This window comes from Aquarana catesbeiana, linkage group LG05 (assembly GCF_042186555.1).
Source record: "Aquarana catesbeiana isolate 2022-GZ linkage group LG05, ASM4218655v1, whole genome shotgun sequence".
Classification (NCBI taxonomy): domain Eukaryota; kingdom Metazoa; phylum Chordata; class Amphibia; order Anura; family Ranidae; genus Aquarana; species Aquarana catesbeiana.
The window spans coordinates 140,613,734-140,685,822 of record NC_133328.1 but is presented as its reverse complement, the minus strand read 5'-3'; the positions used below and the strand labels follow the sequence as shown (position 1 = coordinate 140,685,822).

Below are 72,089 nucleotides of genomic sequence, written 5' to 3'. Positions count from 1 at the left end.
TGATTGGCCCAGTGCTGATCACATGCACTTTTACTAAGAGAAAAAATTACAACTCTATAGCAATACACACCAAACTGAGCATGTGCAGCTTGTCCCCTGGCCTCTGTTCTATGGAGAGATACATTGGGGACTCTGGAAGAAGGGGAGGATCAGAGGAGACAGAATCAAACAGCCTTTTTACACGATGCAGACGATTAACCCCCTTAGGTTCCACAGTGAGTATAACAAGTATGCTTGACTGCATGTACAGACTGATTTTACTGTTGTGGGTTTAGTAACACTTTAAGCTGGTAGACCAACTGACCTGGTAGGTTGCTATTCAAGGCTTTTGATTCATGTAGCTTATTTTAAGTTGGACAGCTCCCATATTTTCCACAGGCCTGTAACATGTAAATAGTCAAGTCAATATGTGACTTGGTTAAAAAAAAAAAAAAAATCCTATATCACCCACAAAGCAGTTTTTTTGTTCACTGTAACTGATGACAACCCCATATGTCATCTGATAATATGAGTTGATCAACAGGTTCTCAGGAAAGGTTGAATTTTACTGGGGAGAGGGGACTTTTTCTTGTCCTGTTAGCTATTTGTGTCCAGTTTATCCTGTGCAAACCTAGGCCTTTGTGTTTAAGAATTTCAGACAAGTCTCAGGCAATCTTGTCAAATGCCTTTTAGCATCCTTGATAAGAGATAAGAGAGTTTCAACATTTCTCAACCTTGTCTAGGAGGTCACGTTAATTGCTTTTTTGATATCACATCTCATTTCATATAGCCTACCTGATCTGTGTAAATGAGAGCTAGTAATTACAGTGAAGGATTCAATTAGAATTTTGTGAAAAGCATAAAGTATATGTAAATCCAGTCACTAAAATCTCATATAAGCTTTAGGATGTAAATTTTCAATATTTTGTAGTTTGCAGTCTTTTTAAATAGTACCTGCTGATCCTGTCATGAAGGGCATTTCATTTTATAATATATGGTGATAATGCTTTGACCCTTTGTCTCATTTGTTCCCCTGCATACTGGAGTTAGGCCAAATAACATTCTAGCATATAACCTCGAGACCTCCTCTTTGGCATATGAGTGAGCCAGACTATTGTATGATAATCTTTAATGGCTCCTTCCACCCTGCTAGTATAATAAACTTAATATTCCAGTGATCACATATCACCTCACTTACCACATTTGTTTTACTTTTAAGGCTGGTACACACTGTGAGAAAATCGGGCCAACGATCGCCCAATTCTCTTCGTTGTTCCACAGCAAGTCGGAACTGAGGAAGGAAATAATGTACGAGAATTTTCCTATGACAAAGGCTTTTTTTTGTTTCTGATCATGCACAGCCTTTCATTTCTGATTTTTCTCGTATGAAAACTGTACGAAAACGGTACATATTAAACAAAAATTGTTCACATACATAACATTTTTTGGAGTTTGTCCCTTCGGAAATTTTAGTTTGCAAAGTCTGAATCGGATGTTGAAAGTACAATAATCGAATGATCGTGCCTCGTACAGAATTTTTCTTCTGATTTTCTCATAGTGTGTGTCCCCTTAACAGTCCCAAATCCCCCCCGGCTATAACAATCCTCTAGCATTTAAGCACTGATAGCATTTTAATCTCATCTTTGTAAATGACATGCCTGTTCCTGGAGGAGTTAAACCATTTGCCTCCTTTTAAAAAAACACATCAAGGCCCCAGTAAGGACATCTTTCGCTATCTCCAAATCAATAACTTCATAGCCACAATAATTAGTGACAAAGAAGATATAACCAGCATGACCCCTTTTGAAAGATACTGCAACAAGAACTCCCAAACACTAGGCCATTTATTTCTAACTATTATCACAGTTAGATACAACCTTGCCTTCCTGTGCCTATAAGTGAGATTCAGAGATAGAGTGCCCATTATCTCCATAGGACTGGGGCCAGATTTTAGTTTCCACTTCCAAAAATTCTTCCCATTTCACAGCAGCAGAGCAAAGCTACAAGCATTTACTATGGTAGTATTTTGTGCCATACAGGGTCTCTAAAATGATATCAAATTATCCTTCAATCTGTTTTAGTGTTTATCTTTAGGTGTGTTTATCCATTTGTGTTGGGATTGCCCAAAAGTGAACCACTTTTGCACCTGACTTTATCAAATAATACTGTATATACTGATTCTAGGAATTCTTTTTATAAAGACCCATATTAACCCAAAGGGTGTACTAGAAGCCAGCTTCGGCTAATTACATATATCTGTATGAAGAGTGAATTATAACAAATGTTTGGAAATCTTCAACTCCTACTTTTTCAGAAGTTAAGGACAAGACTATAATGATTGAAAAAAATCATCCTCAAATTATCTTTACTCTACCCCTCCTCTCTTCCCTGCAGCATGCACATATCACCCTCACTCCTACCCTCTCCCTACTATGGCACCCATCATCTCCTGCATTTGCTGTATCCACATGCTGACATAAACTCCAGGGCCACTAGACACATGCGCTCATGCACATCCCACTCCCATCTTGCCTTTCTTGCCCTCCCCCTTCTCCTAGTCTCAGGTGACATTTCTCCTAATCCTGGTCTGCCATTTTCCAACTGCAAGCCACATATCCAATACCCCCCCTCCGGCAACCACCGCAATCCACTCAGTTTAATTTCTATCCCCCTGCTTCCTCAAAGCAGCCCACCAATCTCATGTGCCCTTTGGAACGCCCGCTCCATCTGTAACAAGCTAACATCTGTACATGACCTCTTCATCTCTCATGGCTTTAACATACTCGCCATAACAGAAACCTGGCTTCAAAATTTTGACTCAGCTTCTCCTGCTGCTCTCTCCCATGGTGGTCTCCATTGGACTCACTCCCCCAGACCCAACAGACAGAAAGGAGGTGGAGTTGGCTTCCTTCTATCCCCACAAAGCACCTTCCAAGTCCTTCCTGTCCCTCCCTCTCTATCCCTCTCTTCTTACGAGATGCACTGTATTCGTCAGTTTTCTCCCATTTTGCTGAGGATTGCAGCAATTTATCGGCCTCTTGGGCCGGTATCGCGTTTTCTTGATGACTTTGCTGCCTGGCTACCCTACTTTCTCTCCTCTGAAATACCCACTATCATTCTTGGTGACTTCAATATTCCTGTTAATGTTAACAGCCCAATTACAGCTAAACTTCTCGATTTAACCTCATCTTTTGACCTAACCCAATGGACACATACTTCCACTCACTCCAATGGTAATACCCTTGACCTTGTATTCTCCCATCTCTGCAACCCTGGCAACCTCACCAACACCCCCTTTCCTCTCTCTGATCACAACCTCATTACTTTCACTGTATCCTTGCCTCCTACCACCCATCCCTCCAAGCAGCTAACAATTACTTGTAGAAACCTTCGCCACTTTAACCCTTCTCTTCTCTATTCTGCTACTGACCACCTATATGACATAATCTCTCCCCTGTCCTGTCCTGACCTGGCTACCTCTGTCTACAACAGTTCACTCTCATCATCACTAGATGCACTTGCTCCTCTAACCACATGCAGAATCAGGCCCGACCGTTACAACCCTGGCAAACTGACAACACTAGAAATCTCAAGAGATATTGCCATGCTCTTGAACGACTGTGGCGTAAAACCAAATGCCTGCAAGACTTCACCCTATATAAATCTGCCCTTCTAAAATACAATTCATGCCTCCGTGCTGCCAAACAAGTCTACTTTGTCTCTCTTTTTAATTCCTTGTCATCCAGTCCCCGTTGGCTCTTCTCAACTTTAACTCTCTGCTTCGTCCCCCACCCCTCTACCCACTAACTAATTCACTGCCCAAGAGATTGCCAATCACTTCAAAGACAAGATTGATGCAATTCGTGAGGAAACCACCACTGTGCGTACATCTTCCCCACCCAACATACCTTGCCTAACAGCACATTCAACACTCTCCTCTTTTGAATTGGCTACTACTGAAGAGGTTACAAAACTTTTCTCAGATGCCCACCTAATTGTCCCCTGGATCCTGTTCCCTCACAACTACTACGGTCACCCTCTGCTTCTATCCTATGCTCCCTCACTCACATCTTCAATCTCTCCCTCTCTAGTGGCACCTTCCCCTCCCCTGTAAAACATGCACAGATCACTCCCATACTTAAAAAGCCCTCACTGGACCCTACCAATCTGAAGAACTTAAGACCCATCTCATTGCTCCCATTCACCTAAACTTCTAGAACGCTTAGTCTACAACCGTCTTAGCTCCTACCTTAGTGAAAATAACCTTCTTGACCCTTTACAGTCTGGCTTTCGCTCACAGCACTCCACAGAAACTGCCTTACTAAAACTCACTAAAGATTTACTAACTCCTAAAACCAACAGCCAGTACTCCATACTCCTACTACTTGACCTCTCTGCGGCCTTTGATACTGTTGACCACCCGCTCCTTCTCAATAAACTACATTCCCTTGGCCTCCGAGATTCTGCTCTATCCTGGTTCTCTGCCTATTTATCACAGCGCTCCTTCAGTGTCACCTACAACTCTGTCTCCTCCTCTCCATTGCCCCTTTCTGTGGGGGTCCCCCAAAGCTCTGTTCTTGGACCCCTTCTCTTCTGTATTTACACCTCCTCCCTTGGTCACTTGATAACCCATAGCTTCCAATACCACTTATACGCTGATGACACCCAAATCTATCTGTCTACTCCTCACCTCACTCCTTCAGTCTTCTCTCGCATTACTAACTTACTAACTGACATATCAGCATGGATGTCGCACCACTTCCTTAAACTAAATCTCTCTAAAACTGAGCTATTAATATTCCCCCCCCGCTCGTGCCCCCCTCCCTGACTTTTCCATCAAAGTCAACAATGCAGCCATCAGTCCCTCCCCTCACGCCAGGGTACTAGGTGTAATCCTAGACTCTGACTTGTCATTTCAGCCTCAAATCCAATCGTTGTCAAAAGTTTGTAGAATTCACCTCTGCAACATCTCTAAAATTCGCCCCTTTTTAACAAATGAAACCACCAAGCTCCTCATTCACTCCCTTGTTATCTCTCGCCTTGACTATTGCAACTCCCTTCTCATTGGCCTGCCTCTCCATAGGCTATCCCCTCTTCAGTCTATCATGAATGCTGCTGCCAGACTTATCCACCTTACCAACCGCTCAGTGTCTGCCAACCCTCTCCTCCAATTCCTACACTGGTTCCCAATCACCCAGCGAATTAAATTCAAAATACTAACCACAACATAGAAAGCCATTCACAACTCTGCCCCGAGCTACATCACCAATCTTGTCTCCAGATATCACCCAAATCGTCCTCTTCACTCTTCTCAAGACCTCCTACTCTCAAGCTCTCTCGTCTCCTCCTCTCATGCTCGTCTCCAGGATTTCTCCAGAGCCTCTCCCATCCTCTAGAACTCGCTACCTCCACCTGTCCAGCTATCCCCTACTCTTGCTACCTTCAGGCGATACCTGAAAACTCATCTCTTCAGGAAAGCCTATAACATCTCTAACTAATCTTTTACCACTTCCATCAGCTCATTCCCCACAGTTACATCCTTTTGTACCACCTGCCCCACCCTATTTGATTGTAAGCTCTTCTGAGCAGGGCCCTCTTAATCCTCCTGTATCTTACTGTATTATAACTGTATTGTCTCCCTTTTATATTGTAAAGCGCTGCGTAAAATGTTGGCGCTATATAAATCCTGTATAATAATAATAATAATAATATAATAATTGAGCATGCATAGTGCTACTAACATTTACCTTCAGAGATAAAATCAAATCCCTTTCTTTTTTCTTTTTCCAATTTTCTTCCACTTTGAAACCTTCACTTTCTGTACTCACTTGACAATTTGAACAAGAGGTAAATCCTTCCGGTCTATCTAAAATTAAATTTAATAACACAAAAAAAACAACAGTTCAAAGTGTTTTAAGCTTTGCAATATTAATTACACTATAATGTAACCAACAATGTTAATCGCAGTATATCACAGGACGTCCCCTGAAGATGTGCATTCTCATGAAATGTATTGGAGCAGGAGCTACACGCTGACGTCTCATCGCCACTTCCATCCTTGGAACTGGCGGCTCTCTTTGTAAGTGAACTGTTTTTTGTCATGACAATTGTTTTACTGGCATTTGGATGAAGCCTTTTACTCTTTTATGTGGACTTTATACATTTTAATAAATATACTACAATATGTGGTCCCCTGCTTGTGGCTTCCTGTGGTGAGCGCTTTTTTTCCCAGACAGTATCAAGCAAACCTTCTGGCCGTCCCCAGTGGTGAGAAGCGGTACTGCGGGGTGTCCCCATTGCAAGAATGGAGCTGGTTGACTAAGGCTCCTGTTGACACAAACGCGCATATTGCTGCTTTCCTCTGGCAGCTTTAGTGTCAGTGAGTACATTTTAGTTTTATTGCTCACGTGTGGTGGAGAGGATTTTCATTAGCTGGTGGAAGACACTTTCTTTGCGGTGATATTATTCACATATTTTGAACACTTGTGCATTGGACTTTATTCACACTGATTTATTTTTATTATAATTTTTGAATATTGTGGATGCTTCTTGCACATTATGAATGCTGTGTTGTGTGTTTCCTATCACTTTTAGGTTAAACCGCTTCTTGTCCAACGTCATTGGGTGGCCACGTGTCCTCTGAAGTGACTTTAGGCTGAATAGTTTCCTCCCTGTGCTGGAATCACCATTGAGATATTTGTATATCACTATCATATTTCCTCTTGAGTGTCTTTTTTCCAGGGAGAATAAGTTTAATGCTTGTAGTCTTTCCTCGTAACTGAGGTCCTCCAGTCCCCTTATTAGCTTTGTTGCCCTTCTCTGCACTGTCTCCAGTTCAAGCACATCCATCAGGTCCAGGGCTGATGCAGACATTCTCAAATGTGATAACTTCATGTTATATTGGGTTTCCAGCTGACCACTGCCTGAAGCTGGCAGAGTATGCGCTGGAACTTCTGGATTTTGTTATGGTGAGGCAAATCCGCTCCCCTTAAAGTGTAAACAGGCTCACTTTCATTACCAAATGAAAAACGAAATGAAAAACCCTATTACTGATGCTACAGACTAAACTTTTAATTATATAGTTACATAGTAGGAGTAGGCAAGGTTGAAAAAAGACATATCAAGTCCATCAAGTCCATCAAGTCCATCAAGTCCAACCTATGTGTGTGATTTTATGTCAGTATTATATTGTATATCCCTGTATTTTGTGGTCGTTCAGGTGCTTATCTAATAGTTTTTTTAAATTATCTATGCTCCCTGCTGAAACCACTGCCTGTGGAAGAGAATTCTACATCCTTACCGCTCTTAAGCATCGTACACACGATCGGATTTTCTGCAGACAAAACCTCGGACTTTTGTCTGAAGGCGTGTGCTGGATTTTGTCTTGCATACAAACAGCAAAGAATTGTCAGCCAACAAACACGAATGTAGTGACGTACTATGTGGTTTTTCAGCTCTTTAGCGCCACCCTTTGGGCTCCTTCTGCTAATTTCGTGTCAGTAGAGTGTTGATTCGCGCTTTTCCTTTCGTGCTTTTCATTTAGCCCTTTTTTAGGTCGCGCTTTTCATTTCGTGCTTTTCAGTTCATTTCTGATCGTGTTATTTATTATTCGCCTCATGCCCCGTACACACGGTCGGATTTTCCGATGAACATTGTCCGATCGGAGCGTGTTGTCGGAAATTCCGACCGTGTGTGGGCTCCATCGGACATTTTCCATCGGATTTTCCGACACACAAAGTTGGAGAGCAGGAGATAAAATTTTCCGACAACAAAATCCGATCGCGTCAATTCCGACCGTGTGTGGCCTGTTCCGATGCACAAAGTGCCACGCATGCTCAGAAGAAATTCCGACACGGGACAGCTCGTTCTGGTAAACTTAGCGTTCGCAATGGATACAGCATTTTCGTCACGCTGCAATGTTAAAAATGGTTTAATACAGCGCACTCTCTTCTTCTTTATAATGTGACAAGAATTAAGTCGTTTTGCTGCTCATATTCACACACACTTCTCACAAACTTTTATTTGTGTTTTTTTAGTGGGATTCCCTGAATATATTGTTATTAGTTGTCACATCTGACAGTTTTATATTTTTAAATTTTTTTTTATTTTGGATTTTAAGCCTTTTTTTTTCTTTAATGTTTGGATTTTTTCCAAGGCTGATCTTTGTTCAATGTTATTTTTATTTTTACTCCCGAAATATTTTTGTGTGTGTTTTGTGTGTCAAATTACCCCAACACCATTGATATCTTTTATTATTTAATCTCCAGGAGGTTGTTTGGTGTTGGTGTCCCTTGTTCATTTCACATTGTATATTTGAAATGTACCTGAATCCTCACAAACAAACTGTCATTTTTGAAGTAAAACACATAGGAGAGTATAATTCAAAACAAAAATCCTTTATTAAGGGATCAGAACCAAACAAAGAGGAAGGCAACACTGGATCAACAAGAGAAATTAGTGAAGCCTGGGACCCCCACGGCAGACATCAATTCTTCAACATGAAAATTGGTGGCCTGAGGAGTCCATATCTAAGGGAGGGCAGTCTGGTCCGGGATTCGCAGAGATACGGATAGCAGCAGATGACATCTGTGTCCCCAGGCTGTGGTACCACAAGAGGCTGCATCTTTTGGCCGACCAGACTGGATCCAGGGCAATCACTGTCTGGTCTTCCTTCCACGCTTCCTTCCGGGCTGTGGCTGTGCAGTTGGAGATGTGGCAGGAGGAGGAGTAGGACCTGGAGGAGGAGGAGGAGGAGGACTGGGAGGACCTGGAGGAGGAATGGGAGGACCTAGAGGAGAGGGAGGAGGAGGAGGAGGACCTGCAGGAGGAGGAGGAGGACCATCCCAAAGATGTGTGTGAGGTGTAATTTGGCCCCTCATACCTTTCTCCAGAGCCTCTGATATGAGGGCCTCACACATGGCTTTTTGGCCCTCCTCCATCCTCTGCATTTTATATGCTATGAAGGCAGCAATGTTCTCCTGCATGGTGTGGGGTGCTCCCAGGACCTCTGTAGCCCTCCAAAAGAATGCTATAGCCGCCTCCTCTAGGGTACTCGTCCTACTGCCACTTTCTCTTTTCAGGGGGGGTGGAGGGACCTGCAGATCAGCCAGCCGGCTCGGCCCGGCCACCTCCTGGCTGAGACTTCCCTGTGTATGAAAAAGGGACATAGTTTTAGTTTTTGCTTCATCAATCACAATCCTAAATTAGTACTCCCAACTAACATCTAGTTAACATCATTGATTGGACAAGCAGAAATATTTAGAGGAATGCTATACCTGGCTCAATCTGGGCTCCTCCACATATGGCCTGGAAGGCCCAGGTTGGGCGTCAGAAGCCTCAGCCGGGGGGGAAGGAAGCGTGGAAGGAAGACTGGAGAGTGATGGCCTGGGTTCAGTCTGGCCTGCCAGAAAGTGCAGCCTGTCGTAGTACAACATCCTGGGGACATAGATGTCATCTCCTGCTCCGGATCTCTGTGAATCCAGGACTTTCTTGCGCTCCCTTAGATATGTACTCCTCAGGCCACCAATTAATATCTTTAAATAGGTGATGTCTGCCGTGGGGATCACCTGCTTCACAATTTCACACAATTGCTCCAGTGCTGCCTTCCTCTTTGCTTGGTTCTTGAAATGGGGGTGGGTAATCTCCCACAGACAGGGCAGCTCACTTAGCATATCTATGAATACTGACATGAAGTCATTATCTTTCATTAAGATATCCATGTTCACTGCAAGACACGACACAAGACAAAGCCTAATGTAAGACAAAACTCTCCTAATCTTGTTACAATATAGGCCTCAATCTAGAAGCAGTATAGGCACAAGTTTGTCTCTTACCTTCGTTCTTATGATCGGCGCGTCCAATGCTCCTTCCTCCGCTCACAGATCGTACGTAATACGCACGCGTGTTACGCTTTATACACACTGCGCATGCGTGTAACTCCGCCCGCCCCTGACGTTCTTTCTAGTGTATTCCCCGCCCCTTTTCATTCGGCGCAGTGGGTGAAGAGCACATGGCGGAGTTACAGCAGGTGCGTGCTAATTATAGCAACGAGGAGGAGGAGGAAAGCCCGGATCCAGGCACGTCCCGATCCAGAAGGAGACGTTTTAAGGCCACAAATATGTCGTTTGGGGAGATGTTGGAGATGGTCGACATCATGAAGAAGTCCGACTATGACGGAAAATATGGGCCTTACCCCAACCCCAATATCATGGCGAAAGTGGTCAAGAGTCTTGAGAGGAATTTCGGGGTACGAAGATCAAAAGATCAGCTCAGGAAACGGTGGTCGGACCTGAAGTTGAGAGAGCCAGAGCAGTACCGAAAGATCCGGAGAGTGCTGCAAAAAAGTAAGTAGTTGTGCTGTGTTCCTATTCTTTCTGTCTTTATTCCGTTCGTTCTGCTCCATATGCTTTTATTAATTGTAACGTTTAAAAAGGTCAACTTTAATGTTCATGGGCCCATTATTCGTTCGTATCAAACATTTTTCTTTCGGCCTCTAGAACACCATTGTTTAGGCCATATGCATTTTCACACATTTTTGGGGGCCTACTTGGATGCCAAATATTTGTTTGTGTAGATGGGTTTGTTACTAGAATGAAATGCAAACTAGATTGTGCGTAAGGAGAGGACACTGAGCAGCTGTTTTCACATCTGGACACTGGAGCACTAGTGTGGGACCCCAGAACACCATTTTTATTAGTGGGGGCACACAGGTGCTCCAGTGTATACTATAGGGGGGGCTACATCTGTGAAGCTTCTACCAAACAGGTAAAGTATTGCAGCTTGACAAAGGACACTAAAAAATATACATCTTGGAACTCGGCTAAAATAGACAATTGTACCCCACTTCCAAGCAATGTTTCCTATTTCTAGTTCTGCCATCAAATATCTGTGTGCTAAGTATACCATTTTTGTTTTACATAGGGGAGAAAAGACTCGGAGGACAGCCCTCATCCCAGGAGACCAGAGACCCCCCCCCTCTGGAAGAAGGGGAAATACCAACACAAGAAGAAGAGCAGGAGGAAGAAGAAGATGTGGTTGAGATTGGCACCACAACAGGTGAGTGTCTGCGACCACAGACTCAGGTAAAAGAGATGGATGTTGGCAGATTTTTGAGACCTTTTTTTTTGTTCTTTATCTCTTTTTAGGTGATCGTGATCCAGAACGCTTTACATCTGAAAGTGCCCAGATACTCATCGGGGAGATCATGGGGTGTAATCTCCAATTGCAAAACATCCAGCAACAAATCAGTGATGTTATTAAAAAAAATAATAACATCATTGATGTTTTGGGGCGAATTTAAACCCCACAAAATCACCTGTTTTATCTTATGAAAATTTTTACAATGTTTAGAAAAGCCAAATTTGGAGGATGCACACAGTGTGCCAACATGTGCTATCTGCCATCACGGGAGATCAATGGACGCGTTTTGGGGGTGCAACCCCTTCCTCAATTATAAAGTCGCATTGAGGAAGGGCTTGCTCCCCCAAAACACGTCCCTTGATCCCCCCTGATGGCAGATAGCACATGTTGACATTCGTAAATTGGTGTGCATCTTCCAAATTAGGCTTTTCCAGGGGTGATTTCCCCCCATCTGAACGCTATATCAAACCCAGTTCCTAAATACTGATGTCTGATATAGCCTTCAGGTTTTACCATATGTGAACTTTGTAAGTTCAAGTTTTTTGGCTTTCTTGTTGGTTTTACACAGGCCTGTTTTATCTGAAATGGATATTTCGATTTTTGATAATGCTACTGCAAACATTGTTATACAACAAACATGTTGGTTTGTTTTAAAAAACCTTTGGGAAATGCACATGTGATTGTGCAGGTATAAAAAAGTGCCTTACTCAAGAATGTGTGGATTATTGTCTCAACACTACAACACTTTTGGGGTGATGTAATTGCTGTTTTAGGCAAAAATGGGGGTTATTTCCTAAGGGCAAATACACTTTGCACTACAAGTGCAGGTTCAGTGCAGTTGCAAGTGCACTTGTAGTGAAATGTGTTTTGGCATTTAGGAAGTACCAGCCAACACTGTTTTTTATAAGGTTACCCAATCACGATATTTTCTGCACTCAACACATTTCTGTCAGGGTCAGCTAAAACAAACACAAGCAGTAAATGTCCACAAAGAATTTATTTTGGTTGTTTTTTATTTGAAAAAGGTGTCACAGATTGTCTGGCATATTGATAGCCCCCCTACCCGCAAAGAACTCCAGGTAGCGTAACCGGACATCACGGGCATTCAGGGAGGGCAAGCCAGGACGGCCACTTTCAAGCGCCGTCAGTGTTGATGGATTAGGGATTCCGGCCTCAGGCCCAACTGAGCCAGCATAGTTGGCTGAATGTTTTCTTAAAAAATTATGGAGAACACAGCAGGCAAGTATTATATGGTTCAGTTTATACTCCGCCATATGGATGGGTGTCAGAAATAATCTGAACCGGCTGGCCAGGATTCCAAATGTGTTCTCCACCACTCTTCGGGCTCTGGCCAGCCGGTAATTAAAAACCCTCTGTTCCGGGGTGAGGGTCCTCATCGGGAATGGCCGCATCAGGTGGTCCCCCAGCGCAAATGCTTCATCAGCAACGAACACAAATGGGAGACCTTCAACATTGTCCTCTGGAGGTGGCAAGTCCAAGCTGCCATTCTGGAGACGCCTGTAGAACTCCGTCTGGGCGATCACTCCACCATCGGACATCCGGCCATTCTTCCCCACGTCCACATACAAGAACTCGTAATTAGCCGACACCACCGCCAACATCACTATACTATTAAACCCTTTGTAATGATAATAGTACGACCCCGAGTTGGGTGGTGGGACGATGTGGACGTGTTTCCCATCAATTGCCCCTCCGCAGTTAGGAAAGTCCCACCGCTGGGCAAAGTGGGAGGCCACAGTCTGCCATTCCTGTGGCGTTGAAGGAAACTGTTGAGGAAAAAACAATAAACATTAATATTTTTTCAAAGATACATGGCAAGCAGATTAGACACAAACATTATGGGGCAACCTCCAGATAGCATTTACTAAGGGGAATTTAACAAGGCCAAAGTATAAGGTACACCTATCATATTCCCCCTCCCCCCCTCTCATGGGCCATTTCTAACATTATAGGGGGGGGAACTCTTGGACAGGTAACCCTCTTCACTTCATTGAGAGATGAATGCCTAAATAATGGGTATTACTTGTAACAGACCCTCCTTAGTTAAACTATTGGCAGCCCACTGGACAGGTAAGAAGTGTCATAATACAAAGATATAAATACACACACAGTACACATTTGAGGACATTTGGACATTCTGCTATTACCTATCAAGATAATAATAGAATAACAAAACTTTAAACAGTACCATTGGAAAGTATACAGGCAGGCCCTTGCACTACATGCTTTGGGGAATTCATCCATAAATCTGACCAGTAAAGAGGTGGGTATAGTGTGTATGGGTTTGGCAAAGTCAGCAGATAGATGATTGAGGATAGAGAATTGGGATCAGCTGACTTAGCAATTGGGGGAGGGAGGGTTAAAAAAAATTGGGGGACACCACAAAAAAAACCCTCTGGCACTCTGCCTGAATTGAAATCAAAAATCACATTTCCAAACATTTTAGGGGGTGTTTGGGGTAAAGCACTACTATAGAGCTGATAAAATACATTGTTAAGTGACTACATGAGGTGAATATAGGGCAGGAGACACCATGCTGGAGAGGTTATTGAAGGGCAAATATGTATGAAGGACCTAAAATAATAATTACATAAAAATCCAGCATGCATGAGGACAAAGGGGACATTCACAGCATATTACAATCATGGTAATTAGGGAATGAGGGAAGAAATACAATATATTATCAAACATTCAATACAATAAAATGTGATATAAAAGGATAAAAATCTTACCTTCATATACTCCTTCTGCAGGACCTGGATGATGGCAGAACAGGTCTCTGGGATAATGATCCCCAGAGCCTGGGGGGAGATGCCTGTCGAGAACTTTAAGTCCTGCAGACTTCTCCCTGTGGCCAAATACCGCAAGGTAGCGACCAACCTCTGCTCCGGAGTGATGGCTTGCCTCATGCAGGTATCCTGCCTGCTGATATAGGGGGTCAGCGAAGCCAACAGACGGTGAAACACGGGGTCCGTCATCCTGAGAAAGTTCCTGAAATCATCAGGATTATTCTCACGGATCTCACGGAGCAAAGGCATATGAGAGAACTGGTCACGCTGAAGCAACCAATTCTTGGTCCATGAACTCCTCCCCACCCTGTTCATGGACTGGACTTGTGTCAAGGTCAGGACCCCAACACCAAGCCCCCGCACAGCACGAACTCTAAGAGGAGTACGCATACGAAACATGGCTAGAAAACGGTCGGCTGCTCAGAACGAAGTAACAGAACGCACTGAAGAACAGCAAGGCCTGTGAAGAGCGACCTGAAAAACAGCAACGAGCGGGCAAGATCGCACAGAAAACTCCGATACGAACTGACTGCACGCACTGAAGAGCAGATACAAACCCACAAGCACAAACTGAACGGCAGAAAACGATCTGAAAGCCACGAGTCTGAAAAAGCGCGAATCGTCTCTCACCAAACTTTTACTAACACGAGATTAGCAAAAGGAGCCCAAAGGGTGCCGCGCTTGGTTCTGAACCGGCTTTTTCTAGTCTCGTCGTACGTGGTGTACGTCACCGCATTGTTGGCGATCGGAAATTCTGACAACTTTGTGCGACCGTGTGTATGCAAGACAAGTTTGAGCCAACATCCGTCGGAAAAAATCCTAGGATTTTGTTGTCGGAATGTCCGAACAAAGTCCGACCGTGTGTACGGGGCATCAGAGTTTTTGCTTTGACCCAAGTCCAGTCCAGGAACAGGAGGAGTTCTTGGACCAAAAATTGGTTGCTTTATTAATCGTGACCAATTATGTCATATGCCTTTGCTGCGGGAGCTCCAGGAGAATAACCCAGATGTTTTTCGGAATTATCTCTGGATGACAGACCCCTGCTTTCATCAACTCTTGGCATTGTTGACCCCCTATATTAAGAAGCAGGACACATGCATGAGGCTTTTATTTTATTTTTTGGTTCAGTAATAATGATTTGATCTATTATATTTTCTATATTTTTGGATGCATAGAATGCACTTTTTAGGTAAGTTCTATTGGCAGATAGCATGTCTAATTTTATTTGTTTTCTTTTTTTAATGCACAATAAAAAAATTGTGGAGAATTGCACAATAAAAAAATTGTGGAGAATTAGGGCTCTTTCACAGGTGCAGGCCGTTCAGATCCGCCTGTCAGTTTTTTTAGCGGATCTAAGCAGTCGCTCCATACAGCTCTATGGAGCGACGGATGTCAGCGGTGACATGTCCGCTGACATCTGATCCCCCCCGATCTGATCCGCTCCGCAAAATCAATACAGATGGAAACCCTATTTTCCATCCGTCTGGTGGAGCGGATGAAAACAGACAGGGGGACCGTAATCATCTGATCCCCCCATAGAGGAGAGCGAAGATCTGACAGGTCCATCCCTACACAGCATGCAGAGAAGGACTTGTCATCCGCCGGCTCAGCGGGGATCAACGGAATCCCTGCTGAGCAAGCGGATGCCTGAATATGGATCCGCATGTGTGTTTTACTTCAAATGACAGTTTGGCAGTAGGCAGTTACATTTAAAAAAATACAATGTAAAATTGGCAAGGGACACCAACATAGTTGTATCTTTGATCTTAAGAACTACGGGATAATGGTGTTGTGGTAACTTGCCCAAAAAAAAAAAAAAAAAAAGCATAATAATATTATTCTATATATTACTAGAAAAAAAAAGCCTTTGAAAATTTGTTTGCAATAACTCCATCTGTATCACCAGCAAAGCAACTTCATTATTATCCTATTAAAGAAGAAGAAAATGTGCGCTGCATTTCGAGATTTCATGATTTGCCACGTCACGAATGTTAATTCTCCATTACGACCGCTAGTTTACAAGACTGACCACTTCTGGCTCGTCCTTGCTTCCGAGCATGCGTGTTTGTACTTTGGACTTTTGTCCGACGGACTTGTGTATACACGCTTGGAAAATCCGACAACAGACATTTGTCCGCAGAAAATTTTAAAAGCTGCCATCCAACATTTGTCAGTGGAAAATCTGACAACAATTGTCCGATGGAGCTTACAAACAGTCGGATTTTCTGCCAACAGCCTGTCATCACACATTTCCCGTCGGAAAATCCGATCGTGTGTACGAGGCTTAACAGTAAAGAACCCTCTACGCAGTTTAAGGTTAAACCGCTTTTCTTCTAATTTTAGAAGGGGTCACCAGTACGGTATTTGTACATGAAATGATATCCCCTTTCAAGCGTCTCTTCTCCAGAGAGAATAAGTTTGGTGCTCGTAATCTTTCCTCATAACTAATGTCCTCAAGTTATTCGTTTTGCTGCCCTTCTCTGGACGCTCTCCAGTTCCAGCACATCCTTCCTGAGAACTGGTGCCCAGAACTGGATGGCATACTCCAGGTGCGGCTGGACCAGAGTCTTGTAGAGTGGGAGAATTATCGTGCTATCTCTGGAGTTAATCCCCTTTTTAATGCATGCCAATATTCAGTTTGCTTTGCTTGCAGCAGCTTGGCATTGCATGCCATTGCTGAGCCTGTCATCTACTAGGACCCCCAGGTCCTTTTCCATCCTAAATTCCCCCAGAGGTCCCCCCCCAGTGAGTAGATTGCATACATATTTTTGCCACCCAAATGCATTATTTTACATTTTTCTACATTAAACCTAATTTGCCATGTAGTTGCCCACCCAATTAATTTGTTCAGATCTTCTTGAAATGTTTCCACATCCTGCAGATAAGTTATTGCCCCGCTTAGCTAAGTATCATCCGCAAATACAGAGATTGAGCTGTTTATCCCATCCTCCAGGTCGTTTATGAATAAATTAAATAGGATTGGTTCCAGGACAGAACCCTGGGGGACTCCACTTTCCACCCCGGACCATTCCGAGTACTCCCCATTTATGACTACCCTCTGAACTCGCCCCTATAGCCAGTTTTCAATCCATGTACTCGCCCTATGATCCATGCCAACAGACCTTACTTTGTACAGTAAACGTTTATGGGGAACTGTATCAAATGCTTTTGCAAAATCCAGATACACCACATCTACGGGTCTTCCTTTATCTAGATCGTAGCTCTCCTCCTCATAGAAGGTTAATAGATTGGTTTGGCAAGAACGGTTCTTCATGAACCCATGCTGATTACTGGTAATTATACCATTCTCATTACTAAACTCTTGTATATAATCCATACAATTGATGTTAGGCTAACTGGTCTGTAATTCCCGGGGATATATCTTGGCCCTTTTTTAAATATTGGTGCTACATTGGCTTTTCACCATTTAGCTGTTACCATTCCAGTCAGTAGACTGTACATAAAAATTATGAGCAATGGTCTGGCAATTACTTGACTATGTTCCTTAATTGCTGTAGGTCTCCCGCAATAAATTATATTTGCCACTATTGCAAGCAACTGCCACTTCAACTGGCCTGTTCCAGTTACTTATTTCTGCAGCTGGACCTCAGCTGCCATAATTCTAATGTTTTCCACTAGGTAAATCCAGCATTGTGTCTGAAAGTTTGTGGTCTATTCCAGTGCTTCAACACTGTAAAGTTGCCACAGTGCCTTAGTGTTTCTACAACTGAAGCTCAGCTTCCAAAATTTCTAATGTTTGCCGAATGGAAAATTATTTATTGCCCTGGAAATTAACAAACTCCTATTTTTTGACGCAGTGTAAATTCTGCTTTGTGTCTCAAAGTTTATGGGCCATTCCAGGAGGTTTTCGTCGCCAGTAATGGCCAAGTTGGATAAGGGCACCAAGAAAGAGAGACACATGGGGCTGGAGTTAATCAAACTGCATTACACACAACACAAAGCAATGTTAGTGTGCTGACCTCCCCTGCTGTGCCTTTGTATTCTGACAGGGGGACTGTCCCCAAACCCCTCCCCACCAGAACACACTGATCAGCGCACACAGCTATTGGCTGCCAGATGTACACAATGACTGAATGTGGGTCAGTTCCTGCTGATATTCAGATCGTGTGTACTCAGCTTGAGTTACTCACTTTCTCCTGGCCTGAGACCCATCTCAGGTAAATATAAAGAAATGTCCAAACATACAGCCTTTTAACAATATTTTACTGTGGGCGCACAAGTAGCAGCAGGTCTATACATCTTTACAGATTTAAGTCCAGCATCAACTTCATCACAGTATGATTACCTATGAATACGGAATGTCCAGCAACATTCTCCACATGCTTAATACAGATCCCCATATGTGGCTGTTCCTCCTGAGTCTCTCTGGGCCTACCCTAAAGGGTTATCTTTCTCAGGCTATATTATAACATAGTAATATTCAGGGATATATCGGGATGCACAACTCCACTCACTAGCTCTGCCCAGGGGAGGGGCACTAACTCCTTCTTACAAGTGCTTAGGCATTGTAAAGATGGCACACAATGTTTTTGCAGCTAGATCTCAACTGTCAAATAAATTTTGAATATTGGCTGCAGGGTACATTCTGCATTGCATCTTGAAGTACTGTATGTGTCCTATTCTAGTGCTCTAGCACTGAAAAGGTGCCACATAATCTTTCAGCGGTTGGACCTCAGCTGCCAAATATCTAATGTTTGTTGCAGGGTAAATCCGGCTTTGTTTCTCAAAATTTGAAGTCTATTACAGTGCCTAGGCACTATGGAGGCACTGATGTTTCTACAAGTAGATGTCTAGATTACTAATGCTTGCTGCAGGGTAAATCCTGCTTTGTATTTCAAAGTTTGAAACTTGTTCCAGTGCCCAGGCACTGTAAAGGTGCCACACATAGGCGTGTGCAGGGGGTGCCAGGTTTAATACCACTTCAAGCAGGGCATATGCTGTGGGTGCTGTAAAAGAACTGAACCACTTTGCTAAATGTTATCATTCCACCCAGGGCTGGTGCAAGGATTTTTGTCTACTTAGGCAAAGGTACATTTCGGTGCCCCCCCACCCCCACAATGGCCCTCCTGCCACCTCCCTCCCCTCCACAATGCAAACCCCCACCCCATATGGCATACACTTTATTTGCCTGCTGATGTTGCATCATCAATGTTACAATGCATTCAGTCATTAATGTAATGCAGTGTACATCGCATTGCATTACATTGTTTCCCAGCCTTGATGGCCGGGGAAACTGTCAAAGTCGCTTCCAAGTCAGGAACAAGAAGGGGAGGAGAGCTGACGCGTGTCCACTTTTCTCCCTCCCCTCTACCCGGCGGCACCCGCTATGGACAAGCAAGGCCTGGGATACATAGCAGGGGGTGGGGGGCACTTTTACTTGGGTGCAGCGTTGCCATTCCCCGAAGTAGATTTACTGATAGAGCTCTCAAAATTTAAAAACAGCACCAATTTTTTACTGGCAAAAATCATTACATTTACTGACAGAGCCCCATTCAAAAAAGTAAAATGGTCATTTTCAGTGCAATATTTTTTCAGTACCAATATTTAAGCTACAAACAAGTAACTAGTGTGATTAGTAATGTGTTTAAGGTATAACATAAGGCAAAAAAACATATTTCTCCATTTACATAAAGGTCAGATTAATATAGCCCAGGGTTCTCTTTTACAGTGCAAGGGGGGACTCCTTACACAAAAGTCCATAGAGCTTCCCCTTACATCACAGTCCACAGAGACTGCATACATGGCCCAAGGGACGATCAGAGACTGCAGACATGGCACAAAGGATGATCAGAGACTATGGACATGGCACAATAGATGGTCAGAGACAGCAGACATTGCACAAGAGACAAACAGAGACTGCGGACATGGCACAAGAGATGGTCAGAGACTGCAGACATCTCACAAGAGATGGTCAGAGACTGCAGACATGGCACAAGGGATGACCAGAGACTGTGTACATGGCACATGGGATGGTCAGATTCTGCGGACATGGCACATGGGAGGTCAGAGACTGCGGACATGGCATCAGCATCACTCTTGCTTACCCTACCTTCCACGGTGATGATCTTCATCTGTGCTGTGCCACTCCTGCCTTTCCTGTGCCTTCTGCTGGACCCTGGCCCCTCCCCCTTGTCTCACTCGCCCCCCTTCCATCTCACACGGCCTCCAGTTCAGTGGCGATTGTCTCTGTGTGCTGCTGGACTGGAGGTGTCCCTCTCTGCTACCACCCAGGTGGGAGGAGGGAATTAATTTTTTCTGGCATAGCGATCCTCGAGGGCTGAAGGGAGAGGGGGTGTCTGAGGAAGACCGTCTTGCTCTTCCTGCCCTGCCTCTATCAAAGAGGAGAAGGAGAAGTGGAGTAGTCAGGGCTGGGACTCAGGAGAGGAGCTGCAGTTGTGGAAGTCAGTGGAGCCTGGAGGCAGCAGCTGAAGTTAACAGCGCCCGAGGCTGTGCTGCGCCGCCTGTCTGTGTCACAGTTTGCTGAGCTGGGTAAAGATGAGAGGAGGGCCGGCGCCAGCATTTGCACTTCTTGGGAACCACTGACTTTGGCAACCCACCTCTCCTGGTGCCCTCAGGCGGCTGCCTTAGCTGCCTTATGCTGGAGCTGGCCATGATTCCACCCCAAATGTATCTGTTCATAGCTTAGGCCAGGCTGACCAGGAGCCTGATGGTTTGCAAGAATGTGCAATGGGAAAAGACCAGACTAATTTTAAACTCTGTCACTGTGTAATTGCTAAAAATAAACTTCAGCTGCTTTTAGACACAAGAACAAAGGTTTTCTTATTTAATGTAGCAGCATACAATATCAATTTTCATCATTACTTACACCCGGAGACACTGACTACCCCAAACTGACTATGGAAAAATCCAGTTTTCAGTGTTTGGTAAGGTAATATTACCTGTCACACTACCTAACAAGCATTTGAGCAGTTTTACATTTTAAGCCACTGAGAGTGGCGCAGACCTATTAAGACTAGACTTGTTTCATGTACTTGGATTTAAAGTTCTGGATCAGACAGATGCTGGAACATGCCTGATAGACAGTCTCTGATAAGAAAGATACCTGTAGGCCTTTACTGGGTCCTTTACACAAATTTTATCATAGGCTCCTTTCACACGGGCTCCTCCTTGAAGCAGAATCTCTCCACTGATCCCCGTTGAGCAGGTCTGTGTCCACTTCACTATGCAGAGTGGACACAGACACAGTTCTGCTCTCCTATATGGGGCAATCGGATGAAAACGGACTGCTCCATAGAAGAGACCGGAAGGTCCGTTCAGGTCTGCCTGAAAAACAGACAGATGGACCTGATAGGATCGCCTGTGCGAAAGGGTCCATAACCAAACTCTGAACCCTCAGATGTCTCCAGTGATGCAGCCCTTGTGCAGGCCACCCTTAGCAGTTTGAGTTGCAGCTGAGGAACTGCTGCAAAACCATTTGCAAGGGGATATTATAAATCCTGTTGACACCTTTTTTTATAGGTTTCCAACCTAATCTTTGCCAACAAAGAAGGAGGGAAAATTTGACTATGGGGTTGATTTACTAAAACTGGAAAGTGCAAAATCTGGTGCAGCTGTGCAAGGTAGCCAATCAGCTTTTAACTTCAGATTGTTCAATTAGGCGTTGAAAAAAAAGCCTAGAAGCTGATTGGTTTCTGTGCAAAGCTGTACAAAATGTTGCACTCTACAGTTTTAATATATCAACTCAGTTGCCTTGACTTTCACCTGGTAAACAAAGCAATAATACCAGGCTGTTACAAAGTGCCCACTACAGAGGATTTCATTTCCCAATGCTGTGGGTCAAAATTCTTCACTGTACTAGACCTCCCTAGAGGCTGTTTACCAATATAACGTGTATTGCAGGCCAGGAACCTACAGTAACAGCTTTCATTACACACCTTAAATGCATGTCTTTTAGTCTGTGCTCAGCCCTGACCTGTTTTCAAAAAAATTATGATAACTGTTATTGCAGTAATACCTGGTGTAACTATTTACTTGGATGATATCCTCATCCATGTCCACTCTCTGGGGCAACACAATGCAATCCTTAACCAAGTTTTTTTTACAAACTGATAGAACACAATCTCACCATAAATGAAGAAAATATGTTTTTTGCAAAAACTGAGGTTGGCTTTGTATGCCATACACTCTCATCATTGGGTATCCAACCCTTACTTTCCAACATTGATGCTATACCTGAATTACCCAAGCTAAAGGAGAAAGCGGAGCTTGCTTCATTTCTAGGATTCAGAAACTATTGCTTAAGGCTTGTATCTAACTAAGCTGATATAGAAAATCTTTGTGTTCACTACTTAAAAAGGATGCAGAATGACAGTGGCCACAAGCCTGCTCTGAGGCTGTACTTGCCTTGAAAAACACTGTATAACATCTGCATCAAGACTTGCCTGTTTTTCACCACATGCATCAACATTTATCTCTTGTGATGATTCCACTACTGCTTAAAGCGTTTAAACCAAATAAAAAAATCCTGATCCTGTTCCCTTGAAGCATGTTTAACAGCACAGTGCTTGTGCTGTGTAATTTGGCGCCCTGTATACCCTAAAATACCTGGCTGATCCTGCCTGGCTATACCCTCCCCTCTGCAAACAGACCACGGTAATTATGGCTGCTGAGCCCTGACATCGTGGTCTGTTTGCGTGATTCCGTCAGCCACAGCTCTCCTGTCTGCAGCTCTCCCTGTGTCTGTGTCCTCTGTCCTCCTCCCCCTTCCCCTCCCTGCTCATACCTGCACTCGCCCCCCCCCCCCCCTGTTCCTGCTGATCGCAAATCTGCAATTAAATGGTGCCATCCACTCTGTACCATTATAAGACGTTTCCCTGTGCCCGTCTTCTGTAAACAATCTGCCCCATTGTACCTGTTTGAACTCTGCTCCCGCCGCTCAGCTGACGCAGGGCTCGCTCTCCTCTCTCTCTCCTCTCTGCCCCTCCTCCCCAAATGACATCAGCGGGAGAGCTCGGCCCCGCCCACTGCAGCTGTGAGCCGGGGAGAGAGAAGGAGGAGAGGAATCAGCTGTGTGCCCGGAGCGTAGCTCATACAGGTACATTCCAGCAGTTTATTTTACAGAACACAGGCACAGAGAAACTTCTTATAATGGTACAGAGCGGATGGCAGCATTTAGTAAAAGTGGGTTAACAACCAATTTAACCACTTACGGACGGCCCACCGTCATTTTACGTCACTACTTTGAAGAGGAATATCGTTATGGCAGCAGCTAGCTACCATAACCCCGGTATCCTCTTCTTCAGCGGGCAGTCCACTTTCAGATAAAAGTGGTCTCTGTGGCGGATTCACCGCAAGATCACTTTTATCGGTGGCGGGAGAGGGGACCCCCTCCTGCCGCGCTCCAGTGCCCTCCGCTGCTTACTGGAGCCGTCGGCAGTGGCGGAGGCGATCGCGTCCTCTTTCTGGCTTGGTATGGAGACGAGTGGGGGGAAGATGGCCCACCCTTCTCCATATCATTGCAGGGCGGAAGCAACATCAAAACGTCACTTCTGCCCATAGCTCTTAAAGGGACATTTTTTTTTTTCAAATGACAAATTTTTTATTTTATTTTTTATTGCATTTTAGTATAAATATCAGATCTGAGGTCTTTTTGACCAAAGATCTCATATTTAAGAGGCCCTGTCATGCTTTTTTTCTATTACAAGGGATGTTTACATTCCTTGTAATAGGAATAAAAGTGACACAATTTTTTTTTAAAAGAACAGTGTGAAAATAAAAAATAAAAGGTAAAATAGATAAGAATTTTTTTTTTTTAAATGCGACCCGTCCTGCCGAGCTCGCGTGCAGAAGCGAACGCATACATGAGTAGCACCCGCATATGAAAATGGTGTTCAAACCACACATGTCTCACCGTGGTCGTTAGAGAAATAATTCTAGTCCAAGACCTTTTCTGTAACTCAAAACATGCAACCTGTAGAATTTTTTAAATGTCTCCTATGTATGTATTAGTAATAGTGGGGATCTGCGATTTTTATCATGACTGCGACATTGTGGTGGACAGATCGGACACTTTTGACACTATTTTGGGACCATTGACATTTATACAGCGATCCCTGCTATAAAAATGCACTGATTACGGTGTAAATGTCACTGGCAGGGAAGGAGTTAAACACTATGGGGCGATCAAGGTCTTAAGTGTGTTCCCTCAGTGTGTTCTAACTGTAGGGGGGGATGGGCTCACTAGAACATGACAGAGATCACTGCTCTCAATCACTGGGAGCAGTAGATCTCTGTCATGTTGCTAGGCAGAACAGGGAAATGCCTTGTTTACATAGCATCTCCCCATTCTGCCTCTTCGTGCCACGACCGCGGGCCGCCAGCAGACATCAAGTCCGCGGGACCCGTGGGCACGCTCCCACGGCACACGCATGCACGCTAGCTGCTGATGACGGAGTGACATACGGTTATGTCGTTTTGCGCACCCGTGCCACTTTGCCAACATATATTGGTGTGAGCCGGTCGGCAAGTGGTTAAAGTGGAACTTTAGTCAGAAAATGAAGTCCTGCTAGATTACTTCAGGCTGGCCCCTTTTGCAGGCATGGCTATAAAAACACAAACAAGTGGCCACTGCCCCCACCTATAACTGGTCTTTGCAGAAAGGAGCACTGGAAGGGTGAAGAATGTCAAACAAATACAAAAAGATTTCCAAGCTCAAACTTACCAACCAAATTGACCTGTCTAACAATATGCGTTAAGAACAGGGGTTTAGTCTGCATAAAACATTAAAAATAAGTGTCTATACTGTTTATAATCCAGTAATACACTGTCTCACTCTGCTCTGCACATGCTCAGTTGCTTTCCATTTTAAGGCACTGCTGAGTTTGTAGAGGCAGATATGCTGACAGCCTTAAAGCAGAATTAAACCCTCCTATCCTTTACAGCCAATGTATCTTCTTCTGTTTGACCTGCAACTGCCATGGTACTGCACATGTTATGACACCAGTCATTTCATGGTTTGACAGTTTGGTTGAGGACACAAGCAAATGTGTCAGTTAGCAATCCCTGCATTCCAGGAATGTAACTGTTTTTTGAAACTGCGAAATAAGTGAGTTTAGTTGCGCTATATGATTTGATATGAATTTACAGCACACACAAATTTTAGTATTCTAATTATTAATATGGAAAGTATGCTCCTTGCTAAAGAACATTATTTTTTCTCAAGTTGTTATGGGTAAAGTTCCGCTTTAAATACATCTTCAAAGCAATTTAAAGGGTTGGTGTTTTTCCATGTTGCTCTCAAAGTTACATAAAAAGGATCCTGTCCCCACTATATAGTATTTAGGAAAATATTTTTCATTGTTAAATGACCTCTATGGAAGTTCCCAGCTCCAAATCCCTTTCTGACAACAGCTTGCCTAATACCCTTAAAAATGGACAGAATTTAGTAATAAAATTTGTCCGTCATGAATTGCGGCTCCAAGGATGCAGGCATGAAGGAGGAGGCAGGATGCATGAAGTATGGGCATCCATTGCGTGTCCTCGATTGGCTGTCACAGTAGTCACATGATCGGAAGCTGACCCCACTGGTTCCCAATAATTACTAGAGATCGTGAACTGTCTTCAGTAGCCCAGTCTCTGTGCTTGGAGTGTGCAGTGAACATGCTCTTAGGACAGAAACTTCTGCTGCCCATGGACGCATATGTATGGCATGCAGGCTTTACATCCCACCCCCTTTGCTGCTGTACATATACATTATGTACGCGGCAAGAGGTTAAACTTGGTGCTTGCAGTAAACCATGTGACAGACATACACATACAGCTCTGGCAGATGGTACCTTTTACCAACATTCATGATATAAATACGTAGTCAAATCTACTCACATCTTCTTTATTTAAATGAAGATCCATCTAGGATATGTTTATGTAGCACTAACCCCTGAAGGAGCTGCTGATTTATATCGGGCTGTTACCGTCACCTCTTCAACTGTAGTTTCACCAATACCAGAACTTAGAGCCCATGTTGAGCTTTGTATCTGACAATGTAGGCAGCAGTCACTTTAGTACTTTTCCAATGCTTTAATAGGAAATAACTGGAAGAAGTAGCAGGAAAGAGGTAGAAGAAGAGTTGCAGGGAAAGTTCAAATACCTTTTCGTTAGGACACTGAGGAATTTGAAATCTTGGGAATGAATATACCTTCAGTCCTGGATTAAATCTTTGCCCACCCAGATAGGTCTCTCTCACTGACCTAGCAGCCGGAGCGTAGCAGGAACAAAAAGAAAGTCTCTGCCACAGACTTGAGAAGAACAATTTAACTGTACGATCCTCTGCCACAGGATGTAGTAGTTTTAGATGAACAGCAACACAGTACCAGAACCTTTAAGCCAACCCGGCAGTACTTGTGCGGTAGATTAGGTTAAGATGCATCCTCCAATTGAGTCACCAGGCCCCTCTTGAGACACCAGCATTCTGCACGGTCCTCTCCAAAGACGGGTCCTCCCCTGGGTCTTCTCAATTGCCCGGCTTCTTCCCGCAGGACAGACAGCACAGGACCATCCCCGCAGTAGTAGGCCCCAGACAGGCTTCTGGGCCTACTTGTATGGCTGCAACAACGCAGCCCTCCGGCCTGGAGGGCCACGAGGTAGAACTGACCCTTAGCACATGACTTCTATTCTTAAAGGTGGATCCTCCACCTTTAAGAATACATGCTTACCAGATAGTAAGCTCAACAAGCTCGTAAATGAACCAAGGACCCGATAACAAGCAGGTATAGGAGCAACCCTCCCTTCACGTGGCAGATGGCAGGCACACCAGGTATTTGCAGGACCTTGAATCCAGGTAGCCACCCAGCATCAGGACTTCACTCAGGCAATATGCCGCAGGCATGCATGGAGAGGGAGGGGGTTGCCACAACCCAAGTCACAGACATAGGAGCAAAGAAGAGATGCCCATAGCATAACTCCGTACAAATAATTTATTAATAACAAGTAGACAACTTACAATTCAGCAGAAAAAGAGGAGCAAAATCGCCGGCCGGCTGGCGAGCGCCCGTTCAGAGTGAAAAGCGATGACGTCAGAGCGTCAACCTCCCGACGTACGTTTTGTCTGTATCCGACGTCGTCTGAGGAACGGACCCCAGAAGACGTCGGATACAGCCCGTTCCCCAGACGACGTCGGATACAGACCGTTCCCCAGACGACGTCGGATACAGACTGTTCCCCAGATGACGTCGGATACAGACGCGTTCCCCAGACGACGTCGGATACAGACCGTTCCCCAGACGACGTGGGATACAGATGAAATGTACGTCGGGAGGTTGACGCTCTGACGTCATCGCTTTTCACTCTGAAAGGGCGCTCGCCAGCCAGCCGGCGATTTCGCTCCTCTTTTTATGCTGAATTGTAAGTTGTCTACTTGTTATTAATAAATTATTTGTACGGAGTTACGCTATGGGCATCTCTTCTTTACTCCTATGTCTGTGACTTGGGTTGTGGCAACCCCCTCCCTCTCCATGCATGCCTGCGGCATATTGCCTGAGTGATGTCCTGATGCTAGGTGGCTACCTGGATTCAAGGTCCTGCAAATACCTGGTGTGCCTGCCATCTGCCACGTGAACAAAGGGTTGCTCCTATACCTGCTTGTTATCGGGTCCTTGGTTCATTTACGAGCTTGTTGAGCTTACTATCTGGTAAGCATGTATTCTTAAAGGTGGAGGATCACTGCAAGGGGTGTTTTTTCCACTTTCCATTTTAATTCACTGATCCCTATGAAGAGCTAATCGGGGACTCTTCCCATCTCTTTAGAAGATTTCCTTTCCGGTCTTGGGACTTTTGTTGTTTATATATATTTTTTTTTCACTATTTTTGTGCTTTTGCACCTTTTTGATTTATATGCACTTATTATGGACTGTTAATAATTGGTTTTGTTGTGATAATCCATTTTTGTAGGATCTATATATTTTTATATTTAATTTGGTGTCCCTTCACATACACCCTATCACATATCATGAGGGGTTAGCGCAGTTTTTTCTTTGTTTTTTCCCATTGTTGTGGTTATTGCACATTTGAACTGCAGCTCTTGTTGGTTTTTTCTAGCGCTGTGTTTTTTTGGTTTTATATTACAGAAGATAACAGTCCTTTTGCAGCATCACCAATAAAACCGGGGATCCGGTAAAGTCAGTTTCTTCCCGTTTATCCACAGTGGTGATAAAATGAACAATGTCATCTTTTCCAGGTCTGCAAATGACCACTTTGTCAGCATAGATGTGCCAACCATAATTCCAGTGCAGCAGACACCCATTGAAACATTAATCCATGGCAGCAGAATAAACGGACCTAAACGGCCTCTCTTTGAGATTGAGGAATTTGACCACCTCAGAACTCCATACCCAGTGGGACATTGCCTATCTGGAGACATATATCAAGACTAAGATGGTCCCAGGGAGCCTTAGATGGGAGGTTAGTCCTCAAAAGGGGGACGTTCTCCTTGAGGATTGGTTTGCCTATTTTAACACCGCAGGGATTGACTTCCTCAAGTTTCTTGTAGGAAGGAAAACTATGAAACTTGCCCGCTTAGACGAGGAAATTAAACTGATTAAGGAGAAACTGAGCCCGTTTAAAGAGGGGGCTGAGTACCAAGATAAATCATCCTCACTTCTGAAGATTCTAGAGAAAGAGGATAGGGAGCAAAAAATTAAAAAGAAAAAAGTATAATAGGGATTTGGCAGACTACCAAGGTGGAGTGGTCTTTGAGTGGCAGAAAAAATTGCTGGCTGAACAAGCCAGTACTACAAATGACATGGAAGTAGGGCCCTCTGCTACTACAAATATAGCTCCTGCACCACATGGTTCTAAGGTTACAACCAATTCTGTGCGACCCTCTGGGGGTTACTCTGGACCCCCCCATTGGGGCAGACAAAATCCTAACCAATCTCCCTTTAGACAGGGGGCTGGAGTTAGGGGTGGGTTGCCCCCCTACCGCGTGCCCTCACAACAGCCTAGAGGTGCTAGGGGCCCCTCTGGTCGTGGCCGTGGTGGCGGCTACGGGAATCTGGGTTACAACCAGAACTATCCCCCTCCCTATATAGCCCAAGATCGCCAAGGTTACCATTATAATAACAGTGGCGTTTTCCCATACCCCTGTGACACTAGGTATGGGGTTGATTCTCGTTACGAGTCTGACATACATTATGAGTCTAGACCTGACTATCAGAATAGGTACGGAACTCAATTCCGGCATTTTGATTCTAACGAGTCTTATGAAAGGCGGGATGAAGTAGATTTCAATATAAGTACATCCAATAGTTTCTACCCATTAAGAGATCTGGAAGGCCCCTATGAAGATCCTATTAGTAAAGTGGGCTTGATCAAGCCATCCCAGTATTACAAATCTGGCAGTAGTGATATCACCACCAGTCCTGGTCCCTCTTGTCTAAACCAATATTGGGGTTTTCAGAAACCTACTCAGGGCATAAAAAGGCCTATAGACCCAAGAGAGGGTGGTGGGGAGGGAGAAAATTACGAGCAAAAAAGAAAGAAACCATAACGGATGGTGGGATATTTAATTTGAGTACTGTTGTCCTTACAGATACAGAAAAAATCATGCTGAACAAGGGTTTAAAATTTGCCCCCCCACGTAGGCTGAATAAATTTCAGACCTACATTGATATACATAATTTTATCAGAAAACTTAGTATTAAAAGATATATAAATCCAATCCGATTTTAGGTTGTCAGACCTCACTTAACAGTTAGCCCTCATGCACACAGGCTGTTAAAAAAACGTTATGAAAACGCCAGTATCTTTGCAGTGATTTTTTTAAACTTTTTTCAGCTTTTTTCAGCGTTTTTGCAATAGCGTTTTTGAGCGTTTTTCTGCGTTAGCGTTTTTGAGCGTTTTTTTTTTTTTTCAAATTTTTTTTTTTTTTCTTCAATGGATCAAAAACGCTAAAAAACGTTGGTGAATGACGTTTTTGAGCGTTTTTGAGCGTTTTTTCAGCATTAGAGCGTTTTTACAGGTGAAAAACGTCTTTCAGAACCAACTGGTCCTGGGTTTTTTTTACAGCTTAAAAACGCCTATGCCACTTGCAGCTCAAAAATGCCTAGGTGGGCATGAAGCCATAGACTAACATAGACAGGCCTTTTTAAGCTGCAAAAAAAGCTCAAAAAAGCAGCTGTAAAAACGTCCGTGTGCATGAGGACTTATAGGCATTCAGGGCTCGCGAATGCTTCCCTTTTCAATCCCCCTGGGGCTTTGGCCCCTTCCCTGAAGGTTTTCAGGGATGTGGTTCTTAGGGATTTGGACCTAGTACCGGTTAATAGGGTGAAAACTGATAGGGAGTTCGTTGCCGGCCTTGATTCCCTGTGTGAAAAGAAAGATTTAGTGATCAGACTGGCTGATAAGGGGGGTGGGATTATCATTCTCGACAAAAAGGATTACTTTACTGAAATGCATAGAATACTGTCGGATAGAGATACTTACAATCCACTTGGTTTTGACCCCAGAATTAGATACAAAAAAGAATTAGAAGTCCTTATCCAAAAGGGCTTCGAATTAGATATTCTCAACAAAAAGGAAAGGTCACACTTGGCACCAAGGGCACCCTGGATACCGGTGATTTATTATCTGCCCAAGGTCCACAAACATCCTACTTGCCCCCGGGTCGTCCCATTGTCAGTGGTATTGACTCTGTTACGTCCCGGGTGGGCAAGTATATTGACTTTTTCCTTCAGCCAATAGTCAGTAAGATGCCCTCATATTTAAAAGACTCACGCCATGTGATCAACTTGTTGGCGGCCCAGACCCCGAGACCAGGTTTGTGGATGGTGACAGCGGATGTCACATCCCATTACACTGTCATTCCACACAACCTGGGTCTCTTTGCGGTCGAATATTTTCTTAGGCATGATTCTGGACTATATGATGAGCAAATAGTTTATCTTATAGAATTGCTTCAGTTTGCTGCTTCTCTGAACTATTTTTGGTTTGGAGGTCAATTTTATAAGCAAGATAGAGGAGTCGCCATGGGGGCTAAGTATGCCCCCAGTTTGGCGAACCTCTTTATGGCCCTGTGGGAGGAGGATGTCGTCTATGCCCAACAGAAACCCCAGTTTGTTCTTTGGGCTAGGTATATAGATGACATCCTCCTCGTATGGGATGGTGATAAGTCTGACCTTGATTCCTTTCTTGGAGGACTTAACACCAATAATAGAGGCATTTTTTTGGATTACGAGGCTAGCCAACACGAGATTCATTTTTTGGATCTCACTATTCGGATCAAAGAGGGTCAATTTTCCACTGCCACCTACTTTAAAGACACCGACCGTAATTCATATATCCCTACTAACAGCTTAACGGTATCTGTTAGGAGGTTGTCAGGGTAACCCTTCTCTAGGAATCGTTTGGTCAGGACATCCGCCTGCAGTAGAAACTCCCCATGATCCCAACAGTTCCGTCTCAGGCGAATATACTGACTTTTAGGCACCGCCTTAATCCAAGCCACATGGTGGCAGCTGTTAGTAGGGATATATGAATTACGGTCTCATTCTTTTAGATCTAACAGCACCCAGGTTGAGTTCCAAATTACGCCTTTTATCACATGCTCTACCAAGGGGGTCGTGTACCTGCTCCAGTGCCCATGTGGGTTGCAGTATGTGGGCAGGACTAAACGACCCCTGATCGTTAGACTTAATGAGCATGTGACAAATATTATCAATGGCTTTCCGAAGCATCCTGTGTCTAGGCATTACCTAGAGGTTCACAATAGGAATCCAGATAAAACTCTATTTTTAGGGATAGACAAGTTTACCTGTCCCTGGAGGGGTGGCTCTTTGGTCCGAGGTATTTTGCGCCTCGAAATGGCTTGGATTTACAGAATTAAGTGTTATACACCATTTGGGTTGAACGTAGAGGTAGATCTAAATGCGTTTATCGACAATGCGTAGGATTGCTCTCTTCCATACTTATTTCATTTTCTTAATTTTTTTTTTGTTTTTTGGTAGATACTATCTAGTATGCCTATGAGCACTTGGTTTAATATTACAGGATTCGTATTGAGTGTTGCTATTTGTAATTTTCAATTATGAGCAGTATTTGTTGATATTGCCATATATGTTTCTGTGAACTTGTTGTGACATCTCGGAGACTCTATTGGCTTAAATGTATGTAGATGCATACTAATTTTTTCTTTAATGGTACCCCCTATTATCTGTTATATATATACTTTTTTGCTTGGAGTTATTGATAAAACATATTTATACACTATCTCCTCTAATTTTGGTGAGTGTGTGATATTAGTTATCCACTCACCGATATTAATAAAATTGCATTGCTGTTGCTGGATGGCAGCACCATATGTAAGTGTGAGTGGCTGTCTTTCATATACTTTTTGTCTGATAGTACACCATTGCTAGCTTAGGCACATGTTTTAAATATAGATATAGCTACATAAGATTGTTTTAATTATTATTTTTTTATTTTTATTGAGACCCTGTCTTGGGTGGTGTATATATGAGGAATTTTTTTTCCAACAATTTGGCGTTATGTCATAATTCAATGTTTCTATGGATACCCCCTATTTTATGTCCTAGCTGACATCCCATGAGTTGGTATATTGTTTTACCACAAGATGGTGCTGTGCCGTAATCTTATAGACTCTGCTGGTTGTCCTCTGTTATAGACATAATTGGTACGGCTGCATTCTGTTGTGAGTCTCCATTTAGACACGTAACTCATGTGTCGTTTGTTTTATCTTTTGTTCGATGCGTGGCTTAACCGGTCGAATCTTACAATTTTGGCCGGTCTGCCTATAGCTGTTTTCAGCCTGAATATCAAACAATTATGTAGGTGTTTCCATGTTCCGTCCTGACAGCTGATTGGCTGTCCATGCCTGGTGTCTCCGAGGTGTCACGGCGGGGCGTGGCCTTTTTTGTTTTTTAAGTGCGATGTGTCAGAGTGTCGCCCGTTCCCCAGACGATGTCAGTGACAGGACGAAACGTAGGTCGGGAGGTTGACGTTCTGACGTCATCGCACTCATCTCTGAACGGGCGCTCCCTTGCCGGCTTGGCGAATGCTCTTTTTATCTGCAGTTTTGTAAGTGTTTTTATCTTATCTTAAATAAACCATCTTATTGGATTTATGCTATGGCTGCCTTTCTTCTGCCTCTATGTGGTTGATTCGGGGTATGGTCTGATTGGAGCCACGATCACGGAGGGAGATCGTATGCTGGTTATCAAGGCCCATGTTTACATGCTTACCATCCTCACATGCTTACATGCTTAGCATTATTTGGATAAGTGGTGCATTGCCTGACCTGGATATCATCCCGAGACGTGCCTTATTGTGCATTCCATCTGGTAAGCACATATGTTTGGTGGTGGAGGATAACTGTTCAGGGTGTGTCTGTCATTTCACTCTCCCACCTGACTCACATGGAGAACTACCAGAGGATTCCTCTCATTTCCTCTATGTTTATGGACTATACTAATTACATTTAAATTTGATGTGTTTTTGACACATTTTGGGGCTTCTTTTTATTTTTATTTATTTTATTGCACATGTTCGGTTTTTGCAATTTCATTTTATAGCGCAGTTTTTTTCTTTTGTTTTTCATGGCAGCAGAATACCCAGCTCTCCGGAAGGGTTTTGGTACAGATAAATAGTCTCAAACAGCTTCATGGTACCACTGCTCTTGATTAGCCTCAATTTCCTGCATAACTTCTTGAGTAACATAAGGAAATTCCAGACCATACTCTTTAACAACTCGTTTATTGAGCACTCTCTGTAATCGGGCAAGTCTAGGTAAAGTTCTGGTTTTTCCCTGAGCAGGAGGCACACAAGAATTTGGCAATTTGCGCACCATGGATCCGATGGGTATCGGCTTAGACTCAAACGGAGTAGTAACTTTAGACAATGTCTCTGTAATAGTACTGTGCGGCTCCACACAAGTGATGTCTTCCCAGAATCCATGGCTATCCATTCTAAGAAGGTAAAAGTAGAAGCAATATCTTCACCCTGGGCCCACAATAATTCCTGTGACATTGTCTCAAACAAATCATCATCACCGGAGAGATCTGACAAAGAATCTATCTCCGAATCTCTCAACTCTTCTGCTGGCAAATATTTACAAAGAGTCCCAGATATGTTCCCCTTTGATCGCTCACTCGTTCCTGTCGTGGACTTCTCCGGATGCATGTACTTCTCCGGCTCCGGCAGCTGCACGGTAGCCAGCAGCTGCACGTCTTGTCCGTAAGTCTGGAGACTGCTATCGGTGTATCCATTATCACCACCAATAGACCATTATGCGTGATTTTTATCTAGCCTTGTGAGTAGTACTTTTACATTTCCTTTTTTAATAAACTTTTTTAAAGATAATGCACAAGGCCAGTGCACCCTCTCTTTTCTGTTTTTTGTCCAGTTCAGGTAGTCTCTGGGGTAGGCCTCGACTGCGAGAAGCCTTCACATATCCCACCTTCCTTGGGACAGGTGTAGGGGGAATAGGTGTAGTGGCAGTAGAAACAAAGGTGATGTCCGCTGATGAAGCAGTAGCAGCGACATCTCCCTCAGGAACACTCACGGTAGCAGATGAGACTAAGGCCTGTTGCTCTCCAGCAGTAATGGCAGTACTTTCCACCGTAGCGAACCCTGTTGCCCAGTCCACTCGGTAAGCATGGGGCGACATTGTAGGTTGCTCCACTGTGAATAGGTATTCTCGGCACTGCAAACATCGAACAAATGGACGGAGATGTATGGCCAGTCCTTCACACTTGTGGCAAAGCATGCCCAGCCCTTCAATATCTCCAACGGTATATAGTACGAACCGCCCCTGCGGCTTCAAGAGGATGCCGGTATCCGTCAGCAGGGTTCCGGTTAGCATAGCACCGGCAGCGGTGTATGTAGGAAACATCTTGGATCCCACAGTTGACGGTATCAATGGAAAAGAAGACATGGCTGCACTCTGATCCTCTCAGTACGATCACGAGGCCTCTCTTCTCCTTTGGCGCCAGACACACACACACGTGTCTCACGCAGCAGCAAATAGGTGTAACTCCTCCCACTTGCTCCTCTGATCATGTAGCTCCCGGGCTTTTACTTCTCACCCACAGCCTACTCAGTCAGAAATGTGATCCTGCAGTTTAACCCCTTCTTTTCCTGGAAAAAGTGACAAAGTCCAGAAACCTCTTTTTAGCATAGACTCTCGGTGATATACTTCTCAGAGTTGCTTAGGGCAACGGCAAACAATCCCGGACGACGTCCCCATATGTAGCACTAACCCCCGAAGGAGCTGCTGATTTATATCGGCCTGTTACTGTCACCTCTTCAACTGTAGTTTCACCAATACCAGAACTTAGAGTGCATGTTGAGCTTTGTATCTGATAATGTAGGCACCAGTCACTTTAGTACTTTTCCAATGCTTTAATAGGAAATAACTGGAAGAAGTAGCAGGAAAGAGATAGAAGAAGAGTTGCAGGGAAAGTTCAAATACCTTTTCGTTAAGACACTGAGGAATTTGGAATCTTGGGAATGAATATACCTTCAGTCCTGGATTAAATCTTTGCCCACCCGGATAGGTCTCTCTCACTGACCAAGCAGCCGGAGCATATCACGAACAAAAAGAAAGTCTCTGCCACAGACTTGAGAAGAACAATTTAACTGTACGATCCTCTGCCACAGGACTTAGTAGTTTTAGATGAACAGCAACACAATACCAGAACCTTTAAGCCGACCCGGCAATACTTGTGTGGTAGATTAGGTTAAGATTCATCCTCCAATTGAGTCACCAGGCCCCTCTTGAGACACCAGCATTCTGCACGGTCCTCTCCAAAGACGGGTCCTCCCCTGGGTCTTTTCAATTGTCCGGCTTCTTCCCGCAGGACAGACAGCACAGGACCATCCCTGCAGTAGTAGGCCCCAGACAGGCTTCTGGGCCTACTTGCATGGCTGCAGCAAAGCAGCCCTCCGGCCTGGAGGGCCACGAGGTAGAACTGACCCTTAGCACATGGCATCTGTACCTTAAGTACTCTCTCCCATAATGCATAGCAGCGGACCACCTCTGCCGAGTTACCTCTGGAAAAGAAGAGCACTCAATATACTTCAGCTTGTTGCTTTTCCAACACTGACCTATGGTGACAACGACACCTACAGGCAACAGTGTGGAACTGCACGCAACACAGCCAATGCTGGAACAGAAGCTAATTTAGCCATAGATTAACTCTGAACTATATAAAGAACAGATAACCCACTAAATTTACAAATAAGCTCCTGATCGAAAATTTGTCAGCGCTACATTTACATTACCATTTGCATCATACATTTAGTTTAGAAATGTTCACTCAATAAAACCTTAATACATCTGTCAAATAAGAAAAGTGATCTGCATGATGGCTAATCCTACAGTAGGAGAATGCATTTGTTCTTCTACACTACAGTCTTGGTTTTCATGTCTTGGAATGTTCATTTTGGCTGGACTATCGCTACAATCATTTATTGTGGCCGTGAATGTCATTGACTGGCTGAAAGGAAGATCAATGACAGCTACTGACCAAATTATCACCTCTATTGGGATAACAAGAATCATCTATCTTTTTTCCTGCCCATTACATTTCCTTTCATATTATTGCACTGCAGGGTTAGGTACAAAAATGTTGTTACTGTATGTATTCACTGGCATAGCAGCAGGATTTTCCAGCACCTGGTTATCAGCCCTCGTCGCTACATTTTTCTGCATTAAGACTTTTACTCTATCTGAAGACCGTCATATCTCCGAGAATAATTTTTCTTATATTTACTTCTGTGCTGTTGGGATTTGGGTATGGTTAATTTCTTTTGCAAGGTAAAATAACTTATCTTACTCTTAAATTATACATGATAACCATCATTTCCCACTAATATTTCTTTTTAATTGTTTGTAGAATATTTTTTCAGTTCTGATCTTCTTTGTGTCATCAGTGCTTCCTGTTATTTCCTTGGGTTTCCATATTAGACAAAATGAAGAAATATAGAAATGTACCAAGCAGTACAGACACCAATCATAAGATAGAAAAAAAAAAGAAAAAACTGCGCTAGAAACCAATAAAGTGAAGCAGCGGCTATTAGTGGGGTACACCAAAGACAAATAAAAATAGAAAAGCCGCGCATTAGACTGATATATGCATAAGTAAATTGATAATAGTGAATCTGTGAAAAATTATATGAAAAAGTTCCTTTGTGATATAGAACTAATAAAAGTCCAACTAAGAAAGGGAATCCAAAACTCCTCGACTGTCCAATTGTTACCACTTAATAATTGAATGAAACAAATAAAAGTCCCAACTGATGAATAGCAGCTTACCAGATGGCAAGCCAAATCGAGCAGATGGCTTAAACCCAGCCTAGGCCTTTAGGAAACCGATCACAGTGGAATATGGCAATTTTCACTCGTGAGATTGACGTGGATTCACAAAAAATTAAAGTGAGAGAATCATATAAACACCCAGTGCTTGAAGACAGCAGATAACACATGAAGGGCCTTTTTAACAATGGCAAAAATTTTGTGCAAATCATGCGGATATGTGGATCATCTTCCAGTGAAAAAGATAGTGAATACACCAGCACCACACGGAGGGTTTGCTTACCAGATGTTATATAACAAATGTGGATATTAAATCTATCAACCGAAATCCTATCCGTGAACGGGTTAATGCGTGCAGCAAGCCGCATAAAGAGCCTGCTTACCAGATGTCAGACTTCGGTGAGCAAAATGACACAGCCAGAGGAAACGATCAACTTAATGTAGAGAGCGGAGTAGATCCATCATAGCAGACATGTCAGAGCCTCCACGATACACATAGCATAATTGTTTTTCAATGAAAACGTCACCTTATGACGAAACGCGTCTGGGAGGTACGTGCTGACGTCACCACGTCGCCCCATTGAGGAGGACGGGAGTCTGTTTGTTTGCCGGCCGGCATTGGTTTTATCTTTTACGGTTTCAAACCAAGATTATATTGTAAGTGTTATTCTGCTTTTTAAATAAACTAGTTTAAATGGTATCACACTATTTTGCCACTATTTTTCCAATTACTCTATGTGTATCGCGGAGGCTCTGACATGTCTGCTATGATGGATCTACACCGCTCTCTACATAAAGTTGGTCGCTTCCTCTGGCTGTGTCATTTTGCTCACCGAAGACTGACATCTGGTAAGCAGGCTCTTTATGCGGCTTGCTGCACGCATTAACCCCTTCACGGATAGGCATTTGGTTGATAGATTTAATATCCACATTTCTTATATAACATCTGGTAAGCAGACCCTCCGTGTGGTGCTGGTGTATTCACTATCTTTTTCACTGGAAGATGATCCACATACCCGCATGATTTGCACAAAATTTTTGCCATTGTTAAAAAGGCCCTTCATGTGTTATCTGCTGTCTTCAAGCACTGGGTGTTTATATGATTCTCTCACTTTAATTTTTTGTGAATCCACGTCAATCTCACGAGTGAAAATTGCTATATTCCACTGTGATGGGTTTCCTAAAGGCCTAGGCTGGGTTTAAGCCATCTGCTCGATTTTGCTTGCCATCTGGTAAGCATGCCATTTATCAGTTGGGACTTTTATTTGTTTCATTCAGTTATTAAGTGGTAACAATTGGACAATCGAGGAGTTTTGGATTCCCTTTCTTAGTTGGACTTTTATTAGTTCTATATCACAAAGGGACTTTTTCATATAATTTTTCACAGATTCACTTCTTTTATCAATTTACTTATGCATAGATCAGTCTAATGCTCGGCTTTTCTATTTTTACCAATCATAAGATGATAATGTTTACAGCTGTGTCTTTCCTGTGCTGTGCTTTGTGTGGAATAGTAAATCTAACTGAAAAAATATGGTACAAAATTATTTGGCTATGGCATTGTGTGGATGCATGTTTTATGGAACATTTTTCCAGTATTACATTCTGTATCCTTAATTTATGTAGCTACCAAGCTAAGGGATGCATAATTCAGGAGAGTCCACTGGGGAATAAACTTCTTGTTCTGGAGAAAACCATCAGAACCCGACCAAAGAGAGCTGATGGAGGTGACCCGTGACCCATGACACTGTAACTGGTCCTTAATCCTTTGACAATTTGAACTATGCGCTCTGTGCAGCTACCTCCGGTCTGTTTTTGTTGGACTGACTTGCCGAGTACCTCCTTTATCTTTCCTTCTGGATTTGTTTGTCTGCCACCTGTCTTGACCCCTGGCCAGGGGCGGATCCAGAGTCTAGTCTCGGGAGGGGCACTACCTGAAAATACGTTTTTTGGGGGGAATTTATCAGGGAAATGGCTGGTGTTGGTGCTTCAATCATCACAACACCATGGTTGTTATGGTGTCAGGATGATTGAAGCACATTTTTTCTATTATTACATTGCTATAAAAAATGAAATAGTTCAACTCACCATAATGCAGAATCAGTGGGAGCCCCAAGCGTGTCACTTGCCACGTTGCCTGCCACCAGATGCGGATTGTCACTTGCCACTTCACCTGCCACACGTTGCAGATTGTCACTTGCCACATCGCCTGCCACCAGATGCAGATTGTCACCTTGCCACGTCACCTGCCACACATTGCGGATTGTCACTTGCCACATCTCCTGTCACACATTGGGGATTGTCATTTTCCACGTCACCTGCCCCCAGATGCAGATTGTCACTTGCCTGCTACAATTGTCACTTGCCACGTCACCTGCCACCAGATGCGGTTTGTCACTTGCCACGTCACCTGCCACCAGATGCGGATTGTCACTTGCCACATCACCTTGCCACCAGATGCGGATTGTCACGTCGCCTGCCACACATTGCAGATTGTCACTTGCCACGTCGCCTGCCACCAGATGAAGATTGTCACTTGCCACGTCACCTGCCACCAAATGCGGATTGTCACTTGCCACGTCACCTTGCCACCAGATGCGGATTGTCACGTCACATGCCACACATTGCGGTTTGTCACTTTCCACGTCACCTGCCACCAGATGCAGATTGTCACTTGCCACGTCACCTTGCCACCAGATGCGGATTGTCACGTCGCCTGCCACACATTGTGGATTGTCACTTGCCATGTCGCCTGCCACCAGATGAAGATTGTCACTTGCCACGTCACCTGCCACCAGATGCGGATTGTCACGTCACATGCCACACATTGCAGATTGTCACTTGCCACGTCACCTGCCACCAGATGCGGATTGTCACGTCACATGCCACACGTTGCGGATTGTCACGTCACATGCCACACGTTGCGGATTGTGACTTGCCTGCTACAGCTACAATTGTCACTTTCTTTTTCCCAGAGGGTGAGGCAGCAGATTACCAGTCAGGCAGCAGAGAGATGATGTAATCTCTCTGCTGCCCGTAGCTACCTGCACAGTGAGGGCGGAACTGCAGGGATGCAGGGCGGGCGGTGAGAGATGATGTCATCTCTCTGCTCCCCCGCCCACCGGCTCCCTGATTGGTCAGCAGCCCGGCTGCTCTCTAAATGTCACCAGCGGCCAGCCCGGCCGTCCACTCTCATCTGCCCACCCCACTGTCAGGCTTAGACTGTCACCAGCCCCCCCGGCTGTCCGCTCTCTCACCCGCCCACTGTCAGTGACTGACAGTGGGCGGGTGAGAGAGCGGATGGCCGGGGGGGCTGGTGATAGTCTGAGACTGACAGTCAGTCTCAGACTGTCACCCGCCCGGCCGTCCGCTCTCTCTCTCCCACGGACCCAGCTGCCTGCCCTCTCCCCAGCATTCTCGGAGGGGGCAATTGACCCGTTGCCCCCCCCTGGATCCGTCCCTGCCCCTGGCCTTAAGTTCTGGCTCCTCTTTTGTATCTGTCCCCTTCCGACCAACTCTGCTGGCTTTCTCTGGCACGCTTCCCGACTATGTTCCAGCTTGCTCCAGTGTGCTCTGTGGTCCTATCACTTTTCCCTATCAGGAAATCTGGTGAAGACTAGCTGGTGCTTAGACTCTACGTCTCATTCCACAGTTGGCATTGTGGGTCCACAATTTCCTGGCCACATGTGACAGTTGACTTATGCCGCGTACACACGAGCGGATTTTCCGTCGGAAAAAACTTGGATGGTTTTTCCGATGGAATTCCGCTCAAGCTTGCCTTGCATGCACACGGTCACACAAAAGTTCTCTGAACTTTCGACCGTCAAGAACGCGGTGACGTACAACACTACAACAAGCCGAGAAAATGAAGTTCAATGCTTCCGAGCATGCATCGAATTGTTTCCGAGCATGCATTGGAATTTTGTGCGTCGGAATTTGTACAGATGATCGCATTTTTGGATAGGAACTTTTTCCGCCTGAAAAATTGAGAATCGCACATTCCACAAACTCACGGAAGGGGGCAGAGTCTACCAACTGAAAAGGCAGCAGTTAAAGTGCTAGCAATTTAGCCAAGCTAGCATTCAACCGCTGGGCATGTGGATGGCTGGGAGCGAACTTCTTTGGGCGGTGCAGCAGCTGGGGCAGGAAAATTTGCCTGGTACAATCTGACTTTGGTGTACCGATAGCAGATTGCCCCCAAGTACTTGGCTGTGACACACCTAATTCTACACCTTCATTCCTCTCAGTGCAGGTCTCAGAGAGGACTGAAGGTATAGTGGCGTTTATCCCAGCTGATGAGGAGCAAGGAGAGGTCCTCTTTGTTCTTTGGTGTGGGTCTTTTAGGTACACTTGCCAACAAACTGCATGGCAGGTCAAAATATGTCTGGTCAAGCATGTGGTGCCCAAGCGGGAGATGTTTTGGCCACAAGAGATAAGCTTGAGATATATGTTGCAAATAGCAGCGGTGGGATCTGATGCACTCGTCTCAAAAAAGGCCCACACTAAAGAACTTTTGGAATAACGCGCAGAGACAGCAGCGCCCTGCACATGCGGAGCTCTGCGCTGTGATGCAGTCGGTGTGCTGCCCTTAAGCTGGCCCCTGGAGGGCATCCTGCCTCGTTGGTGATGTGCCTCCTCCTCCTCTCTCCTATCAGGCACCCATGTGGAGTCAGTGACCTCATCATCCCCTCCCTCCTCATCACTGGAGCAAAGCTGGCAGTATGCTGCAGCTGGGGGAACATGACTGCCAGATTGCTGTCCTTCTTGGGCACCCCCTCTCTCTGGGCTCACGTTACTGCCTTCCTCTAGCTGGGTACCATCATCAGAGCCTTCAAAACGCTGGGCATCCTCCTGGAGCATGTACCCAACACTGTGGTCAAACAGTTTGGGGGACTCCTCAGGAGGACATGGTGGGGCTAGGGAAGGAGTGACTGATGCCATTGAGCTGAGGGAAGAGGCCATGTTGGCAGCTGCTTTGCCAGACAAAGTACCCTGAGCCTGTGTGAGAGAGGATGAGGAGGATGAGGACGGCTTGGTCATTCACTCTACCAAGTCTTCCGCATGTTGCGGCTCAACGCGGCCAGCTGCCGAAAAAAGGACAAGCGTGTCCCACGGCCACATGCTGATGAGGTTGCACCGTCTCCACAACCAGCACTGTTGCCTTTAGACCCAGAGCCTGCTTGCCCTCTTTTATTGGCTTGTGACTGTCTGCCTCTCCTTGTTGGCCTTCCAGACATACTAATGGCCTGCAGTGAGATGTAGCTGCACAAAGCTGGGATGTATATATATATATATACTGATACTGCAGCTAGCAGAATCAACTGCCTGCCTGTAGTATTATTAGTATGAGAACACCAGCAATTGTCTTCAGGTAGCAGAGGACACAGTGCACTAACTGTAAATACTGTAGCTGCCTGCCTGTGGTATTAATAGGAGCAGAACAACAGCAATTGTCTCCAGGTAGCTTTAGGTGCACACTGTGCAGAGGATGCACTACACTAACTGTAAACACTGTAGCTGCCTGCCTGTGGTATTAATAGGATGAGAAGAACACCGCTAATTTTCTTCAGGTAGCTTTAGGTGCACACTGTGCAGAGGACACAGTGCACTAACTGTAAATACTGTAGCTGCCTGCCTGTGGTATTAATAGGAGCAGAACAACAGCAATTGTCTCCAGGTAGCTTTAGGTGCACACTGTGCAGAGGACACACTACACTAACTGTAAATACTGTAGCTGCCTGCCTGTGGTATTAATAGGATCAGAAGAACACCACTAATTTTCTTCAGGTAGCTTTAGGTGCACATTGTGCAGGGGATGCACTACACTAAATTGTAAATACTGCAGCTGCCTGCAGTACTGTACTAATAGGATCAGAAGAACACCACTAATTTTTTTCAGGTAGCTTTAGATGCACACTGTGCAGGGGACGCACTACACTAAGTTGTAAATACTGCAGCTGCCTGTGGTACTGTACTGATAGGATCAGAAGAACACCACTAATTTTCTTCAGGTAGTTTTAGGTGCACACTGTGCAGAGGACGCACTACACTAACTTGTAAATACTACAGCTGCCTGTGGTACTGTACTAATAGGATCAGAAGAACACCACTAATTTTCTTCAGGTAGCTTTAGGTGCACACTGTGCAGAGGACGCACTACACTAATTTGGAAATACTGCAGCTGCCTGCAGTACTGTACTAATAGAATCAGAAGAACACCACTAATTTTGTTTAGGTAGCTTTAGGTGCACACTGTACAGAGGATGCACTAAACTAACTTGTAAATACTGCAGCTGCCTGCAGTACTGTCATGAGAAGGTCTACCCGTTGGTGGCGCTATCGGTCTCTTGGATCGCAGTACCAGTGTCCATCAGCAGGTGTCTTCCAACACCTAGGACCTGCAGTAAGAGGTCTTTCCTGCTGGTGGCACTGTTGCATCCTCGGGCCGTAGTACCGGCGTCAACCAGCGGGTGCACTCTGGCAATGTGGAGCAAACAGCTCACACTGCGCTCAGCTGTAACGTGAGGTCAATTACCACAGCCTTACAAATACCCGGCAAGCCCTCATAGGCTTGCCTTGGTATCTCTCTCCCTCTCCCTGCGTTCTGACCTTGCTGCCTGTTTGACCTTGAGCCTGCTATCTGCCTTGTCCTGATCTGATCCAATCCCTATCCTGAGGCCTTCCTAGTCCTGTCCCTTCTGTTCCTGGCTCCCTTGGATCCCTGCCCTGAACCCCATCCATCCATCCTCTCCTTGTCCTGTTCAGGTTCCCGTCCTTACCCTTCTGCTGACTTCCCTGTGTATGACCTTGGCTTGGCTTGTTTACGATTACGGTATCTCCCTTTACTTATATATATATACATTGTTGTTTGTAGTGGGTTGTTGTGTGGGTTTTTGCACTGTTTGTTCCTGTAACTTATCACTTGTTAATAAACACCATTTCACTTACATGTGTTTCTGGTCTCCTCTGTGCAGTCCACACAGTCTGGTCTACTAGTCTCCTGACAGTATACCAAGGCCATCCCTGACCAGACGTGGCTGCACTGAGAAACCATCCTGTTACGGTGGGCGCGCAAAATGGACTTTGATGAAATTGTCTATTATTCTCTGCTGGCGGCAGAGGATAATGAATATTGTTGTCAGACTCTTAAAGATTGGACCCGAGACCAACTGCTGGAAACGATACAAACCGCCCATTTACTTGTAGATCAAGGTCATGTGTTATTTGAGGATGTTCTGCCTTTGATCCAATTATGTACAAAGTCAGCCTCATCATGCATTCCCGAAGGTAGTGACGATTTCTCCCCTCCTTTCAGTTGTGACCAGGTGGAATCCCTGGTATGGTTGTTAGAGGATGATCCGGCTTACTTTGATGAACATTATTCCGCTTGTTCCCAGCAGGTGTTATCTGATTGCCTTTATTCAGTACAATCTTTGGTTAGTCAGGCTGTGTGTAAATCAGCGTTTGTTCAACCTTTGCTGCAGGCATGGTCAGATCTCCTGTCTTTAGCTAAGCCACAACATTCCAGCCCTGCCATTAATCATCTGCCTTCCAAAAGATCTATCTCCCCGTCACCTATGGCAACCTCAGCTACAACCCAGTTTAATCAGTTCCCTACCAAATACTATCACCCAGTCTCCAAGTGTCACACCTATCCTGCTTTCAATTCACCTGTCTCTTCTCCTCCACCTGTAACAGTCCCACAAAACCCCTCTCTAGCTACAGTTCCTTGGTCTTCCTTCGATCCAGCTACTTTCTTTGCTTACAGCCCTGCACCTACATACAAAACTGCACGGGCTAAACCAAAGAAGAAGCAAAAATTCTTCCCGACCCACACCATCTTGCCAGTAACCCAACCTGTTCCAGCTTTGCAGTCTGACGTTCCAGCTCGCCAGTCTGATGTTCCAGCCTTCCAGTCTGATGTTCCAGCCTTCCAGTCTGATGTTCCAGCTTTGCAGTCTGATGTTCCAGCTTTGCAGTCTGAAGTTCAAGCTTTGCAGTCTGAAGTTCAAGCTTTGCAGTCTGAAGTCCCAGCCTTCCAGTCTGATGTCCCAGCCTTCCAGTCTGATGTCCCAGCCTTCCAGTCTGATGTCCCAGCCTTCCAGTCTGCTGTTCCAGCTTTGCAGTCTGCTGTTCCAGCCTTCCAGTCTGCTGTTCCAGCCTTCCAGTCTGCTGTTCCAGCTTTGCAGTCTGCTGTTCCAGCCTTCCAGTCTGCTGTTTCAGCTTTGCAGTCTGACGTTCCAGCTTTGCAGTCTGACGTTCCAGCTTTGCAGTCTGATGTTCCAGCCTTCCAGTCTGATGTTCCAGCCTTCCAGTCTGATGTTCCAGCTTTGCAGTCTGATGTTCCAGCTTTGCAGTCTGATGTTCCAGCTTTGCAGTCTGATGTTCCAGCTTTGCAGTCTGATGTTCCAGCTTTGCAGTCTGAAGTTCAAGCTTTGCAGTCTGAAGTTCAAGCTTTGCAGTCTGAAGTTCAAGCTTTGCAGTCTGAAGTCCCAGCCTTCCAGTCTGAAGTCCCAGCCTTCCAGTCTGAAGTCCCAGCCTTCCAGTCTGAAGTCCCAGCCTTCCAGTCTGAAGTCCCAGCCTTCCAGTCTGAAGTCCCAGCCTTCCAGTCTGATGTCCCAGCCTTCCAGTCTGATGTCCCAGCCTTCCAGTCTGATGTCCCAGCCTTCCAGTCTGATGTCCCAGCCTTCCAGTCTGATGTCCCAGCCTTCCAGTCTGATGTCCCAGCCTTCCAGTCTGATGTCCCAGCCTTCCAGTCTGATGTCCCAGCCTTCCAGTCTGATGTCCCAGCTTTGCAGTCTGATGTTTCAGCTTTACAGTCTGATGTGCCTGCCTCCCAGTCTGTCGTCCCGATGCCTGCCTTCCAGCTCGATGTCCCTGCCTTCCAGCCGGATGTCTTGCAGCTTGCCTTCCAGCCTGATGTCTTGATGCCTACCTACCAGTCTGATGTGCCAGCTTTCCAGATTGATGTGCCAACTTCCCAGTTTGCTGTACCAGCTTCCCAGCCTGATGCCTTGCAGCTTGTCTTCCAGCCTGATGTCTTGATGCCCACCTACCAGTCTGATGTGCCAGCTTCCCAGTCTGATGTGCCAGCTTCCCAGATTGATGTGCCAGCTTCCCAGATTGATGTGCCAGCTTCCCAGATTGATGTGCCAGCTTCCCAGCCTGATGCCTTGCAGCTTGTCTTCCAGCCCGATGTCTTGATGCCTACCTGCCAGTCTGATGTGCCAGCTTCCCAGTCTGATGTGCCAGCTTCCCAGATTGATGTGCCAGCTTCCCAGATTGATGTGCCAGCTTCCCAGATTGATGTGCCAGCTTCCCAGATTGATGTGCCAACTTCCCAGTTTGCTGTACCAGCTTCCCAGCCTGATGCCTTGCAGCTTGTCTTCCAGCCTGATGTCTTGATGCCTACCTGCCAGTCTGATGTGCCAGCTTCCCAGATTGATGTGCCAGCTTCCCAGATTGATGTGCCAGCTTCCCAGATTGATGTGCCAGCTTCCCAGATTGATGTGCCAGCTTCCCAGATTGATGTGCCAGCTTCCCAGATTGATGTGCCAGCTTCCCAGATTGATGTGCCAGCTTCCCAGATTGATGTGCCAGCTTCCCAGTTTGCTGTCCCAGCTTCCCAGCCTGATGTCTTGCAGCTTGCCTTTCAGCCTGATGCCTCGAAGATTGCTTCTCAGTCTGATGTGCCAGCTTCTCAGTCTGATGTGCCAGCTTCCAAGTCGGATGTTCCAGCTTTCCAGTCTGATGTTCCAGCCCTCCAGCCTGATGTTCGGGTGTCTGCCCTCCAGCTCAAGTGGTTCCTGTCATCTGCTGCCCAGCTCAAGTGGTTCCTGCCGTCTGCTGCCCAGCTCAAGTGTTTCCTGTCGTCTGCTGCCCAGCTCAAGTGGTTCCTGTCGTCTGCTGCCCAGCTCAAGTGGTTCCTGTCGTTTGCTGCCCAGCTCAAGTGGTTCCTGTCGTTTGCTGCCCAGCTCAAGTGGTTCCTGCCGTCTGCTGCCCAGCTCAAGTGGTTCCTGTCGTCTGCTGCCCAGCTCAAGTGGTTCCTGTCGTCTGCTGCCCAGCTCAAGTGTTTCCTGTCGTCTGCTGCCCAGCTCAAGTGTTTCCTGTCGTCTGCTGCCCAGCTCAAGTGTTTCCTGTCGTCTGCTGCCCAGCTCAAGTGTTTCCTGTCGTCTGCTGCCCAGCTCAAATGTCTCCTGTCGTCTGCTGCCCAGCTCAAATGTCTCCTGTCGTCTGCTGCCCAGCTCAAGTGTTTCCTGTCGTCTGCTGCCCAGCTCAAGTGTTTCCTGTCGTCTGCTGCCCAGCTCAAGTGTTTCCTGTCGTCTGCTGCCCAGCTCAAGTGTTTCCTGTCGTCTGCTGCCCAGCTCAAGTGTTTCCTGTCGTCTGCTGCCCAGCTCAAGTGTTTCCTGTCGTCTGCTGCCCAGCTCAAGTGTTTCCTGTCGTCTGCTGCCCAGCTCAAGTGTTTCCTGTCGTCTGCTGCCCAGCTCAAGTGGTTCCTGTCGTCTGCTGCCCAGCTCAAGTGGTTCCTGTCGTTTGCTGCCCAGCTCAAGTGGTTCCTGTCGTTTGCTGCCCAGCTCAAGTGGTTCCTGTCGTCTGCTGCCCAGCTCAAGTGGTTCCTGTCGTCTGCTGCCCAGCTTAATGACTCTGACATGCCAGCAGTACCCACTGTCCAGGTTGATGTACCCGATGCCCGGCCTGATGTGCCCTCATCTGTCCAGTTGAAGGCCATGAACTTTGAACAGATACACCTTGTTGGAGCGTCCGGAGGCCGCTCCTTTAGGGGGGGGTACTGTCATGAGAAGGTCTACCCGTTGGTGGCGCTATCGGTCTCTTGGATCGCAGTACCAGTGTCCATCAGCAGGTGTCTTCCAACACCTAGGACCTGCAGTAAGAGGTCTTTCCTGCTGGTGGCACTGTTGCATCCTCGGGCCGTAGTACCGGCGTCAACCAGCGGGTGCACTCTGGCAATGTGGAGCAAACAGCTCACACTGCGCTCAGCTGTAACGTGAGGTCAATTACCACAGCCTTACAAATACCCGGCAAGCCCTCATAGGCTTGCCTTGGTATCTCTCTCCCTCTCCCTGCGTTCTGACCTTGCTGCCTGTTTGACCTTGAGCCTGCTATCTGCCTTGTCCTGATCTGATCCAATCCCTATCCTGAGGCCTTCCTAGTCCTGTCCCTTCTGTTCCTGGCTCCCTTGGATCCCTGCCCTGAACCCCATCCATCCATCCTCTCCTTGTCCTGTTCAGGTTCCCGTCCTTACCCTTCTGCTGACTTCCCTGTGTATGACCTTGGCTTGGCTTGTTTACGATTACGGTATCTCCCTTTACTTATATATATATATACATTGTTGTTTGTAGTGGGTTGTTGTGTGGGTTTTTGCACTGTTTGTTCCTGTAACTTATCACTTGTTAATAAACACCATTTCACTTACATGTGTTTCTGGTCTCCTCTGTGCAGTCCACACAGTCTGGTCTACTAGTCTCCTGACAAGTACTATACTAATAGGATCAGAAGAACACCACTAATTTTCTTCAGGTAGCTTTAGGTGCACACTGTGCAGAGGACGCACTACACTAACTTGTAAATACTACAGTTGCCTGTGGTACTGTACTAATAGGATCAGAAGAACACCACTCATTTTCTTCAGGTAGCTTTAGGTGCACACCGTGCAGGGGACGCACTACACTAACTTGTAAATACTGCAGCTGCCTGCGGTACTGTACTAATAGGATCAGAAGAACACTAATATTCTTCAGGTAGCTTTAAGTGCACACTGTGCAGAGGACGCACTACACTAATTGTAAATACTGTAGCTAATAGGACTAATAGGATCAGAAGAACACCAGCAATTTTATTCAGGTAGCTGTAAATACTGTAAAAACACCTGCCTGCCTGTCAGTAGTAGGAAGAGAATAACAGGAACGGATCTAGCTAAACTGAATATAGTGTATATATATATATATATATATATATATATATATATATATATATACAACACCTAGGATGTATATATATATATATATACACAATACACTGTAAGTGCAGCTAACTGACTCGCCTGCCTACTCTATCTAACTTAAATCAAATGACACTGTCTCTCTGTCTATCTTTCTCTCTCTCAACGCCGGAACACACTACATAGGGCCGCCGTGCAGGTGGCCTTATATAGTGTAAAAAACGTGAGCAGCACTACAAAAAGTGAAATAACATATATAGGAATATGCAAGTAAATACAATCAGAGGAAATGTGATGGACCCAAAGAAATATACAAAGTAAATAATATAAGTGCCAAAAAACATAAAAGGGTGGTAAAAAATAGTCCCAACAATGGGGGATGTGAATAGTGAAAAGTCCGTGAATAAAACCATCCAAAAGTATTCGGAACAGATGAAGGTGAGGTTAATCGATCACACAGACACCAATATGTGAGGAGATCCACCACCGTAAGTACTGTACGCTTACCAGAGGGCAAGCTTTGGTAAGCTTGTATGGCGACCTGACACTCAGTGGTTGATAACGTCACACCACGGCTATTCAGTGAGGACCAGAAACTAACAGGGTAGCTCCATCCAGTATGACAGTCTGCAAGGCAGCCTTACGCCGAAAACCCTAAGGTAGTTAGTAGTGCTTGACAAAACTGATAAAAGGTATCCAGGACATCTAATGTGGTAATGTCTAGATCAGTTAGGGGAGGCTCCCACTAACTGAACAGCTCAATTATCCAAAGTATATGGGTCCTGATTGATATCTTATAAGGTGGGGTTCCCTGAGGATCTCTGCTCAAGTGAATAGGAGCTGCTTTTTCCTCAGGGTGTCAGCGGTCTTTCACAATCCTAGCAACACCCCTACTTTTTTCCATTCCTTGTTTAGAGCTGTGCTGAGGCAAAAAAATGCAATAAACTTCAACTGCTACTGAAGACAGGCAATTTTTTAATATGGCCAGGGGGAGCAGATTTGGGCTCCCAAAACTAGGTGTTTTTTACACACAAGCCTACTATGCCTTATTATAAATCTGACCCTTGTAGTAACTGGATAGGATAAGATCAGAAGAACACCAGCAATTTTCTTCAGGTAGCTGTAAATACTGTAAAAACACCTGCCTGCCTGTCAGTAGCAGGAAGAGAATAACAGGAACGGATCTAGCTAAACTGAATACAGTGTATATATATATATATATATATATATATATATATATATATATATATACACACACACAACACCTAGGATGTATATATATATATATATACACAATACACTGTACGTGCAGCTAAATGACTCGCCTGCCTACTCTATCTAACTTAAATCAAATGACACTGTCTCTCTGTCTACCTAGCTCTCTCTCAACGCCGGAACACACTACACAGGGCCGCCGTGCAGGCGGCCTTATATAGTGTGTGGCGTGTACTAAACCCCCTGAGCCATAATTGGCCAAAGCCACCCTGGCTTTGGCCAATTACGGCTCTCTGTACAGACGGCGCTGTGATTGGCCAAGCATGCGGGTCATAGTGCATGCTTGGCCAATCATCAGCCAGCAATGCACTGCGATGCCGCAGTGAATTATGGGCCATGACCACTCGAATTTGGCGCGAACGGCCCATATTGTTCGGAATTCGGCGAACGTCCGAACAGGCAATGTTCGAGTCGAACATGCGTTCGTTTCGAATACGAAGCTCATCCCTAGCTAGCATACATTTTGGATGCTGGAGTGCTAAACCACACTATGAGTACATTTCTTGCATAGGTGCTGTATCCTATGCACATGCATCTATGTACATTGTGGACTCAATGTAAATTACAACAGCATACATGTGCCAATAAATACTGCGTGGCTAGACTTCACCTCCTGTTCTGTAGGCAAAACAAGAAGTGAAATCTCTCCAAAGTGGGGGAGCTTAGACACTTGTAATTTGGACAGGTTTGCCTTCTGGAAAACTTCCACTCTATTTTTGTTTAGGTAAAAATGAAAACTTCTGTATTTCTTATCACTTTCCACCCCAATGCCAGTGTTCACCATGACAAATGGTTGATCTCCATAGTGGGGACACAGACAGCAAAAGAGGAAAAAAAAATAAAAGGAACTCTAATCCCTCACCACTGTATCTAAAAAAAAAAAAAAAAAGACTTAAAATGATACAGTAGGCACCATGTTGTATGAAAAGCTTCACATTCCTTTTTCATCCAGGAAATAATTTTCAATTCTTCAGTCTATTTCTTTAATGCCAGCTCTACGGCCTGAATGAACTGTTATTAGATCATGGATAAAATGTAGCAATATATTAAGAGTTAATGCATACATTGGCTATAGGTTAGAACAGTGGTTCTCAACCGGGGTTCCGCGAGAGGTCACCGGGGGTTCGGCGTCGATCTGACTGTCAGTCGCAGGCAGTTGACAGGAGGATCGCAGACATAGGCAGAGATAGGCAGGGAAGCGGCTGGCACCCTATTGGCTGTAGCGTGCTGTTCCCCGCAGGCCCCTTCTCCCTCCTGTCCTTCCCTAGTGTTTGTATGTGACATCATCTGGGATGGACAGGATAGGAGGAGGAGGGGCCGAGGGGGAACAGTGCGCCACTGGAGGAGATATGAAATGAGCTCTGAAGCCAGAAGAAAAAAGCAAGTACTGAAGTGTGCCCCGCTGTGTTCCCCCACAATGTGCCCAACAGTCTGTCCCATGTAATGTGCTCTGCCCCATGTAATGTGCTCTGCCCCATGTAATGTCTCCTGTCATGTGCTCTGCCCCATGTAATGTCCCCTGTCATGTGCTCTGCCCCATGTAATGTGCTCTGCCCCATGTAATGTCCCCTGTCATGTGCTCTGCCCCATGTAATGTCCCATGTAATGTGCTATGCCCCATGTAATGTCCCCTGTCATGTGCTCTGCCCCATGTAATGTCCGATGTAATGTGCTCTGCCCCATGTAATGTCCCCTGTCATGTGCTCTGCCCCATGTAATGTCCCATGTAATGTGTTCTGCCCCATGTAATGTCCCCTGTCATGAGATCTGCCCCATGTAATGTCCCATGTAATGTGCTCTGCCCCATGTAATGTCCCCTGTCATGTGCTCTGCCCCATGTAATGTCCCATGTAATGTGTTCTGCCCCATGTAATGTCCCCTGTCATGAGATCTGCCCCATGTAATGTCCCATGTAATGTGCTCTGCCCCATGTAATGTGTCCTGCCCCATGTCATGTCCCCTGTCATGTCCCCTGTCCCATGTAATGTGCTCTGCCCCATGTAATGTCCTCTGTCATGTGCTCTGCCCCATGTAATGTCCCTTGTCATGTTCTCTGTCCCATGTAATGTCCCCTGTCATGTGCTCTTCCCCAAATAATGTGCTCTGCCCCATGTAATTTTCCCTGTCATGTGCTCTGCCCCATGTAATTTCTCCTGTCATGTGCTCTGCCCCATGTAATATCCCCTGTCATGTGCTCTGCCCCATGTAATGTCCCCTGTCATGTGCTCTGCCCCATGTAATGTCCCCTGTCATGTGCTCTGCTCCATGTGATGTCCCATATAATGTGCTCTGCCCCATGTAATGTCCCCTGTCATGTGCTCTGCCCCATGTAATTTCCCCTGTCATGTGCTCTGTCCCATGTAATGTCCCCTGTCATGTGCTCTGCCCCATGGAATGCCCCCTGTCATGTGCTCTGCTCCATGTAATGTCCCCTGTCATGTGCTCTGCCCCATGTACGTAATAAAACAAGATATTTGGGGGGACACCCTAAAAGATGCATTAAAGATGGTGCAGCCATAAGACCATACAACAGAACAAAATATTACAGCACACACATGCAAAAAAGACATTTACCTCTTGCTTCAAGGCTGTTTAAAACACTGCTGACATTTTCAAAAAACATTATCAAAAAATATGGGGATTTGGTCACACCATATTGTTATATGGTGCTTAAGCCCACTTACTCATGGGGTACTTTGTCACAGTAAGTGGGCTTAAGCACCCTATAGTAATATGGTGTGACCAAATCCCCATATTTTTTGATAATGTTTTTTGAAAAAGTCTGTAATATCCCATGTAATGTGCTCTGCCCCATGTAATGTCCCCTGTCATGTGCTCTGCCCCATGTAATGTCCCATGTAATATGCTCTGCCCCATGTAATGTCCCCTGTCATGTGCTCTGCCCCATGTAATGTCCCATGTAATGTGCTCTGCCCCATGTAATGTCCCCTGTCATGTGCTCTGTCCCATGTAATGTCCCATGTAATGTGCTCTGCCCCATGTAATGTCCCCTGTCATGTGCTCTGCCCCATGTAATGTGCTCTGCCCCATGTAATGTCCCCTGTCATGTGGCCTGTCCCGTGTAATGTGCTCTGCCCCATGTAATGTCCCCTGTCATGTGCTCTGCCCCATGTAATGTCCCCTGTCATGTGCTCTGCCCCATGTAATGTCCCCTGTCATGTGCTCTGCCCCATGTAATGTCCCCTGTCATGTGCTCTGCCCCATGTAATGTGGTCTGCCTCATGTAATGTCCCCTGTCATGTGCTCTGCTCCATGTAATGTCCCCTGTCATGTGCTCTGCCCCAAATAATGTGCTCTGCCCCATGTAATTTTCCCTGTCATGTGCTCTGCCTCATGTAATTTCCCCCGTCATGTGCTCTGCCCCATGTACGTAATCAAACAAGATATTTGGGGGGACACCCTAAAAGATGCATTAAAGATGGTGCAGCCATAAGACCATACAACAGAACAAAATATTACAGCGCACACATGCAAAAAAGACATTTACCTCTTGCTGCAAGGCTGTTTAAAACACTGCTGACATTTTCAAAAAACATTATCAAAAAATATGGGGATTTGGTCACACCATATTGTTATATGGTGCTTAAGCCCACTTACTCATGGGGTACTTTGTCACAGTAAGAGGGCTTAAGCACCATATAACAATATGGTGTGACCAAATCCCCATATTTTTTGATAATGTTTTTTGAAAAAGTCTAGGTGTTTTAAATAGATAAACAATAAATGTCTTTTTTGCATGTGTGCGCTGTAATATTTTGTTCTGCCCCATGTGATGTCCCCTGTCATGTGCTCTGCCCCATGTAATGTCCCATGTAATGTGCTCTGCCCCATGTAATGTCCCCTGTCATGTGCTCTGCCCCATGTAATGTCCCATGTAATGTGCTCTGCCCCATGTAATGTCCCCTGTCATGTGCTCTGCCCCATGTAATGTCCCATGTAATGTGCTCTGCCCCATGTAATGTCCCCTGTCATGTGCTCTACCCCATGTAATGTGCTCTGCCCCATGTAATGTCCCCTGTCATGTGCTCTGCCCCATGTAATGTGCTCTGCCCCATGTAATGTCCCCTGTCATGTGCTCTGCCCCATGTAATGTCCCATGTAATGTGCTCTGCCCCATGTAATGTCCCCTGTCATGTGCTCTGCCCCATGTAATGTGCTCTGCCCCATGTAATGTCCCCTGTCACGTGGCCTGTCCCGTGTAATGTGCTCTGCCCCATGTAATGTCCCCTGTCATGTGCTCTGCCCCATGTAATGTCCCCTGTCATGTGCTCTGCCCCATGTAATTTCCCCTGTCATGTGCTCTGTCCTATGTAATGTGGTCTGCCTCATGTAATGTCCCCTGTCATGTGCTCTGCCCCATGTAATGTGCTCTGCCCCATGTAATGACCCCTGTCATGTGGCCTGTCCCATGTAATGTGCTCTGCCCCATGTAATGTCCCATGTAATGTGCTCTGCCCCATGTAATGTCCCCTGTCATGTGCTCTGCCCCATGTAATGTCCCATGTAATGTGCTCTGCCCCATGTAATGTCCCCTGTCATGTGCTCTGCCCCATGTAATGTCCCATGTAATGTGCTCTGCCCCATGTAATGTCCCCTGTCATGTGCTCTACCCCATGTAATGTGCTCTGCCCCATGTAATGTCCCCTGTCATGTGCTCTGCCCCATGTAATGTGCTCTGCCCCATGTAATGTCCCCTGTCATGTGCTCTGCCCCATGTAATGTCCCATGTAATGTGCTCTGCCCCATGTAATGTCCCCTGTCATGTGCTCTGCCCCATGTAATGTGCTCTGCCCCATGTAATGTCCCCTGTCACGTGGCCTGTCCCGTGTAATGTGCTCTGCCCCATGTAATGTCCCCTGTCATGTGCTCTGCCCCATGTAATGTCCCCTGTCATGTGCTCTGCCCCATGTAATTTCCCCTGTCATGTGCTCTGTCCTATGTAATGTGGTCTGCCTCATGTAATGTCCCCTGTCATGTGCTCTGCCCCATGTAATGTGCTCTGCCCCATGTAATGACCCCTGTCATGTGGCCTGTCCCATGTAATGTGCTCTGCCCCATGTAATGTCCCCTGTCATGTGCTCTGCCCCATGTAATGTCCCCTGTCATGTGCTCTGCCCCATGAAATGTGCCCTGTCCCATGTAATGTCCCCTGCCCCAAGTAATGTCCCCTGTCCCATGAAATGTGCTCTGCCCCATGTAATTTGCTCTGCCCCATGTAATGTCCCCTGTCATGTCCTCTGTCCCATGTAATGTGCCCTGTCCCATGTAATGTCCCCTGTCATGTCTCTTGTCCCATGTAATGTCCCCTGTCATGTCCCCTGTCCCATGTAATGTCCCCTGTCATGTGCTCTGCCCTATGTAATGTCCCCTGAATGGATCAGCTCTGCAGGAAAAGAAAGCACACGTTTCACATTAAATAGGTACGTTTTAATATTTATTCTTTTATTTAATGCTATTTCTACAAATAATTTTTGTTATTAACAGCTTACTGATCATACCAATGTTCCGTAAACTGTAGATATGAACATTATTTCAGGGGTTCCTAGAGATCTCAAACTTTTTGCCAGGGGTTCCTCCAAGGTAAAAAGGTTAAGAAACACTGGGTTAGAATCACTAAAAATAAAAACATCTAGACATTTTCTTTTCCTGTAAGAGATCACTAGCTGAACATGTTATACCACATCAGAAATGAAAAACTCTAAATATACATAACCAATTCCAAAGTTATATACCCCATGAATTTTTGAGTTAAAATATTTCGGACACTGCGGTATTTAACTCATGAGCCTGCAATTCACATGAAAAATGCATGTTAAATACTACAAGAGTTAAATTTTTTTTATTTTACGGTATATAACGTGTGTTTTTGCACATTATTTTAATGCAGTCAGTGCTTCCAGTTGCAGCATGAAGTGAAACATTTATCAGTGGTATTCCTACCACTTGTAAATATGACAGTTCAGCTCAGGCCTGCAGGTTGTTAAGGAGCCAGAAACCATAACTCATGCCTGCTGTCAGCAGGGAATTCTCAGCTGACAGCAGAATGTAAACAAAAGAGTTGAAAGTAGAAAAAAACAGTGTGTGGTTCCCACCCCCATTCCCTACCAGGTTCTTCAGGTCCTCATTTCAAAAAATAAAACTTAAAAGATGGTGTGAGGTCCCCCCAAATCAATACCAGGCCCTTATCAGAGTATCCAGCCTGGCAGGCCAAGAAAGGGGGGGTGGGAACAAGTGTGTGCCCCCCCTCCTGAACCATACCAGGCCACATGATCTCAACATGTGGTGTGCTTTACCAGGGAGGCCCATGTTGATAAGGACAAGGGTCTGTTCCCCACACATCTGGCCTTGTGGTTATGGGGATTGTAGGGGGTGACTTATCAAAATCTGGAAGCCGGCTCTTTTGTTTTTTTTTTTTGAAAAATATTTATTGATTTTTTCACAGTATTTCCATACAAAAAAAAAAACATTTTACAATGCAATTATAAGGCGAAGATATACAGTTGTTCTTGATACATATTGGATGTTATACCTAAAGACAGTTATAGGGAAGACGGGGGAGAGGGAAAGGGGAATGAAAGGGGAAGGGAGAATGCAATTCAGTTTTGCCGGCCCATCGCTAACGTTAGGCAGAAAATTGCCAAATCTAGTCTAACGTAAATTTTGTACCTTTTAGGGAATGGAGGCGACTTTTAAACATGTCTAACTAAATAACCTACAACATGGTTTGGTCAAAACAATTTGTTGAGGTGAGGAAAGTCCCATGGCTGAGTATATGAAATTGGTGGATGCTAAGGGGCTGTAGGCGAATGTAGACGGCTTAAACAGTTTAAGGTGGTTTGAATAAAGAAGGGTCAGACACTGGAGGTAGTTTAAGTTTTCCAAGTGAGTTAGAAATATCTCTCGTCAGGTACCACTCTGTGTAACGAAATGGATGCATTATGTCTTGGATAGTCCGTTGAGGAAATGTGGCTTCTAGAAACCTTCTCCAGCGTTTGAAAATCGTGGGGTAAATCGGAGGCCTGACGTGATGAGATCCAATCTTTCCAAGTAAAATAATGATGTCAGAGCTTTTATAACCGCAGGTAGGCTAGGCGGTGCTGTCGTGATCCAGTGAGACATGATTGTCCTACGGGCTACAAGAAGACAGATATGAGCCCAGTGTGGTATGTTGGGAAAGTCCAGTGAAGACGAGGAGGAAGCTGAAGGCGTAATGTTGAATAGGCATAGTAGGCAGTCTCTGTGTAGGTTGGTATGACTGATTTTGTTGATGTAGGCAACCACATCATTCCAATAGTTGGTAACAACAGGACACCCCCAGTGCCTGTGTAGCAATGTGGGTCGCGGCAGAGAGCACCATGGGCACAGGGCTTGAGACGGGTCTTCTTTGTTGAAACGGAAAGGGAAGTATGCTCTGTGGATGATCTTAAATTGGGTCTCACGCCAGGTCTCAGATATTGTAAGCTTACGTATGAGCCTATATCCGTCAAGGATTTTGTCGGGTAGGTCTTCATCCCCCAGGAGATGAGACCATTTTTGGAAGGGTGCAAGGCGATACTTCCGCGATTGGTGTTGAATGAGATGGGAGTAGATGGTGGAGATAGAGTATTCTTTGCTTTGTATTATGTTGTCAATGAAGGATGGCTTAAAGGGGTCCGAATCAGGAGCACAACATGTTCTCAGAAAATCCGTAAGTTGGTGATAGTAGAAGCCGTGAGTTGTCGGCAGGGAGAATTCTCGCATCAAGGTTTGGTATGGCTTGAATGAACATGGCTTGTCTTGGTACATTGAAGTTTTCTTTGTGAGGCCTCTGGATTGCCATTGGGTATAGGCTTTATGTAGAAGGCATGAACATGTGGTTTCCTTGTATTGTCAGGTATTTAGAAATGCTAGAGGGGAGTCCAAGTAGTTTTCTGACCTCTCTCCATGCGATGACAGTGTCTCTGAAAAGTATGCTAGTTTTGAGGTGGCAAGGCAGGTGGTTAGGATTAGAGTGGAGGATGCCTATAAGACTGTAAGGGTGAGCCATAGAATCTTCCAGGTCGTGATTGGAGTATTTGGAAGCTCCCGTTAACCAATCTAGGCCCTGTCTGAGTAAGCAAGCTAAGTTATAGAAACGAATGTTAGGGAGCCCTGCCCCCCCCTCGCCCTTCGGGAGACATAATTTTTGAAGCGCAATGCGCGGTTTTTTGCCCGACCATAGGAAAGCTGTCAGTGCCTTCTGAAGTTTTTGTAGATCTGAGTGCCTGAGTAATAAAGGTATGGTCTGCATGGGATACAGCAGACGTGCAAATGAGGTCATTTTAAAGAGGTGGCATCTCCCAAAGAGCGAGAGGGGAAGGGCACCCCAAGCCTCCAATTCCCTGATTATTTTGGCAACCAAGGGAGGGTAGTTGAGTACATATAATGAGGATGGGTCACGCCCTATGTTTATGCCCAAGTATGTAATATATTGAGGTGCAATGGCTAGCGGGGACATGTGTGCCCATTTAGTAGAGAGGCGTGGGTGCAAAGCTAAGATTTCACTCTTATCAAAGTTTATACGAAAGCTAGAGCAGACTCGGAAGGCAGCAAAGAGTTGTTTCAGTCTGTCAAAATCTGATACGGGGTCAGTGGAAAACAATAAAATATCGTCCGCAAATAGCGCAGAGCGAAGTGTTTGGTTGCCCATAGTGATGCCGCTAACTGCCTCGATTGAGTTGAGGATTCTAGACAGGGGTTCAATCGCGATGTTGAATAATAACGGGGATAGCGGGCATCCCTGTCGCGTTCCCTTCGCTAAAGGGATGGTGTCTGATATAAAGTCTGGAGTGACAAGGCGCGCCGTTGGGGAAGCATACATTGTTGATAAGAATTTTGTGATTTGTCCTGAAAAGCCGAATTTCTCCATTACCGTGAATAGCCATGAGAAACCAATGTTGTCAAAGGCTTTTTCTTTGTCTAGGGACATAATTGCAATGTCTTGGTCTGGGTGGGTTTTAGCATATTCTAGAGCCATTAAGACCTTGCGAATGTTTAGTGTGGCTGATCGTCCTGAGACAAATCCAGATTGGGCTGGGTGTAGTAGGGACGGGAGCAGGAGAGCTAAGCGTGACGCTACTATTTTAGATAGGATTTTTACATCCACATTTATTAATGAAATTGGACGGTAGGAGCCTGGGAGTAGAGGATCTTTCCCCTTTTTGGAAATTAATTTGATATGGGCCTGTGTTCCTGTGGGGAGGTATGGACCTCCGTCCCACATGGCTGCATAGACATGCTTAAGGGTGTGTGGGATAAAGTCAGTTGTGAGTTTGAAGAATTCAGCAGTGAATCCGTCGGGACCTGGGGCTTTGGCAGAGGCCATAGATTTGATTGTGTGTTGTATGTCCTCTAGGGTGATAGCTGCGTTTAGTGCCTCCAGTTGCGTCGTTTGAAGTCTGGGCAGAGGAATCTTGGCTAATAGAGCTTCCGTGGCAGTTTGATCTGCTGGGTCTGCTCGGTACAAATCTGTATAGTATTCTGCAAGTAGTTTGCTGACTTCGGCAGGCGAAGCAACTAACGAGCCGGAGGCATTTTTCAGGGTTGGGATATGTGTGGGACGTCTTGGTCCTGAACATAGTCTAGCAAGCAATCTGCCTGCCTTGTTGCCAAACCTGTGAAAGTGCAGAGTAGAATATGAAGTTTTAGCAGCTTCGTGATGCTCTGCCCAGAGATCAAAGGCGCCCTTGGCTTGCCTCCAATCCTGTATGTTAGCTAGAGTGTGATTCAGTGTCAGTTTCTCATGGGCCGCACGTAGGTCTTCACTTGCTTTCATATATTGTTGTCGGGTGTGCTTTTTAAATTGAACGGTGTATGAGATGATTTTACCCCGCAGGAAGGCTTTACCCGTTTCCCAGAAGAGGTTTGGGTCAGATATATGTGCTCCATTTGTGGAGATATATTCTTCCCATGCTTGGTGCAGTACATGTCGGAAGTCTTCATTATCCGCTAAATATGAAGGGAAACGCCATGTAGGGGAAGGAGTTGAGGTCGTGGTCTGTGTCATATGAACTGCAATGGGGCTGTGATCTGAGATTCTGGCGTCATAGATGTCTGGGGTGTTTAATACAGAGACTAGGGTTGGGGAGGCGAAAAAGTAATCTATGCGAGAGAAGGTATTATGTGGGGGCGAAAAAAAAGTGTACTCTCTGTCCATAGGGTGGCTCAGGCGCCAGATGTCAAGAAAATGCATAGAGTCAATGGAGTGCGCTAAGGGGGTAGCGACTGGTACCATGGAGGAGTCGGCACGTGTCCTTTGTGAGGGGCGATATGTGCGATCTGCCAGTGTAGACACGACAGCGTTAAAGTCTCCGCCTACTAAATGTAAAACCTCAGGGGCAGTGAGAACCCATTGTACCATGTCTTGGAGGAAGGAAACGTCTGGGGAGTTGGGGGCATAAATATTGGTGACAGCCACCGCATTGTCTCCTATAGTCATATGTAAAGTTAGTTTGCGGCCTAGTGAGTCAGCCCTGACCTCTCTGATGGAGTGACGTAGGTTTTTATGTATTAGAATAGCTACACCAGCTTTACGGCCCATGGCAGGTGATCCGTAAACAGATCCCACCCACATTTTCTTGAGGCGTGCTAAGTCATCTGCGGACAGGTGTGTCTCCTGCAATAGAGCCACATCTGCCCGGAGACGTCGCAAGTGTCTGAGGATGGACATACGTTTATTTGGGGATCGGAGCCCCTTAACATTCCACGAGATAAATTTCAGGTGATTCCCGTCAGCCGAGAGAGACATAGCTGGAGGTAATAAAGATAATGAGTGGGAGGCTTGCCCGAAAGGCACCTGATAAGTACAGTGTCAGCCATACTGGAATCACCCGAATATTGTAGGTTACATACAAAGAAAGGTACTAAGAAGGCAAAGATGAATTGCATAGCTATTAATAAATGAGAAATGAGCTGTATTAAAACAACGTTTCGATTAAAGCAAAACAAACTGCAAACAGTGTACTTCACTTTTTTCCACATGGGTTTCCACTAGTCATGATGCCTCTCAGCAACCCGCTAGCTCCTCACATAGGAGCATGATTTTGGCTCAGAGGAGTGGGGGAAGGAAGGAACAGGGGTGGGAAGGGGGGGAAGGAAGGGGGGGGGAAGGAGGGGAGGGAGGGGGGGTAAGTAGGGGTTAGTGGAAGGGGTTAGACAGGGAAGGAGGGTCAGGGAAATGGCCGCTTGTATCCGTGTCGTAAAATAGGCTCGGTGAAGAAAAAATAAAAATAAAGGGGGCCTTAGTCCAGGGGACCGACCGGTGAATGGTAAACAGCCGTATACATCACCTAAGTTAGTAGGTTGGCCCTTTGGATATACAAAAAGTGGAGGTTGGGGGTTTATAAATCAGGCTGAGAAGCATTACAACCAGACCTTGAGCTAATGATTAAATGCAACCGTATGTACCTGTACGAATAAACAGGCTAACAAATACAATAGGGAGAAACCAAGTTAGAGGTAGAGGGGGGGTAATATTACCCATCCGTGCGAGCACGATTGGTTATTTAGAGTTCCTGGAGTCCTTCAGCGAATTTGAGATCGATCTTCCTGGTTGATGAAGCGGCTGCGCTTGTATGGGGGTTTGGTGGGACTGCGTTGGTGCCTGGGTGGTGCCTTTGTTGCCGATGGCGATGACGATAGTGGGTTTTCTTCAGTGTTGCTGTGTTCCATTTCGTTTCCACGGGTGGTGAGGTAATGTCCTGCCTCTTCAGGTGTATGGAACGTGAGGTGTTCTCCTTCACGTGTTTGGATGCAGAGCACAGCTGGGTAGGCTAAAGAGAACCGGATTTGGTTATGATGAAGGGTGGAGCAGATCGGTGAAAACGCTTTACGTTGTTTCATCACTTCCATGGAGTAATCTGCAAAAAGTAGGAGTTTAGCCCCATCGACCATTAAGGAACGTGAGCTGCGAAACTTTTGCATTATGGCGTTCTTGTCCACATAATTGAGGTACTTGACGATGACGTGGCGGGGTTTGGCGCGGGCTTCTGAGAATTGGCCTATGCGGTGCGCGCGTTCAATTGTGCAGGGTATGCGAAGGCCCAGTTGTTCTGGGATGATTTTTGCGCATATGTTTGTTAGCTGTGGTGTGGTTATAGATTCCGGCAAACCAATGATGCGTAAATTATTTCTCCTCGAACGATTTTCGAGATCGTCGAGTTTGTCCCAAATGTCTCTGTTAGTAGCTGTGAGACGTGCCACTGCTGCAGATGAGGCCGTGAGTTCGTCTTCCAGGGAGGATATCCTATCCTCTACCTGATTAATTCTCTGTGCCTGTGCTTGTAATTCAATGTGCAGCTGCTCTAACCCTCTATGAACTGCTGCATCAACAGTAGCTGTAAGAGTGGGGCCCAGCAGTGTAACTACTGCTTGTGCTATTCCAGCAGGGGAGGTAGGGTCCATACCTGTCATGTCTGGAGCTGAGGGGAGCTGTGGCTGCTGCTGAGGCTGCATGTGTGTGTGCTCCGCCATGCCTGGAGCGGCCGCCATCTTGGCTGTATCCGCCGCTGTGTCTCCTCCGGTGGGGATCGTGGATATCACCGCCCGGGCGTACGATCGCTCCACAAAGCGATCCATGGGAGCCCGCTGAGTGTCAGTAGTGCGGGGGGGGTCTCCTCAGAGCTGTAGCTGGCTTAGAAGGCAGAATATTGAGGAGCGCTGCGGGAGCTGGAGCTTGCTACCTCCTCCTCATGTGGCGCCGGAACCGGAAGTCGGCTCTTTTGTTCAGATTCATCTATCAGTGGGGAATCCTGCAAAGGTGTCCAGCTTATATCACCTATTAAACTGTATATTAGGAAATTATTATACCATAGTATATAATGATGTAGTGTATGAGCCTAGTGCAGTGGCGTAATGTGGAGGGGGCAGCCGGTTCAGTCGCTATGGCCGCAGACAGGGGCGAACCGACCATTCGGGCACTCAGGCAGTGATTTTTATATCTTTCCCTGAATGTGTGTTACCAACACACACTGTCTGTAAAATGCCGGCCCTACAGTTGCTCTGCCTCCCTACTGCCCCCCTCAGACAGCGAGACTGGTACTGTAACCTGCCCCCTTCCTCAGCCAGCACATTTGACTTTTAGACAGCAGGCACCGGGGTGGGAGGGAGAGGAGAGGCTGGAACCTGCAGTGCTGGGAGTCTGGGACAAACCCAGTGCCTCTAAAAAAAAAGGAAAGCTGGATGCATGTAGTCAGTAGCAAGGCTTGTTAGGAGCATGAGACATGTAGCTCCCTCTGATGCTCAAGATAGGAAGAGAGAGTGGCTGAGCGGTGTCTCATGCTCTGAATGTGAACAGGGAGATGCCATCCATGACACAGGAACTTCATGCCTAGTATACATTGCTTGTCATTCTGCAGCTGTGCTGCTCCTGTATTTTCTTAGCTGTACCTGGCAATGGGAATTGCATTTCCTTGACTTTGTGCTGTGAGGAATGCATAGTGAGGGGCAATGTAAGCCTCAGAATTCCCTGTGAGAGTGATATCACATAGTGCGTCTTCCAGGTGAAGGGTCTGTGTAGGGGGGCCAGGGAAGAAGACCTGCGGTGAACCTTGCTGATGGTTGTCGGTGTTGGTATGTGGATTGAGGCCACTCATGCTCCCTGGGCTGAGTTCAGGGGAGAGGAAGCTCTGCTTGTAGGGTCCATCAGCAGTAAAGCACAGCATTTCCCAGAGCAGCTGCAATACAGCATAATAAGTCTGTCTGGTCACTAAACTGTGACATGTGGATGTACAGAAATGTACACTTCATCTTCACTGTGATGTTCAGTGCTTGCACTATTTGCAGCCTGAACCCCTGATTGGCTGCCTGCAGCCTTTTATTATTGATTGAATCTGAAAAGGTATCTCTTTAACTACTGTAGTCAAAGAGATATCTCAGCTGCAACCAATAATAAATGGCTGCTGGCAGCCAACCTGAGGCTTAGGCTGTGAGTGGAAGAACCCTTTGCACGTCTACGACCACAGTTTAATACTGTACTAATGGAAGATACTCGGGAAGTGTTAAAAATCCATGGGTTAGGGGGTGCAAATGACTTGCCTTGCCCTGGGCGCTGACAACCCACACTACACCACTGGCTTGGTGCATAACCTGTAGATTCAGAATCCAGCCAGAGTCCTCAATCAGATTTTGGGGTTCCAAGCTAATTAAATGTGAGCTCCTTACCCCTGCACTTTGTACTTCATTTACTCCTGACCCCTGCACTCTGTTTTATTTACTCTTGACCCCTGAACTTTAAGCATTACTTACTCCTGACCCCCAACTCTTGGCCAAGAGCAGGGTAGCTAAGGACTCAGAGCAGGCTCAGGTTTCATTTAACAATACCCCTTAAGGCCGCCCCATACCCCTGTTATTGCAACTTGGCCATGTACACAACTCACATGCAACAGCATTTCTCTAATCAGGGTGTCCAAGGCAAGGTCATACCTTGAATGTCTGTCTTGTTTCAAAAATATGCAACCAATCCTTTGCGGGTGTGTTAATCATAGGGGCATGATGTTGTGGGTGTGGCTATAAGTGGGGGGCATGGGTTTGTGGGTATGGTCAAAGTGGGTGTAGACAGTAGGGTGTCTTCGGATTTCATTTTGAAAATCTGGTAACCCTATACCAAGCTCAAAAAATCCCTAAAGGCTAGGTTCACCCTTTGTAAAAATAAATAAATAAATAAATAAATGCACATGATTTTGCAGGTTTTTTTTACACCTTAACCTGCAGAGCACTGCACCTGCCATCAGTGGACTGCGGGTGCAACGTCAGGCTCCTGCAGACACTGCTGAGAGCTCTCTGCCTATATCTCCATAGGAGCAAACACTTACTTAGCTGCAGAAAATATCAGTGAACTACGAGGATGCTGATCAATGCCCTGGTAGTTCACTGAAAACTAGAAGCCGATTGAAGACAGTAGTTTTCTCATTCACAGATTTCTGTAAATGAATGAAGTGGCTGCATGGGCCATTTTTAAAATTTGAGAGCGGATGTGGGGATAAAAACCTTTGCTCACTGTCAAGGAGAAGGAGGGGATCAGGGAGTGGGGAAGAGAATACTGGACATGTTACATGTTACACCCTAAATTCGGGTGTAATATGTAACATGTTCAGAAGGTGAACTTATCCTTTAAAGTGTGTGTTAACCACTTCAATATCATGCACTTTCGCCCCTTCCTGCCCAGGACAATTTTCAGCTTTCAGCGCTGTCGCACTTTGAATTACAATTGTGCAGTCATGCAACACTGTACCCAAACTAAATTTTTATCTTTTTCTCACAAATAGAGCTTTCTTTTGGTGGTATTTGATCACATCTGGGGTTTTTATTTTTTTGCTAAACAAACTAAAAAATACCAACATTTTTGAAAAAAAAAGTTTTTCTCCATTTCTGTCATAAAATTTAGTTTTCCTCTTCACTTATGGGCACTAATGAGGTGGCACTGATGGGCACTGATGAGGCGGCACTGATGAGGCGGGACTGATAAGGTGGCACTGATAAGATGGCGCTGATGGGCACTGATGAGGAGGCACTGATATGTAGAAATGATGGGCACTGATAAGTGGCACTGATATGCAGCACTGATGGGCACTGATAGGCAGCACTGATGGGCACTGATAGGTGGCACTGATGGGCACTGACAGGCGACACTGATTGGCACTGATGGGTGGTATTGATTGGCACTGACAGGTGGCACTGACAGGTGGCACTGTTGGGCAGCACTTATGATCAGGTACTGATGTGTTACTGACAGGTGTTACTGCTGGGCACTGATTGGCACTGTAATGGGCACTGATTGTCACTGTGGTGGGCTCTGATTGGCAATCTGGTTGGCACTGGCAGTCTTTTATTATGGGGACACTGCTGGGCACTTATTGGCATGTGACTGGCACATCTGAGGGGGCTGTGCTGATAATCAATGTGCTGATTATCAGCACAGAACCCCCCTCTGACAGGGAGAGCCGCCGAACCGAGGAATGCCATTTACCGGCACTTCCTGGTTCATGCGATGATCAGCTGTTATTGGTCACAGCTGATCACGTAGTAAGAAGCCTGTGATAGAGGCTCCTTATCATGATCAGAGATGCGGCATGTCAGACTGACACGCCACACTCGCGAGCGCCGCGCTGTGCGCCACCACGGACGAGCGCCGGCATGTTATCCTGCTGGACATCATATGATAACAGAACCAATTCCAGGACGTCAATATGCTATTGACCAGGCAGGGAGTGGGTAACTCGACTTTTGTTAAGACAGATTCCTACTTTTTGTTATTCTGAAGAAATAGCTGTTTGTTTGTGTTCATGTGGAAAGTGAATCCAATAGCAGTGATTTTAGTCAATCAGTACTTCACTTGCAGTGTTCTATTGAGGAAAGTCGCAGGGTCTGCAACCCTTTCAGCATGATTTCCCTTTGGGAGTGTATCACCAAAAATGACATTTTTGTTGCAGGGGATGCGGAAATCTGGCTTCAGTGAACAAATCATACAAACGGGAAATTACATATCTTAGGGTGTTCTGTACACCATCTGTGTACAGAACATCTCTAGGTCGCCATATTGAATTGCATTTTACAGAAAAAGACAGCACTGCAGATTGAAAATGAAAGGTCATTTTTTAATAGCATTGAATTACAATATAACTTGTGTAGCAATTGTATATGCTATATACATTTTTTTTGTTACTTTTTTCCCTGCAAAGGTGGAGTTACACTTTAACCTAAAACACCATTTGTTTTTACATTTGTACACATTAAAGGGAATGTAAGCCCCTAGTTTTAAAAAAAAATAACAAACATGTTATACTTTTGGACAGAGCAACCCCAATTTTCCTCTTCTTGGGTCCCCCGCAGGCACACCTGTCTGCTTCCCCAGGCTGATGAGCCTCTTACTCATGCGGACTTGCTCCAAAGCCATGCGCTGTGTGTCCATAGATACACAGGGCATGGCTTGACTCCACCCCGCCACTGCTCCCTCACTGGCTGTGATTGACAGCAGCGGGAGCCATTGGCTCTCAATGCTGTGTCCAAGCTTATAAGGAGGGAGAGAGCTTAGAGAGCTGCTGGTGTCGTGCACATTGCTGGATTGAGATCGGGCTCAGGTAAGTATAAGGGGAAGCTGGGGGGAAGCTGCTATCAGAAGGTTGTTTACCTTAATGCTAAGAATGCATTAAGGTAAAAAAACCTTCTACCTTTAGAATCACTTTAAAGTGATTCTAAAGGTTCAAATTTTATTTTGTTATATTAACAAACATGTTATACTTACCTGCAATAGTTTTGCACAGAGCAGCTCTGATCCTCCTCTTCTGGGGTTCCCTGGCGGCACTCTCGACTCCTCCACCCTGCCGAGCGCCCCCATAGCAAGTCGCTATGGGTGCACTTGTGCTGGCTCAATCCCAAGTTGCGCTCTGTGTGTCCATAGCAAGCTCTCTTTTGCCAGCTCTCAGCCCCGCTCTCTGTTCACTGGCTGTGGCTGACAGCAGCTGGAGCCAATGGCTCTGGCTGCAGTCTCTGAGCCTATGAAGAGGAACCCTGCTGGCACACCTGTCTGCTCCCCCCAGGCCGAGGACCCACCATAGCAAGCCTCTTGCTATGGGGGCACTGATGTATGCTCGCTCCCAATCCATTCTCTGTGTGTTAATTGACACACAGAGCAGGGCTTGACCCCAATCTGTCCCCCACTCCCTCCTCACTGGCTGTGATTTAAAGCAGCTGTGTCTGAGCCAATGAGAAGGGAGAGCGCTGAAAGAACTGCTGCTCTCATGCACAGCGCTGGTTCGAGATCAGGCTCAGATAAATATAAGTGTGTGTGTGTGGGGGGGGGGCTGGTGGGAATCTGCACACAGAAGGTTTTTTACATGAATACAGGAAAAGCATTACGATAAAAACCATCAGCTGATGTCAATGTAAGAAATGGTACTTCATATCAATATCAGTGGGAGAAATAGTGCCCCAAGGGCTGGATAAATTCTAGCAAAGGACCTCAGCTGGCCTGTGGGCCAAAGTTTGGAAGCCATTGTCAAATAGTAAGCTTTGGGGTTCCCAAATAGCTCACATGTGTTATCTGTTTGCCAGCTAGCTCTCCTTGAAAAAGTTAAAAGGAAAGTCATTAAAATTAAATGCAACTCCATCACCCTGTGCACACCCATGAATGCAAACATGAACACAGGGTGCACACATGTATGTAAACAGCGATTGCACCACACGTTATATATCACTGCAAACATCAGAGTAAGAGCAAAAATGAGACAACCATGATTTATAAAAAAAAAATCCATGCTCGGACTACTTAAAACCAAAAAAAGCAGCCAGCTTTAAGAAAAAAAAATTGGAAAACATAGAATCGTGCTAAACATATGAAAAATATATAAAGTGAAAATTGCTCTCATGCACCAATCAGATGGCAAAAAAAGGTAAAAGGTAATATAACTGGATTTGTATGACCCTATAGTGAACAAAAAAAAATATTTATATACAAATCATAAATTACCAAACACCTAAACAGTTTGTGGATTGAAAGTGTAAAAAATGTCCATAAATAACAGAGTGAATGGGCCAGATAAAGTGGTGTCCAAAAGGCCCACACAGTGATAACACCCGTGAACTAGAGCAATGATTAGTGTCCATCCATAAATAGTATGTTCTTCACAGTTGAATGAAGGACTAGTGCAGAAATCCACCACCAGAATGTAAGGGGTTACTGCTTACTGGAAGCCCGTGATCCCCCGTTACAGAGGATCAAGGGAAGCCTGTATATAATAAGCCCTCCAGAACGTATCAGGTGCACCAGCTGTCCTCAATGTATGTGTTCCTGGAGGTATGTTGGGAACGAAAACAGCCAACAACTGAACACTTACGATAAGGAAATAATACTTTCAAATCCTGAAACAATGTGGGTCTATCTTATGTCTCAATGGTGGTAGTCCTATACAAAGGCTGTTCTGGTAAAAGAGTGTCTAATATCACTCTTTAATACTGGACAGTGTTTTTTTATGTTTTTTTGAAAGCATAATGCCTGGTTGAATAAGAGGTCACTAGCAACAAAAGGACTTATTATACTTCTTAGCTCTCCCTGCTCCTTCTAGTAGGGATGGGCTGAACACCCCCCGGTTCGTTTTGCATCCAGAACATGCGAACAGACCGAAAGTTTGCGCGAACATTCGAACCCCGTTAAAGTCTATGGGACTTGAACGTGAGAAATCAAAAGTGCGAATTTTAAAGGCTAATATGCAAGTTATTGTCCTAAAAAGGGTCTGGGGACCTGGGTCCTGCCCCAGGGGACATGTATCACTGCAAAAGAAAGTTTTAAAAACGGACATTTTTCCGGGAGCAGTGATTTTAACCGGTTCAATACCGGGCAATTTCACCCCCTTCCTTCCCAGGCCAATTTTTAGTTTTCAGCACTGTCGCACTATAAACGTCAATTGCGCGGTCGTGCGACATTGTACCCAAAAGAAATTGACGTCCTTTTTTTCACCACAAATAGAGCTTTTTTTTGGTGGTATTTGATCGCCTCTGCGGTTTTTATTTTTTGCGCTATAAACAAAAGAAGAGCGACAATTTTGAAAAAAACACAATATTTTTTACTTTTTGCTATAATAAATATCCCAATTTTTTTTTTTAAAAACACATTTTTTCCTCAGTTTTGGCCGATACGTATTCTTCTACATATTTTTGGTAAAAAAAATTGCAATAACCATATATTGATTGGTTTGCGCAAAAGTTATAGCGTCTACAAAATACGGGATAGATTTATGGCATTTTTTAAAAAAAAATATTTTTTTATTTTTTTTAGCGGCGATCGCAATTTTTTTTGGTGACTGCGACATTATGACGGACACATCGGACACTTTTGACACATTTTTGGGACCAATCACATTTATACAGCGATCAATGCTATAAAATTGCATTGATTACTGTGTAAATGTGACAGGCAGTGAAGGGGTTAACCACTAGGGGGCAGGGAGGGGTTAATATGTTTCCTAGGGAATGATTCTAACTGAAGGGGGAGGGGACGCACTAGGGGAGGAGACCGATCTGTGTTCCTCCGTTCTGGGAACACAGATTGCTCTCCTCAGAGCTGACAGGCTGTGGATCTGTGTGTTTACACACACAGATCCACATGCCGGCCCGGTTAACGGGCAATCGCGGGTGCCCGGCGGACATCTCGTCCGCCGGGCACACGTACCGGGTCCCGAGGAACGCGGTGGGCGCGCGCGCGCGCCCCCTAGACGGCCGGGAATCCCAGGACGTCATATGACGTCCACCCAGGATGGGAGATCCCATCTGTGGATGTCATATGACTATGGGCGGGTAGGGAAGTGGTTAATGATGCTTAAAGTGAAAAAATAAAAGTGAAATATTCCTTTAAATATCGTACCTGGGAGGTGTCTATAGTACGCCTGTAAAGTGGCGCGTGTTTCCCGTGCTTAGAACAGTCCCTGCACAAAATGACATTTTTAAAGTAATAAAAGTCATTTAAAACTGCTTGTGGCTTTAATGTAATGTCGGGTCCCGGCAATATGGATGAAAATCAGTGAGACAAACGGCATGGGTATCCCCCCCTATCCATTACCAGGCCCTTTGGGTCTTGTATGGATATTACGGGGAACCCCGCACCCAAATTAAAAAAAGAAAAGGCGTTGGGCCCCCAGGCCCTATATACTCTGAACAGCAGTATACAGGCAATGCAAACAAGACAGGGACTGTAGATTTGTTCTTATGTAGAATCTGTTTGTAATTTGGAGCAGGTACATTTTGTAAGTGTAGCTCCAGCCAAAAAATCTATTTTAAAGCTTTTTGGAAAACCTAGGGAAGGGTTATCATCACCCCTGTAACATTTGTTTTGCTGTCTGTGCCCCAGAAGATTTCACCTCACTTTCTGTCCCAATGACAATTGGATTTTGAAAATTTGGGTTTTTTAAGGGAAACAAGGATTGGTGATAAACCAGTGGAGGAGACACCCTTTTCCCATATTAACTCTTACAGGAGAGAATTTACTTTCCTAGGGGTAGATTTCCTCTCACTTCCTGTTGTCTCCCTCTGTTTGTAAGTAGGAGTCGTTTGTAAGTAGGAGTCGTTTGTAAGTCGGATGTTTGAAAGTAGGGGCCTGCCCTATATACTCTGCAGAAAATTGGGCCTTATGTGTTGGTGGTACCAGAACACTGTAAGCCCTCACAGTTACTCTTGCTGGGTGCTGGAATGGGCCCTGCTGTGAAATATTATATCAAGAATTGTAATTACATGCCTCTGTTGAACAGGGTCAGAAAAATTGGGCCTTTGGTGGTGGTGTGGTGGTGTTGCCACAACACTGTAAGCCCTCACAGTTACTCTTGGTGGGCGCTGGAACGGGCTCTGCTGTGAAATATTATATCAAGAATTGTAATTACATGCCCCTGTTGAACAGGGACAGAAAAATTGGGCCTTTGGTGGTGGTGTGGTGGTGTTGCCACAACACTGTAAGCCCTCACGTTTACTCTTGGTGGGCGCTGGAACAGGCCCTGCTGTGAAATATTATATCAAGAATTGTAATTACATGCCCCTGTTGAACAGGGTTAGAAAAATTGGGCTTTAGGCACTGCTGCTGGTGCCACAACACTGCAACCCCTCG

The 72,089-nt window shown here is 45.4% G+C and overlaps 1 protein-coding gene across 1 annotated transcript; it reads left to right on the top strand.

Moving 5' to 3' along the window:
* Positions 1–36,283: 36,283 nt before the first annotated feature.
* LOC141145963 (taste receptor type 2 member 3-like) lies at positions 36,284–37,059 on the top strand. The gene is given in 3 exon segments (XM_073632753.1): positions 36,284–36,712; positions 36,815–36,886; positions 36,888–37,059. Coding segments are annotated over 3 exon segments (582 nt in total). The 3' UTR covers positions 36,969–37,059.
* Positions 37,060–72,089: the final 35,030 nt, after the last annotated feature.